This window comes from Coregonus lavaretus (genome assembly GCF_964263955.1).
Source record: "Coregonus lavaretus genome assembly, chromosome: 11".
NCBI classification, from domain to species: Eukaryota; Metazoa; Chordata; class Actinopteri; order Salmoniformes; family Salmonidae; genus Coregonus; species Coregonus lavaretus.
Window position 1 is genome coordinate 30,921,366 of NC_139998.1, and position 72,089 is coordinate 30,993,454.

Below are 72,089 nucleotides of genomic sequence, written 5' to 3' on the forward strand. Positions count from 1 at the left end.
CCGTACGGGGCAAGGAGGCTGCTAAACGGTTGTTTTCTCTTCGGCAGGGGTCTCGCAGTGTGGTGGAGATGGCAGTGGAGTTTCGGACTTTAGCGGCAGTGAGTGGTTGGAATGACGAGGCATTACAAGGAGTGTTCATTAATGCTTTGTCTGAGACTTTGAAAGATGAATTGGTGTCATATGATGAATCGCCTACGCTGGATAATCTTATTTCACTCACCATCAGGTTGGATAATCGGATTCAGGAGCGCCGCCGGGAGAGGAGTGTTAGTTCCAAGCAACCTGTCTGTCGTCAACCAACTCCTCCCCGCCTCTTCCCTACGGAGAAGGCAGAGTCTTCCCGAGTCGATACTAGGAGCACTGAACCCGAAGCCATGGAGGTGGGTCGTGCACGGTTGTCCTCAGAGGAGCGTGCACGTCGTATTCAGGCTCGGGTCTGCCTGTATTGTGGAGAAGCTGGTCATTTCGTTCCTTCCTGCCCAGTTCGTCCGGGAAAAGGGCCGGCTCATCATTAATGGGAGAAGTTTTGGTGAGCCGAGCAGCGGATTCTTCCTCTTCTCCCCGCATTCTGCTCCAGGCATCCCTCCAGTGGCAGTCCCAGAATTTCCCTGTTAGTGCGCTGGTTGACTCTGGTGCCAATGAAAGCTTTTTGGATCGAGAGTTGGCTCAACAAATGGATTTAGAGACTGTTCCTATGGACCGTCCGCTGCAGGCTAAGGGTCTAAATGGACAATTGTTGACCCGTATTACTCATCAGACTGTTCCTGTTTGTCTCAGAGTGTCGGGTAATCATCAGGAGAACATTCAATTTCACATAATTGACTGCCCACAGACCCCCCTGGTCCTTGGTATCCCCTGGCTCATAAGACACAATCCACACATTGATTGGGTGACAGGTAAAATTGTTTCATGGAGCACATTTTGTCATGTGAACTGTTTGTGTTCTGCTCAGACCCCTGCCAGCACTGTGCCTCAACCTCCACTGGAGTCCATGGATCTCTCTGCTGTCCCTGACGTGTATCATGACCTGGCATCCGTTTTCTGCAAACACAGAGCTACTTCTCTTCCTCCTCACCGGCCATACGACTGTGCCATTGACCTCCAGCCAGGAGCCCCTCTCCCTAACAGTCGCCTGTACAATCTCTCCCGCCCGGAGACGGAGGCTATGGAGAACTACATTCGGGACTCCTTGGCGGCAGGTATTATTCGTCCTTCCTCGTCACCTGTAGGAGCGGGATTCTTTTTTGTTGGAAAGAAGGATAAGACCCTCAGACCCTGTATTGATTTCCGTGGACTTAACAACATCACCATTAAGAACAAATATTCTCTGCCTTTAATTAATTCTGCTTTTCCCCTCCTTCATGGTGCGACTATCTTTACGAAACTGGATCTACGAAATGCGTATCACCTGGTGCGCATTCGTAAAGGTGATGAATGGAAGACTGCCTTCAACACACCCTTGGGACATTTTGAGTATCTGGTTATGCCTTTTGGTTTGTCTAATGCCCCTGCTGTTTTCCAGGCACTAGTGAATGATGTCCTTCGGGACATGTTGAATCGTTTTGTTTTTGTCTATCTGGATGATATCCTGATTTTCTCAGTCCTCCCAGGAACATGAACTGCATGTGCGCCAGGTGTTGCAAAGGTTGTTGGAGAACAAACTATTTGTGAAGATGGAGAAATGTGAATTTCATGTGTCTGAAACCTCTTTTTTGGGTTACATAATAGCTCAGGGGGAGTTGCGGATGGACCCAGCCAAGATCTCTGCTGTCACGGACTGGCCAGCCCCCTCCACCCGCAAACAACTTCAACGATTCCTGGGGTTTGCGAACTTCTACAGGAGGTTCATCAAGGACTACAGCCGCATTGCTGCGCCACTCACCGCTCTCACCTCCATCTCACTACCGTTCGCTTGGAATGAAGGGGCCGAATCAGCGTTCGAAGAGCTGAAACATCGCTTCGCCTCGGCTCCCATTCTGATGCAGCCTGACCCCGACCGCCAGTTTGTCGTGGAGGTGGATGCATCCGACACTGGGGTAGGTGCGGTGTTGTCACAACGTTCACCTGAAGATAACAAACTGCATCCCTGTGCTTTTCTTTCACGGAAACTTTCTCAGGCAGAGAGGAATTATGATGTGGGCAATCGTGAACTGCTCGCCGTTAAGATGGCTCTCGAGGAGTGGCGGCATTGGTTGGAGGGGGCGGAACAACCCTTCATCGTCTGGACGGATCATAAAAATCTTGCTTACATCCAGTCAGCGAAGCAGCTCAATCCCCGTCAAGCCAGGTGGGCACTATTTTTTGGGAGATTCAATTTCTCTCTGTCTTACTGTCCTGGGTCACGCAACGTCAAGCCTGATGCCCTGTCTCGTGTTCATTCTGCTGTTGATACTGGTAGTAACCCTGAACCCATCTTGCCTCCTACCTGCAGTATTGCTGCCATTACATGTGACATCGAAGGGATTGTTAGACAGGCTCAACATCTACAAGCTGACCCTGGGAGCGGTCCTCCTAACCGGTTGTTTGTCCCTGAGTCTGTTCGCTCCCAGGTACTTCAGTGGGCTCACTCGTCTCCCCTTACCTGTCACCCTGGAGTTACTCGGACCCTTGAATTTTTGCGACGGAAGTTCTGGTGGCCCAGGATGGAGACGGACACTCGTGCCTTCATTGCTGCTTGTACGGTATGTGCACGAAGTAAGAACTCCACCCAGGCCAGCGCTGGTCATCTACGACCTCTGCCAATACCCAGCCGGCCCTGGTCCCACATTGCATTGGATTTTGTCACTGGACTTCCCCCCTCGTCTGGAAAGACTGTCATTCTTACTGTGATTGATCGTTTTTCTAAGTTTGCTCATTTTTTGGCCCTACCTAAACTGCCCACTGCCAGAGAAACGGCTGATATTTTGGTTGAACATGTGTTCCGCTCTCATGGTCTACCCACTGATATTGTCTCTGACAGGGGTCCCCAGTTTGTCTCCCAGGTATGGAAAGCTTTCTGTAAAGCTTTGGGCATCACATCCAGCCTGTCCTCTGGATATCACCCCCAGACCAACGGGCAAGCCGAGAGAGCGAACCAGGAGATGGAGACCGCTCTCCGCTGTGTCACAGGGTCTAACCCTGGGTCATGGAGCTCCATGCTCCCCAGGGTGGAATATGCTCATAACACCTTGACTAACGCTTCCTCTGGTTTGTCTCCCTTTCTGTGTGCTCTGGGTTATCAACCTCCCCTGTCCCCTTCTCAAGAGAGGGAACTGGCGGTACCCTCGGTGCAGTCCCACATGCGCCGCTGCTTCAAGGTCTGGAGGAAGGCCAGGGTAGCTCTGTCCCGAGCTTCGTCGTACATGCAGAGGCAAGCCAACCGTCACCGGTCCCAGGCTCCCGGTTACTCTCCTGGTCAAGAGGTATGGCTTAAGTCACGTGATCTTCCATTGAAAGTGGAATCTAAGAAGATGGCGCCGCGTTTTATAGGACCGTTCAAAATACTGTCTATTGTTAACCCCTGCGCGGTTAAACTACAGCTTCCTGCCTCCCTACGGGTTCATTCCACTTTTCATGTGTCCCAGATTAAGCCTGTGTCTGTTAGCCCTCTGTGCCCGCCCTCTCGTCCCCCTCCTCCGCCCAGGATCGTGGGTGGGGGTCCTGTCTACACTGTCCGGCGACTTCTGGATGTTCGCCGCCGGGGTCGTGGTTTCCAGTACCTGGTGGATTGGGAGGGTTATGGTCCTGAGGAACGTTCCTGGGTTCCCAGGAGCTTCATTGTGGATCCTGCTCTGGTCCGTGATTTTCATAGGTTACATCCTGATAAACCCTGTCGGCCGCCGGGTGGCGTCCGTAGAGGGGGGGGTACTGTTAGGCCTACTGCTGCTAGGTAGCTCTCTCTCTGCTCTCCCCCTCCCCTCTGTCTGTTCTTGATTGCAGGAGTGAAGTCTGGTGTGCGGGAGTCAGGGTTCCAGCTGCAGCTCATTCACCATAATCACCTCAGCCTTAAAGACCCGGTCAAACTTGCCACTCATCGTCAGATCATAGTCAAGACGACCATATTATTGGAACCTGACTCCTGCCACCACCATCCCTTTTGGACTCACCACGGTCACTAGGACGTTACGGTACCACTCCTGCTCAGAACCTGGATCTGTTACCCTCCCTGTAGACCTGGACTTGCTCTTCCCCTATTTTTGGAAACCTGGACAATTGAACTTTGTAAATAAACCTGTTAAACCTTCTCTGGCTCGGTGTAGTTGTCTGCATTTGGGTTCATATCCAGTTAAATCGTGACACTCCGGTGTATGCACCGGGAGATCGGGTATGGCTCTCGACCCGAAACATGCCCCTTCATCTGCCCTGCCGGAAGCTGGGTCGGCGGTTTGTGGGGCCATTCAAAGTCCTGAGGAGATTGAACGAGGTATGTTATAGGTTACAACTGCCCATTAATTACCGCATTAACCCCTCGTTCTCCTCATGCTGGTAGTAGCTGGTCCACTCCAGGAGAGTGAGGTACGAGAGGCCCCTCCGCCCCCACTGGACATCGAGGGGGCTCCGGCATACTCAGTCCGTTCCATCTTGGATTCGAGGAGTCGGATGGGGGGCCTGCAGTATCTCGTGGAGTGGGAGGGGTACGGTCCGGAGGAACGGTGCTGGGTCCCTAGGAGGGACATCCTAGATCCCTCCATGTTGAGGGATTTCCATCCGGAGTCATCCGACTCGCCCTGCTCCGCGTCCTCCTGGCCGTCCCCGAGGCCGGGGTCGGCGCACGGCTGGAGCCGCGCGTCAAGGGGGGGGTACTGTCACGGATTCAGCCGAGGCTGCTCCTCCTCCTTGCTCGGGCAGGCTTCGGCGTTCGTCGTCCCCGGAGTACTAGCTGCTGCCGATCGATGTTTCGGTGTTTGTCTTGTTTAGTCTTTATTGTGTACACCTGTTTCCCATTATGTTTGATTGTGTTCCCTTTAATACCCTCTGTGTCTCATTGTGTATTGTGCGTTATTGTTTTTGTCTTTGCAGCAGTTGCCCTTGTGTGCGGGTTTTGTTATTTTCCCTCGCTGTTCGAGGTTGCCAGTGTACTTTGTTTTGTTGCACTGTATCTAGTAAAAGTTCTGCCAGTAGCTCGGTGTCCTGCTCTTGACTTCGCCTACCGCATATACGTCGCCCTGACAGGTGGTGGCAGCATCATGCTGTGGGGATGTTTTTCATCGGCAGGGACTGGGAAACTGGTCAGAATTGAAGGAATGGTGGATGGCGCTAAATACAGAGTTTTCAGCAGCCGCTAACATAATTGCAAAAGGGTTTTCTAATGATCAATTAGCCTTTTAAAATGATAAACTTGGATTAGCAAACACAACGTGCCATTGGAACACAGGACTGATGGTTGCTGATAATGGGCCTGTGTACGCCTATGTAGATATTCCATTACAAATCAGCTGTTTCCAGCTACAATAGCCATCTACAACATTAACAATGTCTACACTGTATTTCTGATCAATTTTATGTTATTTTAATGGACAAAAAAAATTGCTTTTCTTTCGAAAACAAGGACATTTCTAAGTGACCCCAAACCTTTGAACGGTAGTGTGTATATATATATATATATATATATATATATATATATATATATATATATATACTGTATATCATGAGGCTGTATGTATCTTTACATATAGGCCTATTGTAAATGTGTATCATTGTAGTGTCATCATCTCTATTGCAAAAAGAAATGCACATACACAACTTTAAGCTACATACACTATATATGCAAAAGTATGTGGACACCCCTTCAATTTAGTGGATTCGGCTAGTTCAGCCACACCTGTTGCTGACAGGTGTATAAAATTGAGCACACAACCATGCAATCTCCATAGACAAACATTGGCAGTAGAATGGCTTACTGAAGAGCAAAGTGACTTTCAACATGGCACCGTCATAGGATGCCATCTTTCCAACAAGTCAGTAAGTGTTTCTAATACATGGTTTTAACATGGTATTACATATGTAACATACTATTTAATGGACAATATACAGTAACTAATACTATAATGTGAAGATAGACTGTTAGTTTAAAACTCAACCTTCTTGGAAACCTGTTTTGAGGAGCTGTGTGGATTCTAGTATTCACACTGGTGCTGTATTTCTGACTAATGTTGTTGGTCGTAGTAGCCTTGTTGCTTCAGTAAATGCCCCATGGAACTTATGGTTAGAAGCCCTGTATACATCTGCCTGCAAAACGTGCAAACATTTTAGTCATTTAGCAGACGCTCTTATCCAGAGCAACTTACAGGAGTGATTAGGGTTAGGTGCCTTGCTCAAGGGTACATCTACAGACTTTTCACCTAGTCAGCTCGGGGAATCGAACTAGCAACCTTTACAATAATGGCCCAACGCTTTTAACTGCTAGGCTACCTGCCACCCATAATGTTATTTAATGTCATGTAACATAATCTGTCTGAGTTTTAAACTTCCCATTTGTGAGCCAACTGTGGATACACTCTGCTAAAACGGTAACCCGCTCATCAGCACATCTTGTTGTAATGAGACAGGATCGAGACATAGGATCGAGACAGAGTGATTAACTGCTCTGTGGCAGGGACTCACGTGACCACAGAGGTTAGTTACAGTCAATGTTAGCTGACCTGTTTCAAACACACATGACTCGTCAGGGTGTGTAGTGTACTCTCTGAATGGAACGAAATGTACAAACAACTCGGAATAGGGCCCGGAGAAAGAGAACGGCCTTACTACATAAAAAAATATATGTTTTATTGTCACATACAGATAGGTGCAGTGAAATGTGACCTTTCGGTTACCTGCCCATCGCTCTAACCTCTAGGCTACCTGCCGCACATACCAACGCACACACCAACCCAGCATTTCCCAAACTTGGTCCTCGGGACCCCAAGGGGTGCATGTTTTATTTTTTGCCCTAACACTACACAACTGATTCAAATTATCAAAGCTTGATGATTAGTTGATTATTTGAATCAGCTGTGTAGTGCTAGGGCAACCAACCACAACCAACCACTATTTTTAATTTAATTTGTTTAACCTTTTACCCCTTTTTTCTCCCCAATTGGTAGTTACAGTCTTGTCCCATCACTGCAACTCCCATACAGACTCGGGAGAGGTGAAGGTCGAGAGCCATGCATCCTCCGAAATACAACCCTGCCAAGCCACACTGCTTCTTGAAACATTGCTCGCTTAACCCGGAAGCCAGCCGCACCAATGTGTCAGAGGGAACACAGTAAAACTGGCGACCGTGTCAGCGTGCATGCGCCCGGCCTGCCACAGGAGTCGCTAGAGCGCGATGGGACAAGGACATCCCGGCTGGCCAAACCCTCCCCTAACCCGGACGACGCTGTGCCAATTGTGCGCCGCCTCATGGGCCTCCCGGTCGCGGCCTGCTGCGACACAGCCCGGGATCGAACCCGGGTCTGTAGTGACGCCTCAAGCACTGCGATGCAGTGCCATAGACTGCTGTGCCCCTCGGGAGGCCCCAACCACTATTGTTACAGTATACTTTTCAGTATCCCAGCATAAACCATTTGCAATGAGAAGAGCCTACAGCTAGTTTATTCAATATAATTGAATGTGGAAAATTATATTATTGGATGAAGTTCGAAAAGGCAATGCAGTTCTTTCTTCTTTTTGTCAGTACATTTTCTTCACTGGTTTGCGTCAATCAATAAAATATTTTACAACTTTAACATGTTCAAATTTAAACTGTATGTTAAATATATGATAAATCTGTCCACTTACAGGGAGCTTATATCTTATAACTATTTTCCCATCTCTGACTCCTGTTACTCTTAGTGTGAGCAGAAATACACCACAGAAAGGGAGAGATGATTTAAAGTAGTGTAGCTGTTTTCACAGTGGTGAAAACAGCTCCGCAGACGTGATCACACAACACAAGGATTTCCCATCTGTCATTTCACCAGGGTGTCGCTGAGGACCGACTGCATTAATTCACGCCTCAGTGTTAACCAGAAAACATATCACAATTCTGTTTGTCGCCCATTGGCCAGTATATTGTCCCACAGTGTTTTCATCTCCCCTTGCCATTTCACCCCCTATCTCCCTCCCACCTCCCCCTCATTTCCCTCCCACGTCACCCACCATCTCCCTCCCTCCCCTTACTTGGCCATAACCAGGGCTGTCATCAGGATGCAGGGGCTGTCTTGGGGACCACACAGAGTAATTATTATTAAGAGAAGATGACATGTGAACACCCCTCCTGCATGCTAAGAGATTGCAGCAGAGGCAGACTGGTGACTGGTGGTCGTTCTCTTGGAGTGCCTAGCGAAGGCTAACTCAGCTCCCCTGCTGCTCAGACTCAAAGTCCTTGGCTGGAAGGGCAAGAGGAAATAGAAAGAGGCTGTTCTCATAATCAGCTGAGGCCATGCTGGGTGTTCCATTGCAAAACCTGTGTGTGTTCATAGCGGGCAGCCATGGTAAGACGCGCAAAACGCATTACAATATGGTGTTAAACAGATAGGGACATCAGAGTTAATTTGGTACGTTGATGTTTTACTTACTGGGGCTTGCTCATGTTGCTGTATTGTTTCTGTGAATGGATGTCAACACGATTGTTACTCCTGATTTCAGCAGAGAGTAGAGACTTAGCTCATACCACACCTGTGGAGAAAGGTTAGAAAACAAGGAAGTTATTCATAGTCTCTCCATAACTATTCACATTCTGACAACAGCGCATTAAGCACATCTCATGTATGAACACTTGTTCATTATACTTTAAACTATTTAACATTTGTTTTGAATGTCATGTTCATTAACTGTTTTATGAATTAACCTAAAACAAAGAAGATTGTCCATATAAATTCAAGATGAAAGAATCTATATTCATCCGAATAGCATGAAAACAATCAATGAATATGAACATAAACATTCTTCTACAGTATATGCTCTGCTCTGTGAGTCCTCTGGTAGTGACAGATTTAACTCTGCACCAGGGGCTCAAAAACATCACATCACTTGAATAACAAGTAAGGCAGGATGAGAGCTTATTTTTTTGCCATAGGAAATAGAACCATTGAAGAGTTCATTTAAATTACAATCCATTCCAGCAGCTTCCACAGAATACACACGAGAGAAGAGCAACCAGGTACATAGGCTTCACCCAAACAGAATCACAATCCGCTAGTCTTTGAAAAGGGATATCGCTGCACAGACAGCTGCATTCCCAACATTGCAGGTATAAACTGAAGCTCAATGTGCTAGTGCCTCACTTTTAAAAAGTCTGATGAAGTTGTCAGCAGCAATATAAACACATATCAGTAAGCAGCATGGGCTGTAGAGGTCGTTTACTCAAAGCATCAACCATTTAAATGCTGGGCGGAGAGGAGAGGTTCATTTGCAGAGTGTTGTAAGAAGTCAGGGCAAAGGAAAAACCTTCAGACACATGAGCTGATGTGATGAGGAGTCAGTATTTGGACCTATAGCAGAACAGAATGTAATACAGCACAGGTCATTCAAGGGCTAGAGTGTAATATTGCATCACTGCCCAAGAAAAAACTGGCACGTATAGGAAATATGGTCACAGCACAGGCAATAGCATAGGCTATGTGGTGGAAAGGTTGTTATTGCTGTGCAGAAAAGACAGTGAGTGAAATAGAAAGCATTGGAGTTGCTGTATGAAAGCATTGGAGTTGCTGTTCTTATTTTTAAAGAAATCAGTCAATCCCAGTTCCTGGATGTGGCCATAGGTCAAGGACTGGACTTGACAACCCATCAGACAAGGTAGTTATTTAAGGTAAGCGCTCAGGAAATAGGTAGAATATATATTGAATAAAACATCCACCAATTCCAAGACTTTAGTAAATACTTACAGTACTCTATACTGATCATCAAAATAAAATATCTCTCTATCAGGCTGTAAATGAATTGTTGCCAGATATCCATGTTGTTCTCCAACATACAGTAGCTCTTGTATTCCCCCATAAAGGCATTAATTACTTGATTTTCAAACGGTGTGCACAGGTTATGACATACATCAAGGCAATCATTTCATATCATCCAATCCCTTCACTTCCCAATATTCTCAGTTACAGCCTTCTGTCTACATTTCAGTATCCACCTCCTCAGTCAGAACCCAAGATATATCCTACATTCGATGTTCAGCCAACAAACACAGGGTTCTACCTCAAAGACTTGACAACATTGATCCCTGCTAAACAGATAAAGGCTATTATGTCTCCATGATTCTTCACACACAAGGCTTTGGACAGCTTTCTACAATGACTGTTATTCTGGTTCAAAGCACGTGGAACAACAGATATATAGGTTGCTACTACACAGAAGCTACTATAAATAGTAGGCTATATTAGATGTTTTCCTGATAATTTAGCATACCAATCAATAGTGCAATCAAAAAAAATACAGCACGGAATAAGACAATTATTGTGGCCATTGAGACGCCAATAAAGAAAGACGGAAGGAATGGATGAAGCAGGGGAAGTCACAGGCGGGAAGTATCAAAATAATTAATAAATATGCTATTCTGACAAATAAACATACCTTTTAAGCTCTACATTGTTGAAAGTATGGTCGTGACTCCCATGCCCTCCTAATGTTGATGGTAATGTATCCCTTGTCGATGATCAGTGTGAGCGAGGCTCGGTTCTTGCTGTGTGTAGGCTGATGCTATCCTCTCCAGATTTGCATTGGCCAAGCACCCGTGCTGCTGCTTAGAATACAGGGCACAATGAAAAAGCCTGATCCTTACTGCAAGCATCATCCTTCCCGAAGATGCTATTAAAATGTCCACCACTATTCACATATTCAGATAATGACATCTTTGTAACGGAAGGAGGGCATTCTAGTGAACAAATCGCGCCTGCTCACATGGTTTCCCCATGATCACGTTAGGGTCTCCAAGTGCCCAGTATAGGTTCATGACCAGGAACTGTCCAGGTGCTGAAATTGTGATCTTGCGTCATCCACAGATGCGAGGCAACAAACTATATCTCACAATGAAATGTGAGATCAAAATCCGAAATAATTGACGTTATGGCAGTCATAAAGAGCTTTTTCATGCCACCCACCCCCAGCAGCATCATCAGTGTTCCTCGCGATAACATCGCAGTGATAGCAGGACAACATACAGTTCCAGTTCCTGAATGGTCAAAGGCTACTTTGACGCATGTCACTGGTAGTTCCATGAAATGAGTTACTTTTGCGTCCCTTTGATATTTTAAGTAGAAATTGTGCACCACTATTGAAGTGAATAAAAAAAGGTTATATTAAATGAAGTGCCCTTTAATATAGACCACATGGATAATTTAAAAAAATCAGATTTTTAATATGAATGAAGGCTTGCAAAAGTGCCAAAATGCAGCATTTTGACATGCCCCTCCATCAACCCTGCCTCACTTCAAGGAAGATTCTAACCCACGTAGACCCCTTTTCTGCAGTCAAATAACCTAGTGGCCCAATGGGTGGAATGTTATTAATATTTTTCAGAATTTCATAAATAAACATTATTTAAAACAAACTGCCGAAAATCTGGTGTTTCTATGTCAAACAGTTTTGTTATATTTCAGTCTTCTGTGATGTATATAAGTGTAATATTGGGATGCACACTCAAAATTGAAAACATTTCAACTCTACATCTGACATGGTACAGGTGTCTTCTTTTTTTAAGCCCATAACCATGTGTGTGAGGTGTATACTTTTGTTTCAAAGTAGATTTGTTTAAGACTACCAAGAAACGATCTGTGTGGCCCACTGCAGTAAAATGTTAATCCCCAAATTTCACCACGTTTCACCATCACTGTAAAGTCCTAGGTATTTTGTTGCTTTGACAAAGTCATTTCTGGAGATTATCTATTTCATGTGATTAGTGATTCATTTAAGTCTGTCCCTCATTTTAAGGTCAACCCTATTATGAGAACTGGACTCTCGTTATAATATGCTGAAATTATTCATTTTTTAAAATCAAAATAAATATTGAACATCTAATAGTGTTTTGAGGTGGAACACTGAGCATGTTGAGCATAACACTTCAACCCTGTTACCCATAGACAGACAAGCTAGAAATGTTTTAACAATAAAAAAAAATCAGTTGCCACTCCCTGTTGCACACAACAAGCTTCCATTCCCTTTGTCACAAGGGGATATACAGTGGCTTCGGAAAGTATTCAGACCCCTTGACTTTTTCCACATTTTGTTAGGTAACAGCCTTATTCTAAAAAAAAAGATTCAATCAATCTACAGTCGTGGTCAAAAGTTTTGAGAATGACACAAATATTGGTCTTCACAAAGTTCGCTGCTTCAGTGTTACGAGATATTTTTGTCAGATGTTACTATGGTATACTGAAGTATAATTACAAGCATTCCATAAGTGTCAAAGGCTTTTATTGACAATTACATTAAGTTTATGCAAAGAGTCAATATTTGCGGTGTTGACTCTTCATTTTCAAGACCTCTGCAATCCGCCCTGGCATGCTGTCAATTAACTTCTGGGCCACATCCTGACTAATGGCAGCCCATTCTTGCATAATCAATGCTTGGAGTTTGTCAGAATTTGTGGGTTTGTTTGTCCACCCGCCTCTTGAGGATTGAGCACAAGTTCTCAATGGGATTAAGGTCTGAGGAGTTTCCTGGCCATGGACCCAAAATGTCGATGTTTTGTTCCCCGAGCCACTTAGTTATCACTTTTGCCTTATGGCAAGGTGCTCCATCATGCTGGAAAAGGCAATGTTCGTCACCAAACTGTTCTTGGATGGTTGGGAGAAGTTGCTCTCGGAGGATGTGTTGGTACCATTCTTTATTCATGGCTGTGTTCTTAGGCAAAATTGAGAGTGAGCCCACTCCCTTGGCAGAGAAGCAACCCCACACATGAATGGTCTCAGGATGCTTTACTGTTGGCATGACGCAGGACTGATGGTAGCACTCACCTTGTCTTCTCCGGACAAGGTGTTTTCCGGATGCCCCAAACAATTGGAAAGGGGATTCATCAGAGAAAATGACTTTACCCCAGTCCTCAGCAGTCCAATCGCTGTACATTTTGCAGAATATCAGTCTGTCCCTGATGTTTTTCCTGGAGAGAAGTGGCTTCTTTGCTGCCCTTCTTGACACCAGGCCATCCTCCAAAAGTCTTCGCCTCACTGTGCGTGCAGATGCACTCACACCTGCCTGCTGCCATTCCTGAGCAAGCTCTGCACTGGTGGTGCCCCGATCCTGCAGCTGAATTAACTTTAGGAGATGGTCCTGGCGCTTGCTGGACTTTCTTGGGCGCCCTGACGCCTTCTTCCCAACAATTGAACCTCTCTCCTTGAAGTTCTTGATGATCCGATAAATGGTTGATTTAGGTGCAATCTTACTAACAGCAATATCCTTGCCTGTGAATCCCTTTTTGTGCAAAGCAATGATGACGGCACGTGTTGTAGGTAACCATGGTTAACAGAGGAAGAACAGATTTCAAGCACTACCCTCCTTTTAAAGCTTCCAGTCTGTTATTCTAACTCAATCAGCATGACAGAGTGATCTCCAGCCTTGTCCTCGTCAACACTCTCACCTGTGTTAACGATATAATCACTGACATGATGGCAGCTGGTCCTTTTGTGGCAGGGCTGAAATGCAGTAGAAATGTTTTTTTTTGGGATTAAGTTCATTTTCATGGCAAAGAGGGTGTTACGAACCCCGTGGCTTTAAAAGTCTAGGGTGGATGAAAAAGAGACCCGTAACATAACTCATGCAAATTAGAATCGTGACATGGAAACAGTGAGAACAAAAATACACCGACAACCATAAATTACCGTCAAACACAAAAATGTTTATTGTGAACACACGGTAAAGGTTTGGGAAAAAGGGCTGAGCAGGACCCAAGGAATGAAACAATAATGTTAAAAAAAACTAAACTGATCTTGCCTGCCTCAAGAACCGCTAAGCTACTGCTAACCATACACAAATTACAGTGGGTGGTCCGCTCAGGTCTAACTAGTGTTTTTAGACAATGTTCTTCCTACGGGTAATGTATGCCCAAGGGCAACTTGCTAAATCCCCCTTTTCCCAGAAACACACAACATAGATACCATACAGAGTAACCAGCAAATGAGTGAGTACACAAAAAACAGGACACCACAGTATCCATACTCACATACAAAAATAGTATCTTTCAACAAACACAACTGACTGGCTTTTAAAACAATGGGAGGTGTGAGTGAAAAAACAGAAACAGGTGGTGCAATGCAGAGGAATGTCCACTGATTGGTCCACCTCAGCAATCAGCAGACAAACGGATGTCGGACAGGTGGGACACCCCAACGACCACCAATCAGGAACACAAAGGACACCTGTGATTAGGGCAGAAGGAGAGGAAAAACACAAAAACACATACAGGATACCTGTATCCATAACAGAGGGACTTTGCAATTAATTGAAATGTATCTGATCACTCTTCATGACATTCTGGAGTATATGCAAATTGCCATCATCAAAACTGAGGCAGCAGACTTTGTGAAAATTAGTATTTGTGTCATTCTCAAAACTTATGACCACGACTGTACACACGATACCCCATAATCACAAAGCAAAAACTGGTTTTTAGAAATTGTCTTAATTTCTATTTAAAAAAAACAGAAATATCACATTTACATAAGTATTCAGACCCTTTACTCAGTATTTTGTTGAAGGACCTTTGGCAGCGATTACAGCCTCGAGTCTTCTTGGGTATGACGATACATGCTTGGCACACCTGCAATTGGGGAGTTTCTCCCATTCTTCTCTGCAGATCCTCTCAAGCTCTGTCAGGTTGGATGGGGAGCGTTGCTGCACAACTATTTTCAGGTCTCTTCAGAGATGTTAGATCGGGTTCAAGTCCGGGCTCTGGCTGGGCCACTCAAGGACATTCAGAGACTTGTCTCGAAGCCACTCCTGCATTGTCTTAGCTGTGTTCTGAGAGTCATTGTCCTGTTGGAAGGTGAACCTTCACCCCAGTCTGAGGTCCCGAGCGCTCTGGAGCAGGTTTTCATCAAGGATCTCTCTGTACTTTGCTCCGTTCATCTTTGCCTCAATCCTGACTAGTCTCCCAATCCCTGCCGCTGAAAAACATCCCCACAGCATGATGCTGCCACCACCATGCTTCACTGTAGGGATGGTGCTAGGTTTCCTCCAGACGTGACGCTTGGCATTCAGGCCAAAGAGTTTAATCTTGGTTTCATCAGACCAGAGAATCTTGTTTCTCATGGTCTGAGAGTCCCCTTTAGGTGCCTTTTGGCAAACTCCAAGATCGCTGTCATGTGGCTTTTACTGAGGAGTGTCTTCCTTCTGGCCACTCTACCATAAAGGCCTGATTGGTGGAGTGCTGCAGAGATGGTTGTCCTTCTGGAAGGTTCTCCAATCTCCACAGAGGAACTCTAGAGCTCTGTCAGAGTGACCATCAGGTTCTTGGTCACCTCCCTGACAAAGGCCCTTACTCTGTTTTGCCGGGTGGCCAGCTCTAGGAAGAGTCTTGGTGGTTCCAAACTTCTTCCATTTAAGAATGATGGAGGCCACTGTGTTCTTGGGGATTTTCAATGCTGCAGAATCTGTACCTCGACACAATCCTGTCTCGGAGCTCTACGGACAATTCCTTTGACCTCATGGCTTGGTTTTTGCTCTGACATGCACTGTCAACCTTATATAGATAGGTGTGTGCCTTTCCAAATCATGTCCAATCTATTTAATTTACCACAAGTGGACTCCAATCAAGTTGTAGAAACATCTCAAGGATGATTATCTCTTTTCATAGCAAAGAGTCTGAATACTTATGTAAATAAGGTATTTCAGTTTTTTATTTTTTATTAATTTGCTAAAATTTCTAAAAACCTGTTTTCGCATTGTCATTATGGGGTATTGTGTGAAGGTTGATGAGGATTTTTATTTATTTAATCCGTTTTAGAATAAGGCTGTAACGTAACAAAATGTGGAAAAACGGAAGGGGTCTGAATGCTTTCCGAATGCATGTAAATATTTTCTGAATATTCTTGAAATGTTCTGAGCACCTCCAAGACAAGGTAAAATGTGTATTGCGTGAACATCAATGGAATATTATGTTAAACCTAAAACAAATATGCTATCAACGTCGTAAAAACTGACTTTTTTAATTCTCACAACATTAAGGGAATTTACTGTGCAAGTTAACTTAACCTCTTAAGGATCTGACCCTTTTTTTAAAATGTTTGCCTAAAATGACTGCTCTAACTGCCTGTAGCTCAGGACCTGAAGCAAGGATATGCATATTCTTGATACCATTTGAAAGGAAACACTTTGCAGTTTGTGGAAATGTGAAATGAATGTAGGAGAATAATACACATTAGATCTGGTAAAAGATAATACAAACAAGAAAACATGCGTTTTCTATCATTTTTTTGTTCCATCATCTTTGAAATGCAAGAGAAAGGCCACAATATAATATTGCAGTTCAAGCACAATGTAGATTTTGGCCACTAGATGGCAGCGGTGTGTGTGCAAAGTTTCAGATTGATCAAGTGAAGCATTGCAATACTGGACTGTCTGGCCAAATGTGCCGAATTGGTCAATTGATACATTTTCAAGTACATAACTATAGAGAACATACAAAAATGATATGGTAATACAAAATGTACATATACACACTCCTAGGAATGTGAAACATGATGGATCATTAGCGTATACACTAACTTTCACACATCTAGATGGCCGGGCGGGGTGGGTGTGGAGCCAGAGCCAGCAGGGGTTCAAACTGTAGAACCCAGTTCCTACATTTGAATATAAAAATGGATTTTATCAAACAAAACTATGCTACATTTTATCTCTGGGACCCTTAGGATGACAAATCAGAGCAAGATTACTGAATGTAAGTACATTATTTACCTTCAGAGGTGAATGTATCAAACCAGTTGCCGTGATAATTTTTGTTGTTTTTGTGCACTCTCCTCAAACAATAGCATGGTATTTTTTCACTGTAATAGCTACTGTAAATTGGATAGTGCAGTTAGATTAACAATAATTTAAGCTTTCTGCCCATTTAAGACATGTCTATGTCCTGGAAAGTTTGCTGTTACTTACAACAGTCATGCTATTCACATTAGGGCACGTTAGCTCAACCGTCCCGTATACGGGACACCGATCCCGTAGAGGTTAAACATTGTATGATTGTCATCACAACTGGGCAGATTTTGTGTTTTGGAAACCTATCTTTTGTAATGTACCCACAATGTTCCCACAACCTAATTACATGTTCTGGGAACCTTAAAATAACTCAGAAAGGTTGTTTCGTCAACATTCTTGCAACATCAAAGGAATGTTTTGTGCACCCTGATACAAACATTGTCTGAATGCCAGTACAACTGGACAGTTATTGCGTTTTGGGAACATACAATATCTCTTGTCATGTCCCCACAATGTTACCACAACCTAATTAAACATTCTGGGAACCTTTAAAGAACAGAAAAACATTTGTTCTGGGAACGTTCTTATAACATCAGGGGAATGTTTTTTGTACCCTAAAATAAACATTGTAGAATGATCTGCACAACTGGACAGTTTTGGTGTTTTGGGAACATATCGTTTGTGATGTCCCCACAATGTTCCCTCCAGACTGTTTCCACAACCTAATGAAACTTTCTGGGAACCTTTAAAGAACAGACAAAATGTGTTCTGGGAACGTTCTTGTAATATCAAGTGAATGTTTTTTGCACCCTAAAAGAAACATTGTAGAATCATCTGCACAACTGGACAGTTTTTGTGTTTTGGGAACATATATTTTGTGATGTCCCCACAATGTTCCCACCAGACTGTTCCCACAACTTAATGTAACATTCTGTGAATTTTTAAAGAAAGAAAGCGGACATCTAATTAGCATAATAACAACATCCCCATCAAAATCCATCTGTTTAAGCTAGAGATATCTGTTTTGGGCTGCATCTCAATCCACCACATCCGCCAATGACGGCCTTACACATCTGCGGTGGAAGGTGGCCGAGCTACAGCGGTGTTGTCAGACCATGAGACATCCCGAAAAACGGTCTTCTCACAAAAACGTCTGTAGCGTCCGAACGGTTTCACGACTTGATGGAAAGATGAGACTTTCACAAACACGATGGTTTTCTCCATTTTGCTCTACGACCCCCCACAAGCCTCACAAGACTCGTCTGAAGGTAGCCCGGTACCAGTTAAAAAAAATATGGAAGTACATATGGAAGTAGTTTAGTGCCAACTATTTGTTGTTAAATATGGGGAAAAAAAGATATATAATAATTTCCTGATATTTCTTATATCTCTCAGATATAGGACAGACACTTTAAAACAAACGTCCTTTTGACTATCTGTTTTTCCATGTATGAATCTGTTAGTCAATGTGTTCCTATGGGCTAATAGCAGTAAGGCCAAATTCAATGTTTCATCAAATATTTTTTAAATATATTTGTTTCAGTGGAGTCTGCTGAGGGGAGGATGGCTCATAATAATGGCTGGAACGGAGTCAATGGAACGGTATCAACCACATGGAAACCACATCGTTGATGTGTTTGATACCATTCCATTCACTCCATTCCAGTCATTATTATGAGCCGTCATCCCCTCAGCACCCTCCACTGATTTGCTTGATACCTAAAGGGGTCCTAAAATTCTAAATCAAATAGCTGAATGATTCTTGGTATAACCATCTTGGTTTGAACCCCCGGCTTAGACTCTTAAGGATTAAATGTGTTATAGGAACGTTCTTGCAACATCAGGCAAATGTTTTATACAAACATACAAACTTTTGGGGAATGTTCTGTGGTGGTTGTTACAGATGTTGTGCACAACATTTCAGTGAATGTTAGCAGAACATTCCAAGGATATTTAGTCTAAAACATCTTTGATAAATAAATAGATTTTTTATCATAAATATTCTCTGAAGGTTATCATCCTAATGTTAGATAAAACCCTAACTAGAACTTAATGGGAATCTTAGCTAATGTTCTGGGAATGTTTGCTAGGTAGGTAATAAAAACGTATGAGTTAACATGCTAACGGTTTTGAAAAAGTTCACAGAACAATGTTTACAAGCATGCCGGAAATGTTGAGGCAGGAGGAAGCAAAGCAAAGTTGCCACGATTCTAGTCATACCTGCACTGTTTGTTCCAAATCCCTCTCAGCCTAACAGTCATTCCATTGTCGCTCACGAAACCCATAGATTGTCTATGTAAAGCCATGTTGCAATCAAACAGACAACAGGTAGCCTACCAGTTAAGAGCATTGGGCCAGTAACTGAAACTTCGCTGGTTCGAATCCCCGAGCCAGGAGGAAAAATCTGCCGTTCTGCACTTGAGCAGTTAACCTCCAACAACAACTGCTCCCTGGGCGCCTATGATGTTGATTAAGGCAGCCCTGCACCTCTCTGATTCAGAGGGTTTGGGTTAAATTCAGAAGACATGTTTTGGTTGAATGCATTCAGTTGTGCAACTGACTAGGTATCCTCTTTCCCACCTGTGGATGGATTGTGTGATGCAATCAGAATTACTTGGCTTTGACAAACTAATGCCTTCCTGTATCATTACAGTGTCTGCAGATACCTATTGTCTGTATGAAAGTAAACCACCACTGCACATTCTCTTATTGAAAGGTCAATGTTGTAAAATGATCTATCATTTCCACTAGTGGCTCATAAAAGCCTTTGTTTACCTACTCTATGGTGGGAATATTGTATTCTGAGGCACTCATTGAAAATGACCCTATTTCACTATATCAGGCATTCTACCAAAATGAGTCACAATCAATAGAGAGAATCCTACCATTTAGCATTCCATTTACAATGTGGACAAACAGCTATCACAACATTTCTTGGCTCAAAGGAACACGCCCACATTAGTGCCTTTAAAGGTCCAACAAAAAGCAGTTGTCAGAGTTATTTTCAGCAGTCTGTCTCTGTGACTCACCTTGGAAACCTGCACTAACCCTAACACAAACTGGTATTTCATGAGGGGGTAAGAAGAGAATCATAACAATACTATTGGTAAGAGAATAACAAACCTCTTCATTATTTTCATGCAAAGGGGATAAAACCTTGATATGATTAAGGACACACAACCAGCTTACTTCTGTTATGCCTTGTTTTAGTGTAGAAAGAGTACAAAACATTAATCTTGCCTGTTTTCTGGTTATTTCCTATCTTGTTGTCTATGTAGATTCATAATGAGCTGTTACTTTTGTACATTGTACATAATTCTTAGGTGGGGATCTAAGACAACCCTGTCACATTCTTCAGGATAGAAAAAAATCTAATGATGGCAGGTAAAAGAGTTTGGTAAAATGTTGAGAATTGCCGTATGATGTATCTGTATGTGTTATATGTGTCTGTTATTCTGAAATGTATCTATTCTGTCTTTTTTTGTAGACTATGGTGACCCATGTAACAAGTTAGAGGCTTTCTACTGTATGAATGGAGGAACATGTTTTAAAATTCATTTTATGGACACTCTTACTTGTGTGTAAGTTACTCTCATGCGCTCCACATTTCCCCCCATCACTATTTTCTAATGTCACTAATAGTTTGTCAGCCATAAGCAGGTGTAAAGTGATGCTTGGCAATGAGCTAAGGAAGTTCTGGGAACTACTGCATGGTGTTTAAGCTTTTGTTTTACTTCAGCTCAGACCAGGTAGACCTACCCTGGCTCTTGGTTCTCAACTGTTGACAGCTTGCTTGAGAATAACGCTGTTCCTTCTCCCTCAGCTGCAGTGAGAACTACAAAGGCAGTCGGTGTGAGCTGTACCAGCTGTTGATCACTGCACATGATGCAGGGGAGACAGGACTGATCGCTGCTGTGGTCATCATGGTCCTTCTTATTCTAGTCGTGTTCACAGTAGTTGTCTACTACACTTGCAAGTAAGTAACACATTCATTTAGCTTGATTCATAAATACACAAGTATGCAGGAATAGTGCTTTCAGGTCTGATACAGTTTCTTCTACTGTAGGTCTGAGACATTCCTTGTATTTGTGTTATTGTTAGGGTATGGAAGGCCAAACCAAAGATCCAGCAGAAAAACAGTGAACAACAGTATTGGAGAGTGGAGCCCAGAGTCTGAGGCATGTTGCATATTATTTGGATAACAAAAGATTTCAAATAAAATATTTCATGGACGGTGGCGTGATATGGTGTGGGGTCTGGATGCTATTAGAGATGCGGCTATGAAGGACCAGGAGGACAGAGGAGACTTCCAGCCACAAACATTTTGCAGCAAGCATCAAACCTCAAGCTGCAGCCTGTTTGAGTGGCCATCAACAGCTGAAGCTGCTGTAGACACACAGCCACACACCTTTTCTCCAGTCTGTGTGACTGGGTGTAGGACTGATTACAACCATTTCATGCCAATGGCTATTTTCCTCTGACACAGAATGGATGCTTAAAAATGGAAGACTGATACCTGATGCCTTCATTCAAAGGAATACTATGACTGTACAATGTTTGCTTAGTCTTTGCTTTGACTAACAGATAAATAGTTGAGTGTGTCGAAGTTCAATTGTGAATGTGAGCTTTCTCTGAGCCTGTTATACCGTAGATTAGAGTATAGTAGGGTAATAATTAGAACACTTCGTTTTAATGTAGAATTACAGTGGGGGGAAAAAGTATTTAGTCAGCCACCAATTGTGCAAGTTCTCCCACTTAAAAAGATGAGAGAGGCCTGTAATTTTCATCATAGGTACACGTCAACTATGACAGACAAAATGAGAATTTTTTTTCCAGAAAATCACATTGTAGGATTTTTTATGAATTTATTTGCAAATTATGGTGCAAAATAAGTATTTGGTCAATAACAAAAGTTTCTCAATACTTTGTTATATACCCTTTGTTGGCAATGACACAGGTCAAACGTTTTCTGTAAGTCTTCACAAGGTTTTCACACACTGTTGCTGGTATTTTGGCCCATTCCTCCATGCAGATCTCCTCTAGAGCAGTGATGTTTTGGGGCTGTCGCTGGGCAACACGGACTTTCAACTCCATCCAAAGATTTTCTATGGGGTTGAGATCTGGAGACTGGCTAGGCCACTCCAGGACCTTGAAATGCTTCTTACGAAGCCACTCCTTCGTTGCCCGGGCGGTGTGTTTGGGATCATTGTCATGCTGAAAGACCCAGCCACGTTTCATCTTCAATGCCCTTGCTGATGGAAGGAGGTTTTCACTCAAAATCTCATGATACATGGCCCCATTCATTCTTTCCTTTACACGGATCAGTCGTCCTGGTCCCTTTGCAGAAAAACAGCCCCAAAGCATGATGTTTCCACCCCCATGCTTCACAGTAGGTATGGTGTTCTTTGGATGCAACTCAGCATTCTTTGTCCTCCAAACACGACAAGTTTAGTTTTTACCAAAAAGTTCTATTTTGGTTTCATCTGACCATATGACATTCTCCCAATCCTCTTCTGGATCATCCAAATGCACTCTAGCAAACTTCAGACGGGCCTGGACATGTACTGGCTTAAGCAGGGGGACACGTCTGGCACTGCAGGATTTGAGACCCTGGCGGCGTAGTGTGTTACAGATGGTAGGCTTTGTTACTTTGGTCCCAGCTCTCTGCAGGTCATTCATTAGGTCCCCCCATGTGGTTCTGGGATTTTTGCTCACCGTTCTTGTGATCATTTTGACCCCACGGGGTGAGATCTTGCGTGGAGCCCCAGATCGAGGGAGATTATCAGTGGTCTTGTATGTCTTCCATTTCCTAATAATTGCTCCCACAGTTGATTTCTTCAAACCAAGCTGCTTACCTATTGCAGATTCAGTCTTCCCAGCCTGGTGCAGGTCTACAATTTTGTTTCTGGTGTCCTTTGACAGCTCTTTGGTCTTGGCCATAGTGGAGTTTGGAGTGTGACTGTTTGAGGTTGTGGACAGGTGTCTTTTATACTGATAACAAGTTCAAACAGGTGCCATTAATGCAGGTAATGAGTGGAGGACAGAGGAGCCTCTTAAAGAAGAAGTTACAGGTCTGTGAGAGACAGAAATCTTGCTTGTTTGTAGGTGACCAAATACTTATTTTCCACCATAATTTGCAAATAAATTCATAAAAAATCCTACAATGTGATTTTCTGGATTTCTTTTTCTCAATTTGTCTGTCATAGTTGACGTGTACCTATGATGAAAATTACAGGCCTCTCTCATCTTTTTAAGTGGGAGAACTTGCACAATTGGTGGCTGACTAAATACTTTTTTCCCCACTGTATAAATATACAGTACCAGTCAAAAGTTTGGACACACCTACTCATTTAAGGGTTTTTCTTTATTTTTTACTATTTTCTACATTGTAGAATAATAGCGAAGACATCAAAACTATGAAATAACACATATGGAATCATGTAGTAACCAAAAAAGTGTTAAACAAATCAAAATATATTTTAGATTTTAGATTCTTCAAAGTAGCCACCCTTTGCCTTGATGACAGCTTTGCACACTCTTGGCATTCTCTCAACCAGCTTCATGAGGAATGCTTTTCCAACATTCCCCACATATGCTGAGCACTTATTGGCTGCTTTTCCTTCACTCTGCGGTCCAACTCATCCCAAACCATCTCAATTGGGTTGAGGTCAGGTGATTGTGGAGGCCAGGTCATCTGATGCAGCACTCCATCACTCTCCTTGGTCAAATAGCCCTTACAAAGCCTGGAGGTGTGTTTTGGGCCATTGTCCTGTTGAAAAACAAATGATAGTCCCACTAAGCGCAAACCAGATGGGATGGCGTATCGCTGCAGAATGCTGTGGTAGCCATGGTGGTTAAGTGTGCCTTGAATTCTAAATAAACCACTGACAGTGTAACCAGCAAAGCACCCCCACACCATCACACCTCCTCCTCCATGCTTCACGGTGGGAACCACACATGCGGAGATCATCCATTCACCTACTCTGCGTCTCACAAAGACACGGGGTTGGAAACAAAAATCTCAAATTTGGACACATCAGACCAAAGGACATATTTCCATCGGTCTAATGTCCATTGCTTGTGTTTCTTGGCCCATCAAGTCTCTTCTTATTATTGGTGTCCTTTAGTAGTGGTTTCTTTGCAGCAATTCGACCATGAAGGCCTGATTCTCCTCTGAACAGTTGATGTTGAGATGTGCCTGTTACTTGAACTCTGTGAAGCATTTATTTGGGCTGCAATTTGAGGTGCAGTTAACTCTAATGAACTTATCCTCTGCAGCAGAGGTAACTCTGTGTCTTCCTCCAGTTTCATCATAGCGCTTGATGGCTTTTGCGACTGCAGTTGAAGAAACTTTAAAAGTTCTTGATATTTTCCGGATTGACTGACCTGCATGTCTTAAAGTAATGATGGACTGTCGTTTCTCTTTGCTTATTTGAGCTGTTCTTGCCATAATATGGACTTGGTCTTTTACGAAATAGGGCTATCTTCTGTATACCCCCCCTACCTTGTCACAACACAACTGATTGGCTCAAACACATTAAGAAGGAAAGAAATTCCACAAATGACCTTTTAAGAAGGCACACCTGTTAATTGAAATGCATTCCAGGTGACTACCTCATAAAGCTGGTTGAGAGAATGCCATGAGTGTCCAAAGCTGTTATCAAGACAAAGGGTGGCTACTTTGACGAATCTCAAATATAAAATATATTCTGATTAGTTTAACACTTATTTGGTTACTACATGATTCCATATGTGTTATTTCATAGTTTTGATGTCTTCACTATTATTCTACAATGTAGAAAATAGTAAAAATAAATAAAAACCCTTGAATGAGTAGGTGTGTCAAAACTTTTGACTGGTACTGTATTTGTGCAACTTTCATAAAAGTCAAACATGAAGTGAGTATTAGTTACAGTAAGCAACTTCCTTGTATTATTTAATGAATATAGAAAGTGTACATCATTTGCGATATCAAAATCACAATAAGAAATCATGTGATTGTGTATGAGGAAACAACGCATTGTGTTTTCTTCAGTAATCAATGTCAATGAAGTCTATTGAAGTAATGTAATTGAGCTATAAGTAAGGATTATAATTTCCGCTATAAATACAATGGTTTACATTGGGGTACTGGCATTCATGGGAGGTTCATCAATGAGTCTGAATCATAGATAATTCAGATAATATAATCTCCATAAATGTCACCAGTTCCATTTCAGATGCACGTGAGACCTCAACCAACAGATGGTGCTAAGGGTCCCTCATCTCATATGAAATACTTGGAGTCACGTTCATGTATTCATGGCTCAAGAAGACCACCCCCATTTACCCCTCTGCCACGGAGGTGTTTTATAAATGTGACAGGTAGTAATGAGGGAAACTAGGGTTGGGGTCAATGCCATTTCGATTCAGGAGACGACCCCAACAATTTGATCAGACAGTACTTAAGACCTAATGCAAACGGCTGACTATCATTAGACTTGACTTAGTTTCAAGTCTCTCAATAACATCATGCTCTTTCCACCAAGCATGACCTACAATTGATTTGCTGAAGTAGAGAGAAAGTAGATTAAACAATTGAGGTACTTATCAGTATTAAAAAGACTGTGGGAAGATCTCAATTGCATACTCCTCGCGTACTCTCTCCTCATCTCCTTCTCAAAACCCATTGGATGAGTAAATCCAGAGATCCTGTCCCGCTGACCTTCTCCTCAAATGGTTTTTGAGGAGATGAGGCGAGAGGACGCGAGGAGTTTGCAATTGAGATCTTGGCCTTTTCTCAATTAGATTTGCTCAACTCCTGCCCCCTCTCTCATTCGTCCTCTCTCGCCTCCTTTTGAAAAGTTCAAAGGTAATGAGTGGTTATTTGTGATGCAAGGTGAGTAAGTTGGCAGTCGCCTGCACTGTCTGCTGCAATGTCAAACAAGCCCAGAAGCTCCTTCTCCACTCGCGTGTCATTAGGCAAATGACGTTGATGGGGTGGATCCCAAAATAAATGTGTAAAGTGATAAATACAAATTAAGTTAGTTGTGTAAGACATTATATAGATAAAAGGATCAGTAGCATATCGTTTTTAAATGTGTGCATGCTTTCACACAGCTGGAGGTGTGGCAGATATCAAAACTTCCGTGGTAGAATACACTTATGCTTCCTTGCCAAAAGGAGGCTATCGAGGAGGGGAGGACTGTCTTCCGTTTGCCTACTAACGAATTGACCCACTCTTCGACCACTTATCGGTTTCCGGGTCACAGATAAGAGAGGAGGGAGGAGATAGGTCGGACTTTTTCCCAAATGAGAAAATACCCTTCATTGTGTGACTTCAGAAGTCACTGGTTCCTATTTATAGAAAAGCAGTAGACTGCTGCCACCTAGTGGTGAGTAGTCTGTCAATTGCACAAAGGTGAGAATGGTTGTCACTTATTTTCATCAAGATTTACAACATTAATACCAAATTAATTACTTATTATTCAATCCACACCAATGTTGAACACTGTATTTTTTTTTTTTTTTTACAAAAAAACAGGCAGACGTATAAATGCAGTTTCAAATTCAAATATACAAATTAATGCTGTTGATAAATCATTCATCCATCGGAAACAATATTGCAGTGCATTGATACTTTGTGGTAGTTTTAAGTATTAACTCTCATTAGCCTCTGGCTTTGTCAAACTCATGGGCGATCTTCAGTGCTGTGCTGTCGAGTCCCACAGACTGCATGTTAGTGATGATGGTCACCACTATTCCCTGAGGTAGGGCTGTAGTCAGTCCTTTGGGCTGCTGGGCACTGCTGGCCTCCATGGCACCCCCTGTATGTGAGATATAATGTCTGTGGCTCCTGCACTGGCTGTACTTCTGCTCCTTCTCCACCACCAGCCAGACCTGTGCATACAGCCCATACAGCCCTTATCCCAGGAGGCCTCTGTCTTGTCCACCATGCCCACAGAGCCTGGGCTGTCTCTGGTTTGAGGAAGCCAGGCAGGAGGTCTGTGCCGTCCTTCAGGTAGGCCACTTGGTAGTTGTAGAGCAGAGCATTCCCAAACAGGAGCAGGTCTCCCACAGTGGAGAGAAAGCCACCTCCTGCCCACTTATAGGAGTTATCCACGTAAGGGCAGTTTACTGTGCGTCCTTTCTTATTGAAATGATAAAACCTGCAACAAAAAGTGCAAAACTTGTAAAACATCTGAAAAAATACTCAGAATTCAAAAGCCAAGCTTATCTTACACCAAGTTACCACTGAATGTAACATGCTGTGGAGATTGGTCACAGTGTTGAGGATGCCCAGTTACCTGAACATCTTCATTATGTGATCCAGCAAACGCTGGCCTGCAGCTCTCGCCACCACGACACTGAGGAGGGTGAAGGTGTGGGTTGAGTACAAGAAAGTGGTGCCTGCAGATGACAAAACCAAGTTTACTTTCATGTCAATTCATTTACATACACATAGGATTCAATTTGTTGATTTGATTGACAGCCACAACTCTTACATGGCACCTACCAGGTTTGAAAGAGGATCGTCCTTGAAAAGATTCACGGCTTGAATGACCCTGTCAAAGCTGTCTTTCAGGTAGTACTCATCTTGCACAAATTCTTTTTTCTTCTGGCCCTATTTGGTTTCCTTGCACATGGTGCTGCTGTCCTCTGTCTTTGGTTTCTCTTTGAAATAAGATTAGTTATTTTCCTCTTTACCAGGCAGTTTCAAAGGTCATTTGGCCTTCTCCCTGTCCTCCCTCACTTATTAGCATCCTTCTTCTAGTGCCGTATGCCACTCAGGTGAGAGAATCAGCCGTGGGGTTATAGTCACCTGGAAATCAAAGAGAAAAGACAGAACTTTGATAAATCAAAATCAAAATATTGACACTGGTGGGAAAAGAGAGTTCAAGGTGAGAGGATCATGTTTGTTTGATAGAATGTATATTTCATGTAACTTCTCAGGAACTCAACTTACATCTTCTCCCTGAACTCAGGGATGTATTTCTGGACAGGGGCATCTAGGTCCAGCTTCCCCTCCTCCCACAGCTGCTAGTTAGGGGTTTACTGATGCTGGCGATCCTCAGCACCGTCTCTGGGCCACATGGCACACAATTTTCCAAGTCAGCATAGCCAAGTCCTTCAACATGGACATCAGTTAGTTAGGAGCATGTCTGAAACAGCAGCATTATGCATTGTATTAATTTCTGAACATATGAGGAGTAAGTATATCACATCTACTACAGTGAACCTAAAAGTACTGCATTGCACCAACCTTCACACCAGACTTGAGTGCCATCCACAGATACACAGACCACCAGCCCTGGAGCCCCAACCTCATCCTGTCACACCAAGCAAGAAAGAGGTGATGGACAGAGATACAGACAGATTATAAAATGAACATGTTTAAACATGATGAGGTTGAGCTGCATGCACCAATAAACGGAATGTTATGACGTTAAACTTAACCAGTTCAGGATTTAAAAAACTCCAAATACCTGTACCTTTATCTGCTGAACAAGGTCTCTGCTAACTTGAATGGCAGCACCATATCTTCCAGTCTGCTTGAAGTCCTCTTCACACAAGAGCTGAACTACATTAGTGCGATATTTCAATCCCAAAGTTAAAGAAATCCCTGCACCAATTCCCACAATCCAAAACCTATGCCACAATTCAAAACCACTGGGAACTCAGAAATCTCTGACTTCCGACTTCAGTGCGTTCAAGACAACTACAGGAACTCTGAAAGAAACGAGTTCCGACTGGGGAAAATCGTTTTGAACGGTCATCCTGATCCAACTCGGAATTCCAAGTCGGAAACACTGGCATCTTTCTAGAGCTCCGAATTTTTGACCTGAAGATCACTGACATCAAGATTTGATCAAGTGTTTTTCCAAGTTCCCAGTTGTCTTGAAAGCACCCTAGACCTACACAGTCTACGCAACAGATCCGACGGAGGTTTGTTTGCGTAGCTCTCTAAGTAGTTCTACGTACTTACGTGCGGCTGAATTTTCTGAACGCGACTGGGAAATCACTTTGGAGAGCCCACAGTGTAAAACAGAGTAGTTACTCAATGTGAAAGTCCGTAAACTTTTCTCTTTTGCTGTTCTAACATGACAAAGGCCTGTTGTTTTGACAGCTGGAGGCAGCGAGTCTGCGGTGTCAACAAAGAGTAGTAGCGTGTGTAAAATAGTATATAATGGTACTTCTCAGAAAGTATTAAACTGTCAAGAGGAGTAAAACAAGGTTGACCAGTATTGGCATGTCTATTTATTATGGCCATCAAAATGTTAGCTATTAAAATCAGATCCAACAATAATATCAAGGAGCTAGAAATCCAGGGCTTAAAAACAAAGGTCTCATTGTACGCTGATGATTCATGTGTTCTTTTAAATCCACAATTTGGATCCCTCCACAGGCTCATAGAGGATCTAGATAATTTTTCTAACCTCTCTGGATTACAACCAAATTAGGATAAGTGTACTATATTATGTATTGCAGGGTTTCCCAAACTCGGTCAAGCCATAGAAAGTTGCTTGCAATTTCAGTTTAATCCACCAGAAAAGACAGAACAAATATTACAGCAAATATTATGGTTAAACTCAAATATACTAATTGATTTTTTTTAAAAACATTAGTTTTGGAAAACAAATTTAAAAACTGTATAATCTTTGTAAATTAGATCATAAATAAGACTGGTGAAGTTATGTCACACCTGCAGCTAACACAAATATATGGAAACGTCTGCTCTATCCAAAATTACAACCAACTAATTGCAGCATTACCGCAAAAATGGAAAAGGCAAGTGGAAGGGGGAGAAAGTAAGGAACTTGTCTGTCGGCCTTGCATTAAAGACCAAAATTGGTTTAAAAAATTTGTGATAAATAAAAAAGTATACCAGTTTCATTTAAGGACCAAAAAATGTACAGCAGTGCCATACAGATTGGAAAATAGTTGGAAAGAGACTTTCGATGTACCGATTCTATGGCACATAGTTTATGAACTGATACACAAAACGACGCCGGATTCAAAACGTAGAGTTTTTAATGTTATACAAAATTCTTGCAACCATTATAATGTTATATACTGTATATGGGGGAGACAACCATCCCAGCTCTGCAGATTTTGCTGCAAAGAGACAGAATCATTAGATCATTCATTTTGGTACTGTCCATATGTAGCAGGTCGCAAGTTCAGGAATGGCTGAAGAATTGCAACATTTACCTGGAGCTAACTCTTCAAATGGCACTGCTGGGTGATTTGAAAAGTCATAGTCAATCGATCAATAATGTAATAATTAATACTCTTGGCAAAAATGTTTATCTTTAATTTACAAACTGTAGAAATTATGAGAACATTTTTGAAATATCACAGCACAGTTGAAAAATATATGGCAAATAGAATTCAAAAGTGGATGGTGTTCAGAGATAGATTGGAGGGGTTGAGGATAGCTGAAGGATGGGACAAAAAACAAACAAAATATATTATTATTTTACTAATGTAAAATATATTGCATCCGTTAAATGTATGTAGCATGTACAGTACCAGTCAAAAGTTTGGCCACACCTACTCATTCAAGGGTTTTTCTTTATTTTTTACTATTTTCTACATTGTAGAATAATAGTGAAGATATCAAAACTATGAAATAACACATATGGAATCATGTAGTAAACAAAAAAGTGTTAAACAAATAAAAATATATGTTCTATTTTAGATTCTTCAAAGTAGCCACCCTTTGCCGTGATGACAGCTTTGCACACTCTTGGCATTCTCTCAACCAGCTTCATGAGGAATGTTTTTCCTACAATGTAGAAAATAGTAAAAATAAAGAAAAACCCTGGAATGAGTAGGTGTCCAAAATGTTGACTGGTACTGTATAAGCTGGAAGTAGAAGCCTAAGTGTTGTTGTCCATTAGTTTACTCCAATTAGGGGAGGGGTGGTAGGGTTAGGGGAAAACAATAAAGGAAAAAATATAAAATATATACATATTTAAAATAACATACAGTGCATTCGGAGAGTATTCAGACCCCTTGAATCTTCCCACATTTAGTTACGTTACAGCCTTATTCTAAAATTGATTAAAAATATATATATATATATACACTACCAGTAAAAGTTTGGACACACCTACTTATTCAATGGTTTTTCTTTATAGAATAATAGTGAAGACATCAAAACTTCTTCAAATAGCCACCCATTGCCTTGATGACAGCTTTGCACACTCTTGGCATTCTCTCAACCAGCTTCATGAGGAATGCTTTTCCAACAGTCTTGAAGGAGTTCCCACATATACTGAGCACTTGTTGGCTGCTTTTCCTTCACTCTGCGGTCCAACTCATACCAAACCATCTCAATTGGGTTGAGGTCGGGTGATTGTGGAGGCCAGGTCATCTGATGCAGCACTCCATCACTCACCTTCTTGGTCAAATTGCCCTTACACAACCTGGAGGTGTGTTTTGGGTCATTGTCCTGTTGAAAAACAAATGATAGTCCCACTAAGCGCAAACCAGATGGGATGGTGTATTGCTGCAGAATGCTGTGGTAGCCATGCTGGTTAAGTGTGCCTTGAATTCTAAATAAATCACAGACAGTGTCACCAGCAAAGCACCCCCACATCACACCTCCTCCTCCATGCTTCACGGTGAGAACCACACATGTGGAAGATCATCCGTTCACCTACTCTGCGTCTCACAAAGACAAGGCGGTTGGAACCCAAAATCTCAAATTTGGACTCATCAGATCAAAGGACATATTTCCAACGGTCTAATGCCCATTGCTCGTGTTTCTTGGCCCAAGCAAGTCTCTGCTTCTTATTGGTGTCCTTTAGTAGTGGTTTCTTTGCAGCAATTCGACCATGAAGGCCTGATTCATGCAGTCTACTCTGAACAGTTGGTTGAGATGTGTCTGTTACTTGAACTCTGTGAAGCATTTATTTGGGCTGCAATCTGAGGTATAGTTAACTCTAATGAACTTATCCTCTGCAGCAGAGGTAACTCTGGGTCTTCAAATCCTGTGGCGATCCTCATGAGAGCCAGATTCATCATAGCGCTTGATGGTTTTTGCGACTGCTCTTGAAGAAACTTGCCGGGTTGACTGACCTTCATGTCTTAAAGTAATGATAGACTGTCGTTTCTCTTTGCTTATTTGAGCTGTTCTTGCCGTAATATGACTTGGTCTTTTACCAAACAGGGCTATCTTCTGTAAACCACCCCTACCTTGTCACAACACAACTGATTGGCTCAAACGCATTAAAAAGGAAAGAAATTCCACAAATTAACTTTTAACAAGGTACACCTGTTAATTGAAATGCATTCCAGGTGACTACCTCATGAAGCTGGTTGAGAGAATGCCAAGAGTGTGCAAAGCTGTCATCAAGGCAAAGGGTGGCTACTTTGAAGAATCTCAAATCTCAAATATATTTTGATTTGTTTAACACTTTTTTTGGTTACTACATGATTCCATATGTATTATTTCATAGTTTTGATGTCTTCACTATTATTCTACAATGTAAAAATTTTTAAAAATAAAGAAAAACCCTTGAATGAGTAGGTGTGTCCAAACTTTTGACTGGTACTGTATATAGAAATATTATTTGCAACCCCAAAAAATTTAGGGATTGGAAATTATGCAGACAATTACATTGATAGAAGCCACAATATATCTGGAATATTGAAGCTGATTTCCCCCCTAAAAAATGAATAAAAATAATAATAATAAAAAGAGTAGTAGCACACGATCACCGCAGTGTCAGTGTAGCTGTAGGTGGGTGTGGTGGTGGAATCAGGCGCAGGACGCACAAAGTAAGTCCAAAAGACTTTAGTGGTTTAGCAATAAACACAGCATGAAAATCAATGCCCTGAGGCGAGAAACTCCGCACGCAGGCGAAAATAAAACGGGTGCACTAAACACGTGCGACAAAATACTCCAAAATACAAATGGAGAGCAGCTCAACCGAGCAAACTGTATAGACACAAGCAATACGCACGACAGTGAAAACAATCACACACAACACTAGACAAACACAACGAGAACTTATAGGACACTAATTACACTAAACGATAACAGGTGTAACAACAATCAGACAAAAGCAAACGAACATAGAAACATGCAACGGTGGCAGCTAGTATTCCGGAGACGACGAACGCCGAAGCCTGCCCGAGCAAGGAAGAGAGGCAGCCTCGGCCGAAACCGTGACAGTACCCCCCCCTTGACGCGCGGCTCCAGACGTGCGCCGACTCCGGCCTCGGGGACGACCAGGAGGACGCGGAGCAGGGTGCGTCGGGTGCCCACGATGGAATTCCGTCAGGAGAGACGGGTCCAAAATGTCTCTCCTCGGCACCCAGCACCGTTCCTCCGGGCCGTACCCCTCCCACTCCACTAGATATTGGAGACCCCCCATCCGACGTCTCGAATCCAAGATGGACCGCACGGAGTAGGCCGGTGCCCCCTCGATGTCCAATGGGGGCGGAGGAGTCTCCCTGATCTCACTTTCTTGGAGTGGGCCAGCTACCACCGGCCTGAGAAGAGACACATGGAACGAGGGGTTAATACTTTTATACTCAACAGGCAGTTGTAATTTGTAACACACCTCGTTCAACCTTCTCAGGACTTTAAATGGCCCTACAAACCGCCGACCCAGTTTCCGACAGGGCAGGCGGAGGGGCAGGTTTCTGGTAGAGAGCCAGACTCGATCACCAGGTGCGTACACCGGTCCCTCACTGCGGTGGAGATCGCAGTGAGGGACCCACTCATCCACCGCAGGAGCCTCGATCTGGCTCTGCTGCCAAGGTGCCAGAACCGGCTGGTAACCTAACACACATTGGAAAGGGGTTAGGTTAGTGGAGGAATGGCGTAGGGAATTCTGGGCCATTTCGGCCCAGGGAACGTACCTTGCCCACTCCTCCGGCCGGTCCTGGCAGTATGTTCTAAGAAACCTACCCACATCCTGGTTCACACGTTCCACCTGCCCATTACTCTCCGGGTGGTAACCCGAGGTGAGGCTCACCGAGACCCCCAACCGCTCCATAAAAGCTCTCCAGACTCTGGAGGTAAATTGGGGACCTCGATCAGACACAATATCCTCGGGTACCCCGTAGTGCCGGAACACATGGGTGAATAGTGCTTCGGCGGTTTGCAGGGCAGTAGGAAGGCCCGGCATAGGGAGCAAACGACAGGCCTTAGAAAACCGGTCCACAACGACCAGTATAGTGGTATTCCCCTGTGAAGGAGGAAGGTCAGTGAGGAAATCCACCGAGAGGTGAGACCATGGTCGTTGTGGAACGGGCAGGGGTAGTAACTTACCCCTAGGCAGATGTCTAGGCGCCTTACACTGGGCGCACACCGAGCAGGAGGAAACATAAACCCTCACATCCCTCGCCAACGTGGGCCACCAGTACTTGGCACTAAGACAGTGCACTGTCCGGCCAATACCAGGGTGTCCAGAGGAGGGTGACGTGTGAGCCCAATAGATCAATCGATCCCGAACCTCGAGCGGAACGTACTTCCGACCCTCCGGGCATTGAGGTGGACTAGGGTCGGTGCGTAACGCCCGCTCGAGTTCAGCATCGACCTCCCACACTACCGGTGCCACCAGACAAGACTCCGGCAGTATGGGAGTGGGCTCCACGGACCTCTCCTCCGTGTCATACCGCCGAGACAGTGCGTCTGCCTTACCGTTCTGTGACCCAGGGATGTACGTGATCTTAAATGTGAACCGGGTCAAAAACATATTCCACCTCGCCTGGCGAGGGTTCAGCCTCCTCGCTGCCCGGATGTACTCCAGGTTACGGTGGTCCGTCAAAATGAGGAAAGGGTGTTGAGCCCCCTCAAGCCAGTGCCTCCACACCTTTAGGGCCTGTACCACGGCTAACAGCTCCCTGTCCCCTACGTCATAGTTTCGCTCCGCCGGACTGAGCTTCTTGGAATAAAAGGCACAGGGGCGGAGTTTAGGTGGCGCGCCGGACCGTTGCGAAAGCACGGCTCCTATACCGGCCTCTGACGCGTCCACCTCTACCTGAAATGGCAAAGAGGGATCCGGATGCGCCAGCACCGGGGCCGAGGTAAACAGGTCCTTCAGCCTCCCAAACGCCCTGTCCGCCTCGGCTGACCACTGCAGACGCACCGTACCCCCCTTCAAAAGAGACGTTATGGGAGCTGCCACCTGTCCAAAACCCCGGATAAACCTCCGGTAGTAATTCGCAAACCCCAAAAACTGCTGCACCTCCTTCACAGTGGTTGGCGTTTGCCAATTACGCACGGCTGACACCCGGTCTACCTCCATCTTCACCCCTGACGCAGACAACTGATAACCCAAAAAGGAGACCGACTCCTGGAAGAACAGACACTTCTCTGCCTTGACATACAGGTCGTGCTCCAACAGCCTCCGCAACACTCGGCGCACCAGGGCCACATGCTCGACTCGGGTAGGCGAGTACACGAGAATGTCATCTATGTACACGACCACCCCCTGCCCCTGCATGTCCCTGAAGATCTCATCCACGAATGATTGGAAAACTGAAGGAGCGTTCATCAACCCGTATGGCATGACAAGATACTCGTAATGGCCCGAGGTGGTACTAAAGGCTGTCTTCCATTCATCGCCCCCCCTAATGCGCACCAAGTTGTACGCGCTCCTGAGATCTAATTTAGTGAAGAAACGCGCCCCGTGCAATGACTCCGTCATGGTCGCAATCAGCGGGAGTGGATAACTGTACTTCACCGTGATCTGATTGAGACCACGGTGATCAATGCACGGGCGTAACCCACCATCCTTTTTCTTCACAAAAAAGAAACTCGAGGACGCAGGGGAAGTGGAGGGCCGTATGTATCCTTGTCTCAGAGATTCGTCTATGTAAGTCTCCATAGCTCTCTTCTCCTCCTGAGACAGAGGATACACATGGCTCCGTGGGAGCGCAGCTCCTGCCTGGAGGTCTATCGCACAATCTCCCTGCCTATGGGGAGGCAAATGCGTCGCCCTCGACTTACTGAACACAATAGCCAAATCCCCATACTCAGGGGGAACGTGCAATGCGGGCACCTGGTTTGGACTCTCCACCGAGGTAGCCCCTACGGAAACGCCTAAACATCGACCCACACACTGGGCAGACCACTCCATCAGAGCCCTCTCCTGCCACGAAATAGATGGGTTATGGGTACTCAACCAGGGCATGCCCAGCACCACCGGATACGCAGGCGAGTCGATCAGAAATAGCTGGATCATCTCCTGATGACCCCCCTGCGCACACATCCTAAGTGGCGCCGTGACCTCCCTGATCAAGCCCGCACCCAACGGACGGCTATCTAGGGCATGAACGGGGAAGGGGACGTCAACAGGGAGAAGGGGAATCCCTAAGGCTAAACAAAATTTCTTATCAACAAAATTCCCAGCCGCGCCTGAATCTACCAGCGCCTTATGCTGGGAATGAGGTGCTACCTGTGGAAAACGCACAGGTATACAGAAGTGTGCAACAGAGAGCTCTGGGTGAGTGGGGCGCCTACTCACCTGGAAGGACTCCCCAGTGCGGGACCTGTCGTCTTCTCCCCTAGGAGGCCATCCCCAGCACCTAGCCGCGGTGTGTCCTCCCCGACCACAGTTGGTGCAGGAGATGGACCCCTCGTAATCCGACCCCTCCTCTCTCTAGCGCCAGCGCCCCCGAGCTCCATGGGGCACGGCTCGGAGGCGCTGGAGGGTGAAATGGACGGACCCCCCTCGGAACGTCCGCGGGTAGCTAGCAGGGTATCCAGCCTGATGGACATGTCGACCAACTGGTCGAACGAGAGGCTGGTGTCCCTACAGGCCAGCTCCCTACGGACGTCCTCACGTAGACTACATCGGTAGTGATCGATGAGGGCCCGCTCATTCCACCCTGCATCCGCCGCTAGAGTACGGAATTCTAAGGCGAACTCCTGGGCACTCCTCTTCCCCTGCCGGAGGCAGAACAGACGCTCCCCCGCCACTTTCCCCTCCGGGGGATGGTCAAACACCGCCCTGAAGCGGCGGGAGAACTCGTCGTATGTGATGGTGGTAGCGTCTATTCTCCTCCACTCTGCGTTGGCCCATTCCAACGCCTTACCGGAAAGGCAGGAGATCAGGGCGGACACGCTCTCGTGTCCCGAGGGCGCCGGGTGCACGGTGGCCAGGTAAAGCTCCACCTGGAGAAGGAATCCCTGACACCCGGCAGCGGTCCCATCGTAGGCCCTCGGGAGCGAGAGTCGAACTCCTCTGGGTTCCGGGGCGGGAATGGGCTGACTTGCCGATGGTGCGGGCAGGGAAGATGGTGGTGGAGGTGTCCCTCGGGTCTCCCAGCCTCGGATGGTGGTGATCACCTCCTGCAGTGCGGACCCCATCCGCAGGATCTGGTCATTCTGCTCGCGGACCCTGTCCTCCAGCGTCGCCTGTGCTGCTGCGGCTCCTGCTGATTCCATTCTTGGTGGTGTGTGATTCTGTCAGTGTAGCTGTAGGTGGGTGTGGTGGTGGAATCAGGCGCAGGACGCACAAAGTAAGTCCAAAAGACTTTAGTGGTTTAGCAATAAACACAGCACGAAAATCAATGCCCTGAGGCGAGAAACTCCGCACGCAGGCGAAAATAAAACGGCCGCACTAAACACGTGCGACAAAATACTCCAAAATACAAATGAAGAGCAGCTCAACCGAGCAAACTGTATAGACACAAGCAATACGCACGACAGTGAAAACAATCACACACAACACTAGACAAACACAACGAGAACTTATAGGACACTAATTACACTAAACGATAACAGGTGTAACAACAATCAGACAAAAGCAAACGAACATAGAAACATGCAACGGTGGCAGCTAGTATTCCGGAGACGACGAACGCCGAAGCCTGCCCGAGCAAGGAAGAGAGGCAGCCTCGGCCGAAACCGTGACACGCAGGACAATCTTCACACTCGGAACAAAAGCGATTAAATGGCAAGTCGGCCTATGGTAACCGCAACATCGCAACAATGTAACACTTTTCTGTAGGATATCAGCTGACTGAAGTTTGTTTCCCTGTAGAAAACAGCTACAATCGAATTGAGTTTGCAACATTTCCTGAGTCCCCTGCTTTCATCAGACCACGTTAATCAATCCCCGATTCAGACAGAACTAGCCAAAGGACGAATTGGGAGCACAGTTTAACCACACAGTTCTTCTTCTTCTTTGGGGTTTAATGGCGGTTGGCATCCAAAATGTTGCATTACCTCCCCCAACTGGACTATAATATCAATCCATTATACTGTGTTATACAAAATGGGAAAAGGGGGAACATTTAAAAATTAAGGTACCCCATTCCCCTACTTTGACCCTATCTGCTCCTGCACCATGCCAATGGCCTGGGAGGACAGGACACCACCACGCAACACACCCTGTAACTCTTCTGAAGTCAAATCTCGTACACCAAAATACTTCTCTGCAGCTGCCACAACAACATATTTTTTCTGTGATTAAGTTTAATTTCTGCAGTACATTGGTATGAACGCTAAGAAGCCAACCTTACTGAAGCATATTTTACTATTTGGCCTATCCCTCTGTGCTGGCACAGATCTACTACTCACAGGGATCCTCTCAGTATCCCTCACCCTTGACCCCTCCTCCTCTTTTTTCTTCACTGCCTCAGATTACGACACATTCTGCACTACTCTGTCTCTGGCCACCTCAACCTGCATCTCTCACACCGGACACTTCCGAACCCCAGCAACATGGCCACCCCTACAGTTGGCACACACTACTTTATCCACCAAAACTACACAATCCTCTGTCCCATGCCCTCCTGCACACTTCCCACATCTAGGATTCTCCCTCCTACACAGTGCTGCAACATGACCATAAACGTTGCACCTGAAACACCGGAGTGGATTCGGCACACAAGCTCTAACAGGATAATTGATATATCCTAAAATGACTTTGTGAGATAAAGACTCAACTCAAAACTCAAAAGGACTGACAGTGACTCCTCTGTTTCACCAAGCTCACCACAGGGTCTGTGTCGCACCAAACGGCGGGCTTCACAAACACCAGGAATCTTCATCTTCAATTGCTCCACCTCCACACTTAACGCTACCCAGAAATCACTCCTTTCAATGGTGCCCTATTCCTAAGCGCAAAGCAAGAAACAGATCTTGACCCAAATTGCGTGACATAGAGCACCCACTCCCTCTGGGCAGAAGAAAACCCAAATAAATATCATAAGTCCACTACAGGTTACCTTCACTGATTCAACTACACCCAACTCCTTTCCAACCCACCCTAAAACCACAAATGTATCCGCCAAAAGGCAAGGATCCACTTTCTCCAATAATGTCACTCCTATTGGACCAGATTCTTCTTCATCATGTACATTGATTCCAATCTTGGGCTCCGCGCTCTTTACCACAAATTCCACCTCACTTAACTTGCGCTCATTCACTTCCATTTCACCTCAAGAACTCGGTCTGGCGTATGGCTCACACCAATCTTCTTCGACGCACCTCCTCCCTCTTTTTCGCCATCTTCAACAGATTGAGACTCAACCTCTGCCTCCCTCGTTCTCTTCAACCTCTTCTTCCTCTCTTTTTCCCTCCATTCCTCCTCCGAAATCCAATTAAAGACTCCTAAATATTCCACTTTTCCGCATCAAAATCTCTTTCTTGCCTCCTCGAGGGATGCCATCTCTCCAGTTCCTTCCTTCTTCTGTTGCACTTGTGTAAGTCATATCATCAACTGATTTCAGCTAGTGTATGGCTGTGGCTTGACTGCATTGTTTGAATGGAAAGATGGCATATTGGCAGTTAATTTGAAAACTTTATGGATTCATTCCTCTAAAATTGGCTGGCTAGCTAGCTAGCAAACATACAGTGCAGATACATTCTTCCTACATATGATTTTGACAAATGATCGTGTTCTAGAAAGGAATATTCATAATGTATCAAATTCAAGCATGATTTAAGATTAGGGCCCAGAGTAATTTAAAAATATATATTTCAATTAAAAAAACTTCATTTATCCCCAAGGGGCAATTAGCCTATACTTGGGCAACAACAACAACCATAGAGATCCTATCAAATTACTAGAGGGCCTATGTTATAAACCCTCAAAAATGGCTGCTATTATGGTTGCTCAGGGAGATATCCAAACCGGTCTAATTGGAATGAATGGCAGTAGAGGCATGATCCTGATTTTACCTATGCAGGAAAATAAAAGTAAGGCATGTGATATATCAGAAATAGTCTAATTGAATTATTGTCAACCTAAAATATTGTAATATAATTATAAATACAGTTTATATGTGTTTTATACCAATTGTCTGTATACATTGCCTATAAGGATATATGTAAACAAACCATAAACGTCTCAATCTTTTATTTATTGGAAAGTTGTGAGTGCTGTTGTATGATACAATATCAGTACTTGTTGCATTTATAACTTGTGTAAGTCCTATCATCAACTGATTTCAGCCAGTGTATGGCTGTGGATTGACTGCAATGTTTGAATGGAATGTTGGCATATTGGCAGTTAATTTGAAAACTTTATGGATTCATTCCTCTAAAACTGGCTGGCTAGCTAGCTAACAAACATACAGTGCAGATATATTCTTCAAATTAATTATTTTATACAATATCTTATCACAGCACTGGCAAACCATGGTTGACCAACTTCCTGACCAAAATGGCTGATCTTTATCCCATCATAAGAAGGTTCATGCCTATTCTAGTATTTTAAATACTAATTAAATGACAACAATATGACAGCCTACCACAACCATACTGCAATGGCACAGCTCACACAACCATTCACATCATCATCAAATTACCATAAACCACAAGAAATTACCGGCATGACAACTACTGTCAGTTCTATCTGAAAAGGCATGCAAAATGTAGTGTCCATAAAAAACAGACCAAAAAGACTGATGGCTATTTTGAGTATCCTTCTTTATACAGATTGTTATTCATTCTGATGTCCATCTCTCTCTGAGAGGTGATGTGACAGTAGTAGGTCTATGTTCTTTCTTTGGCTGACAGTCCGCTCACCTTGGGCATGTTCCTCTGCCCAGGCCTTACTGATGCCTGCCAGATCTTATGGTGCGTTCAAGACAACTGGGAACTCAGAAAAAAACTATGTCAAATCATGACACCAGGGATCTTTAGGTTGGAAAATCTGAGCTCTTGGAAGTTGCCCGAGTTTCCAACTTTGAATTCCGAGTTGGATGAACGTAAAACAAATATATACTGCCAGTCAAAAGTTATGACACATACTCATTCAAGGGTTTTTCTTTATTTTACTATTTTTTACATTGTAGAATAATAGTGAAGACATCAAAACTATGAAATAACACATATGGAATCATGTAGTAACCAAAAAAGTGTTAAACAAATCAAAATATATTTGAGATTCTTCAAATAGCCACCCTTTGCCTTGATGACAGCTTTGCACACTCTTGGCATTCTCTCAACCAGCTTCATGAAGTAGTCACCTGGAATGCATTTCAATTCACAGGTGTGCCTTCTTAAAAATTCATTTGTGGAATTTATTTCCTTCTTAATGCGTTTGAGCCAATCAGTTGTGTTGTGACAAGGTAGGGGTGGTATACAGAAGATAGCCCTATTTGGTAAAAGACCAAGTCTATATTATGGCAAGAACAGCTCAAATAAGCAAAGAGAAACGACAGTCCGTCATTACTTTAAGACATGAAGGTCAGTCAATACGGAACATTTCAAGAACTTTGAAAGTTTCTTCAAGTACAGTCGCAAAAACCATCAAGCGCTATGATGAAACTGGCTCTCATGAGGACCACCAAAGGAATGGAAGACCCAGAGTTACCTCTGCTGCAGAGGAAAAGTTCATTAGAGTTATCAGCCTCAGAAATTACAGCCCAAATAAATGCTTCACAGTGTTTAAGTCCCAGACACATCTCAACATCCACTGTTGAGAAGGGACTCTGTGAATCAGGCCTTCATGGTCGAATTGCTGCAAAGAAACCACTTCTAAAGGACACCAATAGGAAGAAGAGACCTGCTTGGGCCAAGAAACACGAGCAATGAAACATTAGACCGGTAGAAATCTGTCCTTTGGTCTGGAGTCCAAATTTGAGATTTTGGGTTCCAACCGCCGTGTCTTTGTGAGACGCGGTGTGGGTGAACGGATGATCTCCGCATGTGTATTTCCCACCGTAAAGCATGCAGGAGGAGGTGTTATGGTGTGGGGGTGCTTTGCTGGTGACACTGTCTGTGATTTATTTAGAATTCAAGGCACACTTAACCACCATGGTTACCACAGCATTCTGCAGCGATACGACATCCCATCTGGTTTGGGCTTAGTGGGACTATCATTTGTTTTTCAACAGGACAATGACCCAACACACCTCCAGGCTGTGTAAGGGCTATTTTACCAAGAAGGAGAGTGATGGAGTGCTACATCAGATGACCTGGCCTCCACAATCCCCCGACCTCAACCCAATTAAAATGGTTTGGGATGAGTCGGACGGCAGAGTGAAGGAAAAGCAGCCAACAAGTGCTAAGCATATGTGGGAACTCCTTCAAGACTGTTGGAAAAGCATTCCAGGTGAAGCTGGTTGAGTGAATTCCAAGAGTGTGCAAAGCTGTCATCAAGGCAAAGGGTGGCTATTTGAAAAATCTCAAATATAAAATGTATTTTGATTTGTTTAATACTTTTTTGGTTACTACATGATTCCATGTGTTATTTCATAGTTTTGATGTCTTCACTATTATTCTACAATGTAGAAAATAGTAAAAATAAAGAAAAACCCTTGAATGAGTAGGTGTGTCCAAACTTTTGACTGGTACTGTATATCTCAGTCGGACCTCGTTTTTTCAGAATTCCCAGTTGTCTTGAGCGCACTGAAGTCAGATGTTGGAGATTCAGAGTTCCCAGTCTTGAACGCCGCATTACAACGCCTGGATAGATATTTTACATATCAGCTAACTACATCATATGTTAGCAATCTGTCAGTCGATGACACAGTTGATGACGTAGCACACAACCATTGGTTGATGCATGCAACGTCTGAGCAGGGGAACACAACCCTTACCTTTAGTTTATTAGCCAGGCCCCTAGGGTGACAACGTACTTTCTCAGAGGTCACATGCCAGCACATGGCTCCTGTCAGCACCTAGAGAACATTAGCAAGGCCCTCTGTTCTGAATGAGCTTGTTTACATTTTCAGTCCATCGGCGTCAGGAGGAGAGAAGTCAAAACACAGATAAGCTTTTCAATTTGACTTCCAAATTAATTTTGACCTTGCAGTCTCACTTGGCATACAACTAGTTCTGTTTTGATGGATCATTTATAATCTACTGACCGGTTTCACAGCATGTGGCCTGGAATTGACACATGACTATAAATGTATGACATTTAAATTAAAGAGAGCTATAACACCAAGCTTTAGTACCACAAATATATGATAAATTACATGGGTAGAATAGACTATTATTGTATGACTAACATTACTCTCTTTGCTGCATTGCCCCGCAGTCCAGTGCTCAGATCTGCAGTGATCCATAAGCATGCACACTTGTGACATGTTTTTTTTCTCCCTCAGGAAGTCAAACCAAGGCCTAGACCAGAATGAGCACAGAGTAAATGTAATAAGGCTGGCAGATGAACAGATTACCATTTGTTCTGGAAACACGCATTGAGCTGAGGGTTAAACAAGGTTGATAATGCAGCAGTGTTTAAGGGGACCACTTTATTCCCCTCATCTTCTCAATTCAACATGAAAGCTGACAATTTTAACTTCTGATATTAGTTAAAGCTACAGTGGGGAAAAAAAGTATTTAGTCAGCCACCAATTGTGCAAGTTCTCCCACTTAAAAAGATGAGAGAGGCCTGTAATTTCCATCATAGGTACACATCAACTATGACAGACAAAATGAGAGAAAAAATTCCAGAAAATCGCATTGTAGGATTTTTTATGAAATTATTTGCAAATTATGGTGGAAAATAAGTATTTTGTCAATAACAAAAGTTTCTCAATACTTTGTTATATACCCTTTGTTGGCAATGACACAGGTCAAACATTTTCTGTAAGTCTTCACAAGGTTTTCACACACTGTTGCTGGTATTTTGGCCCATTCCTCCATGCAGATCTCCTCTAGAGCAGTGATGTTTTGGGGCTGTCGCTGGGCAACACGGACTTTCAACTCCCTCCAAAGATTTTCTATGGGGTTGAGATCTGGAGACTGGCTAGGCCACTCCAGGACCTTGAAATGCTTCTTACGAAGCCACTCCTTCGTTGCCCGGGCGGTGTGTTTGGGATCATTGTCATGCTGAAAGACCCAGCCACGTTTCATCTTCAATGCCCTTGCTGATGGAAGGAGGTTTTCACTCAAAATCTCACGATACATGGCCCCATTCATTCATTCCTTTACACGGATCAGTCGTCCTGGTGCCTTTGCAGAAAAACAGCCCCAAAGCATGATGTTTCCACCTCCATGCTTCACAGTAGGTATGGTGTTCTTTGGATGCAGCTCAGCATTCTTTGTCCTCCAAACACGACGAGTTGAGTTTTTACCAAAAAGTTCTATTTTGGTTTCATCTGACCATATGACATTCTCCCAATCCTCTTCTGGATCCTCCAAATGCACTCTAGCAAACTTCAGACGGGCCTGGACACGTCTGGCACTGCAGGATTTGAGTCCCTGGCGGCGTAGTGTGTTACTGATGGTAGGCTTTGTTACTTTGGTCCCAGCTCTCTGCAGGTCATTCACTAGGTCCCCCCGTGTGGTTCTGGGATTTTTGCTCACCGTTCTTGTGATCATTTTGACCCCACGGGGTGAGATCTTGCGTGGAGCCCCAGATCGAGGGAGATTATCAGTGGTCTTGTATGTCTTCCATTTCCTAATAATTGCTCCCACAGTTGATTTCTTCAAACCAACCTGCTTACCTATTGCAGATTCAGTCTTCCCAGCCTGGTGCAGGTCTACAATTTTGTTTCTGGTGTCCTTTGACAGCTCTTTGGTCTTGGCCATAGTGGAGTTTGGAGTGTGACTGTTTGAGGTTGTGGACAGGTGTCTTTTATACTGATAACAAGTTCAAACAGGTGCCATTAATACAGGTAACGAGTGGAGGACAGAGGAGCCACTTAAAAAAAGAAGAAGTTACAGGTCTGTGAGAGCCAGAAATCTTGCTTGTTTGTAGGTGACCAAATACTTATTTTCCACCATAATTTGCAAATAAATTCATAAAAAATCCTACAATGTGATTTTCTGGATTTTTTTTTCTCAATTTGTCTGTCATAGTTGACGTGTACCTATGATGAAAATTACAGGCCTCTCATCTTTTTAAGTGGGAGAACTTACACAATTGGTGGCTGCCTAAATACTTTTTTTCCCCACTGTATGTAATCCCATAAAAAAATTAAGCATTTTTATACGTCCTACAATATGATCAATTGGAACTTACTAGAATGTTGAGAGGATACTTTACAATACAGTATATAATAAAACTGATTTCAGGAACACAAATAAGAAATACTCCACTCTTCAGAAAATCTCAAACTGTGAGGTTTTATTTATATTCATTATTTTATACATTTCAGATATGATATACATTTAAAACATATACATTTAATAAAACAATAGTAAAACAAACAAGGCACAACCACATATGACTGAGTCATATTTCTAGACAAGATGAAACATTTTCGAAAAAACAAGTAGAGGGAACAGGAATGCATTTTGCAAGATAATGTTGCCACGCATTTTGTAATGGTTTCAGGCTCAAAAGAAAAATAAATATACTTTGGGAGTGTAAGTAGATCCCTTTCTAGCCGGGGCTTAATATTGGCACCAAACAATCAAAAATAATGTCAGTATATAAACTAAATGAATTTATCAAATGCAGATAAAAGGGTTGTTCCACAAAATTAGTGCCTTTTGCATCCCTTCAATATTTTAAGTAGAAATAGTGCACCAATATTGAGTTTTAAAAGCCTGTTGTATTCAATAAAGTCCCCTACAATATAGACTACATGGAGAATTCATATTTTTTACACAAATAAGACAAAATTCTGCATTTTGACAAGTCCCTCAGTGTACCCTCTGACTTTCAGGAAGATTTTAACCCACCTAACCCCAACATTTCTCAAAGTTTTCACCAACATTGTAAAGACCTAGTTATTTTGTTGCTTTGACAGTCATTTCTGAAGATTATGCATTTCATGTGATTAGTAAAAAATAAAAAAAATAAAGTGTCCCTCATTTTAAAGGTCAACCCTGTTACATGAACTGAACTCTTTAATATGGTGAAACTAGTCCTTAAAAAATACAAAAATAAAAAACATTGAACATCTAATAGTCAAATCATAGTGTATAAGCAAGTGAGCTGGTTCTACTCTTGGCAATTTCCTGGTGTTTTGTGGTGGAAAACAGTGGGTCAAGCAGAACACTTCAACCCTGCTAATAATAGATAGACAGGCTACAAATATTTGAAGAATTTCATTTTATTTGTGAAGCTTGCATTCAATTGCCGCTCCCTGTTGCACACAACAACCTTCCATTCCCCGTCACAAGGGAATTTATGGCTGATTTACGATGAAATTGTCAACCCTGTTACTTTATATGGCACTTTGTCATTTTTATTTATTTAACCTTAAGATGAGAAAACATATTTTTCATTAAGTTGAACATATGTTCTTTATGACAGAATGTTAACATTTGGTGAAATTAAACGTTTTTCCCCCCACCAAGTTACACATCTCAAAAGGCACTGAATTGGTGGAATGACCCAAAAACAACCTTTGTAGCAAATGACACGTCATTTCACCTGATAACTAATGTCAATGATTACAAAATGCTGACATCATTATAAATCAGCTGGCAAAAATAAGTGTTTCTCATTGTGGGCTTCATTAAGGAAATGTTGTACCTTTCCCTTAGTTCTGCTCCCTCGTTGAGTTCCACTTAAAGCAGGATGGTGCAAAAGGAAAAGCATCTGGTTACGTGTTCCTCACCATGGGCATGGAATGGAATGAGGGCTCATGGCAAGCAAGGTGCAAATACAAAAAGCCCAAACCATAGTAGGTAAACCAGGCTTTCACATGTTATTTAGTTCCATTAGAGTCTGGTCCAGCATCTGGTGCATATCAAGGTTCTCTTCTTTAGCATGTGCCAGTTTCTCTGTTAGACACCAAATAAAACAAAATATTAAAATCCAAGCTACCGTCACACAACATGCAAAAAAAGTATATTGTACTGTTAGGGCTACATAATTAGCTACAAAAAGCAACACTTTCAGTTTTAGAGAAAAACAAAATGCTGTGACTATGCTATGGCAGTACCCATGCAGGAAGTAAACAACTTTTACAGCATAGCCTTCCCCATGCTTTAACAGGGGAAATTAACAATACCGTATATACTACCTGGTTGTATGTCAGAGTTTACAGTAAATATACAGATTAGAGAGATAATCCCAGATATATATTTATGTGACTAGCTTGTTTCCCCAGCAGTAACACTTCTCCTACATTATTAGCATCATACATATTCACACACACCGATCTTACACAATATTATAATTTCAATACTGTACATAAACTCATGAATTAAATAGATTAAAACATTCACACTATGTTTAGTCCTCATTCAAGGCCACTCTTAGTTCGTTAGAGAGAAGGCGGTTTCTCTCAAGTTGCTGGTAGAGGTGATCTTGGCAGTCGGAAAGCAGGTAGGAAAGAGAAAGAAATGAGGAAATCAGTGCCGTAACAGACTAGAGCTCAAGAGTAAGCTTTATTTGGGATCACTTCATACCTGATTATACATTACCTTGTTTGAAAATGATATAGTATAGAAAGTCTACTCTCCACAGAACAGTGGAGCAGTAACAGCAGAAGTGATGGGTGGAATGCCTCTGAACTTTGTGAATGGAGATATGAACATCTCTGGGGTGGATAATTGAGCAAACAAATAATACATTTCAAGACTGCTTTTGCCTAGTGGGCTCTACTCACTGCCTATACCTTCCAGCACCAGAAGGCATGTACTGATCCTGCTTAAAGGCTTATACAGTGATTGGAAAAAGTATTTGATCCCCTGCTGATTTTGTACGTTTGCCCACTGACAAAAACATGATCAGTCTATAATTTTAATGGTAGGTTTATTTGAACAGTGAGAGACAGAATAACAAAAAAATCCAGAAAAACATGTCAAAAATTGATTAGCTTTTTAATGAGGGAAGTAAGTATTTGACCCCTCTGCAAAACATGACTTAGTACTTGGTGGCAAAACCCTTGTTGGCAATCACAGAGGTCAGACATTTCTTGTAGTTGGCCACCAGGTTTGCACACATCTCAGGAGGGATTTTGTTCCACTCCTCTTTGCAGATCTTCTCCAAGTTATTAAAGGTTTCGAGGCTGACGTTTGGCAACTCGAACCTTCAGCTCCCTCCACAGATTTTCTATGGGATTAAGGTCTGGAGACTGGCTAGGCCACTCCAGGACCTTAATGTGCTTCTTCTTGAGCCACTCCTTTGTTGCCTTGGCCGTGTGTTTTGGGTCATTGTCATGCTGGAATACCCATCCATGCCCTGGCTGAGGGAAGGAGGTTCTCACCCAAGATTTGACGGTACATGGCCCTGTCCGAGTTGAGTTGATGCCAAAGAGCTCGATTTTGGTCTCATCTGACCACAACACTTTCACCCAGTTCTCCTCTGAATCATTCAGATGTTCATTGGCAAACTTCAGACGGCCCTGTATATGTGCTTTCTTGAGCAGGGGGACCTTGCGGGAGCTGCAGGATTTCAGTCCTTCACAGCGTAGCGTGTTTCCAATTGTTTTATTGGTGACTATGATCCCAGCTGCCTTGAGATCATTGACAAGATCCTCCCGTGTAGTTCTGGGCTGATTCATCACCGTTTTCATGATCATTGCAACTCCACAAGGTGAGATCTTGCATGGAGCCCCAGGCCGAGGGAGATTGACAGTTCTTTTGTGTTTCTTCCATTTGCGAATAATCGCACCAACTGTTGACACCTTCTCACCAAGCTGCTTGGCGATAGCCCATTCCAGCCTTGTGTAGGTCTACAATCTTGTCCCTGACATCCTTGGAGAGCTATTTGGTCTTGGCCATGGTGGAGAGTTTGGAATCTGATTGATTGATTGCTTCTGTGGACAGGTGTCTTTTATACAGGTAACAAACTGAGATTAGGAGCACTCCCTTTAAGAGTGTGCTCCTAATCTCAGCTCGTTACCTGTATAAAAAGACACCTGGGAGCCAGAAATCTTTCTGATTGAGAGGGGGTCAAATACTTACTTCCCTCATTAAAATGCAAATCAATTTTTGACATGTTTTTCTGGATTTTTTTGTTGTTATTCTGTCTCTCACTGTTCAAATAAACCTACCATTAAAATTATAGACTGATCATTTCTTTGTCAGTGGGCAAACGTACAAAATCAGCAGGGGATCAAATACTTTTCCCCCCTCACTGTAGGTGCAACTAAGGCAGTATAAAAGCTGAAATTACAGCCTTGTATGGAGGACCAGTACCTGATGTCAATTTTCCACATGCCCATTTCATACCCCCATTACACACCACACAGTTGTACATGAAACGCTGACTGTGATAGAACAGACATCATTGAGTGGCCTGGCCATTCAACCCTCCGCGCCGCAGTCATGTTGTGAATTAATTAAGTGCTTGGAACACAAAAAGGCTAACAATGAATTTATAGTGCTAGTTAGTGCAGTTAATATAGTGCTAGTGCCTGTGACTTTTGGCTTTATTAATGGAAAACAAATATGGTAAAGTGCAAATCTATTAATTTATTTAGACAAAAGGATATTGCAAATTACAGACGTCATGTCATCAACATCGCAATAGTCAATCATACTAGCCATCCTTTTTCCAACTCACTTATTTCAACACTGAGGCAGACAATCTTACATACTGTGCTTCTCTTTATGCCTACTTTCCTCTACCTGTTCAACAGGTTGTTGGAAGAGTGAGACGCGCCGCAACACACCAGCGCTACTGGAGCCACAGCATACACTGAGGTAATTGTCAGGGAGGGATACAGACAACGTACGGCAACTACTACTCAACCACCTCAAACACAAAACAAAGGTTGAACCAAACTTCTCTGATCACATGAAGACCTTTCCGAGGAGTCATGAGAAGCGTCACTTGACTAAACATCTCAGTCATACGTGGTGCTCTTCGTACAGCTTTGGTTTGACAAATAGTCTGCACTTGCTCAGATGCCAAAGGGGCATGGGACAAAAACCCACTTTCCAAAAGCAATCAGATTGTAGATTGTGCAGTTCACCCTCAACTGTGGTTATCACAGAATTAAAAGGAACTTGAAGGGAGACGCATTGAGCCTTTCTTCCACACAGAAGTAGACTGTGTTAGTAGTAGAAACAAGTGAGCTACACTTGAAAAGGTACAGAAGAGAAACAAAGCACATTGACTACATGGAGAAACACAGTTTAAGACCCAGTAGAAGGTCCACATTGAAATACAAACAGTTATATATTGCATTTCAATAGACGCCTCACATGCATTAAGGGTTGACAAAATATACTGAATATTTTGACATTAAGACATTCATTTTGTTGGTTGAACAATGTACATTTCAAATACTCAAAACAAATTAAGATTACTTTTTCTTGATGTAAAAAGTAATACAATATGGTAGTTATCAAAATGAAAGTCCAAATCAGTAAACAAAGAACCTCCATGCTGTATTCTGTTCATACAAAACAAGTCTCCAGGTTCACGTACTGTACTGCTAAAATGGTTACAGTGACTATCATGGAGAGAATATCCTCACAACCACACTCAAGTTTGTGAGCGGAAACCACTGAGTGAGTTTAAAACACTTACCACATAATTGGCCAGTACTTACAGACACAATATATAATAATAATAATAATAATAATAATAATAATAATAATAATAATAAGCCATTTAGCAGACGCTTTTATCCAAAGCGACTTACAGTCATGCGTGCATAATTTTTTTTGTGTGTATGGGTGATCCCGGGGATCGAACCCACTACCTTAGTGTTACAAGCGCCGTGCTCTACCAGCTGAGCTACAGAGGACCACCCTTAAGACTATCCTTTGACTATGACCTTAAGACGGACTACCTTGTGTATAAAAATATATAGCTGCCTTCTAACAGTAACCACTTTATTTTGTATAAACAGAAACAGCAGATGGATGGAGAATATCAGAGACAGAACAGAAGGGTGTGATGGCTGGACAATGGGGAGGTGAGGTGCAAGGAGGAGGCGACAGAGGCACAAGCAGGCAGTGCAGTTGAAGAATTACATGGAAGTCATGTCATTGAGGGCGTGGTCCAGCTCTTCGCTGATGGCCTTGTACTTCAGTTTCTGGGCATACAACTCATCTATTGGGATGTGGGCCAAGTGCACCAAAAGGGAGGAGGAGGGGGCAGAAATGGAGGGGTGTGTGGGAAGGAGGGTGAAGGGTGTCCAGGTCATCAGTAAGACCCCAGAGGGAGGGGGAAAGAGATGGACAGAGTGGAAAAGGAAAAAAACGTTATACCAGAAGATAGAACAGAAATGTGATTGAGGCCATGACAAATTCTTCAGCATCATCAAGAAATAGTGAACATATTACTGGAGCTGGCCCTTGAACATCTCATGTCAGAGATTCCATTACCATATGGCTGCTTCCTCAGCCTACTAAATACTATGACAGCCTCATGAGACATTATTTAACCAACAGATGGATGATTTACTGGAATCAGCAGCTGTAGGGCAGCATTTCCCTTACTGTGACTAATAGCCCATTCTCATTGAGCAGATGCAATGTAACTTCATTGTTACAGATAAACAGGCAAAAGCAACCCAATCTATGAACAATCTTAAATATAGAGTGAAGAGGAAGACCTGTCAAATGTCCAACTACCAATGTAATTTCCACTCAGCTGTAACCCAAAAGTAGATTGACTCAATAAATGGGCACGTGTTGCTCAAAATATAATGATAATAATGGAAATAAGAGGTAGCAAAGATTAGATTAATGAGGTGTAGCAAAGAAGGGAAGAGGATTTCCTCTTGTTGAAGAGATTTTGAAAGAAGTATAGACACTTACCGAATGGCCATGAATGAGACCAACTGACACTATAAACTGTAGGCCTACTCCAAACAACAGACCAAAGTACAGTTTTGAAATTAACTGCAAAAACGTAATACCTTCCAAGTCGTCAATGGTCTTCTCAAGCTTGGCTACTGATCTCTCAGCAAACTCAGCACGAGTCTCAGCCTGTGGTAGAGAGACAGGTGCTTAAGAATCAAACAGTCTTTAAATGTCACACAGTGAGTGATATTGTAGGCCTACAGTACCGACAGCAATTAAATAACCTGGCCTCTGGCCAAAGTCTGTAGATAAGGGGGGGGGGGGGTTGTGAAACTTGCCTCCTTCAACTTGTCGGTGAGGACCTTCATCTCCTCCTCATACTTGTCCTCCTTATGCGAATACTGTTGACCAAAAAAAAGCAGAAACAGGAGTCATGCATCTACCCACAGATAACCGCTACACCCCCACCAGTCTACAGATAAACACTCACTTTATTTATATGAAACAAAAACCTTACATCTAATGATATTTATCATTCAGTTCTAACAAGACACAATAGGTTTATATTCAATTGACAGAAAAATACTGGAAGGTCCATTTGCCTTTCATCTTTAGTACAAAGTTAGACTAATCTTAGACCAATGCAATTTGTATGCAAGATACTGTATCCAATGAACCAAGTGTTGCTGTAAATGGTTCTTCAGGTTCCTTCTCCAGCATGGCTTTGGAGGAGCTGGGATTTGGACAGCATGCCAAAACACAGCAGCAGACGACCTACCTTCTCAGACTGGGCCTCCAGTGACTTCAGGTTGTTGGTCACAGTTTTCAACTCTTCTTCAAGCTCAGAGCATTTGCTGGTGTTATAGAGGAGAGGGAGCAGAGGGTCCAGAGAAAAGTGTGCCGAAATGGAGGGGTATTGAGACACCAATGAGAAATGGAAACAGGATGGAAAGAGGGAGAGCAGGAAAGGGGAGAAGAAATAAAACAAAATGAATATGAACTAGGGGAATTACAGGAAGGAGACCAAAGTGCCTCAACACAGCAGGAATGTGACAATAATAACAGAGGTGGAGAGTAGACTACAGAGAAACTTTTATAAATGCCTTTTAGCATGCAGATTTGGTCAGATTAAGAATGCTAGCTAGTACTGCATGTGAAAGATGTTATTCTTGCACAGTTCCTGCCAGGTTAGAGGTGTAAAAGGTTCTAGTTTTATGATATCCCGAGCGTATGCCCAAACATAGGAAAATATAGCAAAGCAGAGCAAGGTGCAAGGAGGAAAGAGAGGCTTCATTCAGCAGAGTGAATGAACGTGACAAGAGGAAGTAGTACAAAAGTCTATAAAGATAGACCTAACAGAATACGTTGTTAGTCTGTAGTACCTTTGCTTCAGAAGCTGTAAGTGATTTTAAGCTTTGTTCCAAAACTCTTAGCTCGTCCTCCTCTCTTCGAATCAGTCTGTTAGTGGCAAACAAAACGGCCATTCGAAACATGGAACACACGCAAATTAATAGTACATGCAACAACGAGTGCGAGCAACATGTTGAAAATAAACAACTTTGAGCCAGGCGGTGTTAAAGTAGAATGTTAAATAACTCCATCCATGCATGTTAATTAAGTGCAGCGTTACCGTTAGGGGGCATTAGATCTTACCCTTCTGAAAGCTCAGCGCGCTCCTCTGAACGCTCCAGATCACTCTCAATGATGACCAGCTTACGGGCAACCTTTAGGTACAGCACACCAAGGAGTTACACTCTATACACAAAAATAGCTGTGTATATACACACACACACACACACAACATATCTGTGTACTGTACATATACCCTATATGAATTGGGGTATGTCAGGGTAGAGATGACTAAATCACCATGTTTGCTTTACAAAGTAGACTCAATCATACGTGTGTGCCATTATGTTATTGTGTGGTGTTAGTGTAGGTTAAAGGCAGGGTGTGGGGAGGCTGGGCTGTAGAGACAGCTGGACAGCAGCCAACAACTGCAGCAGCTGAGAGACTCGCCTCCTCGTATTTGCGGTCAGCCTCCTCAGCGATGTGCTTGGCCTCCTTCAGCTGGATCTCCTGCAGCTCCATCTTCTCCTCATCCTTGGAGGCTCTGTTCTCAATTACCTTCATGCCTCTGTGAGGATGGAAGGGACAGACAGGAAGTAGACGTTAGAAAGAGTCCCATCCCAAGGCTCATAGCAGCACTGCGCTGTAACTCAATGACTCAGATCAATAGTTTGAGTCCAAGACTAAACCTGGGTGGGCAGTGTACGCCCAGTGCACATCCACACTGGCTGCTAGTGAATCTTTAATATGCCCTTTCAATGTCAAGGCCTGGGCCTGACAGCTTTCTTATTGGACTGAGGGCAGAATACTGCACTGCTGTAGCACTGGGGATGACAGGGCAGGCCTAGCCTACACAGGGTCTGACCTACACTCAATAGAGTTCAGGCCTTGGGCTGTGCAGCACAGAGGGGCTGTTTATACACCAAACAAAGGAATGGGAACAGAGCCTCGCGTCACGGCCCATTTATTCAGGACCTCAGTCTCGACTGAAACAGCGTGTGTTTGTTGAAATTGGTCAGTGGCACCGCCAGTCATGACTTAGGCTACAGCTGCCCTTAGGCTAAAACTGCCCTTTCCCCAAAGGCCCTAACAACTCCAAATACAGTAAGAGGCAAGAAAAACTCAGTCTACTCTACAGTCTAACTCTCTGTCCTCCATAAGTACACACCGCTCAGACTCATCAGCAGACTTCTCCGCCTCCTCCAGCTTGGTCAGGGCAGTTGCCAGACGCTCCTGAGCACGATCCAACTCCTCCTCAACCAGCTGGATACGTCTGTTAAGGGAAGCGACATCGGCCTCAGCCTAGGAGAGAAGAGAAGAACTTGTCAAAATACATTTTGCCCACGATGCAGGTTAAGACAGACAAACATATGCAGTACTTTCAAGGACACAATCAAATTTCAACAACAAAAACACTGGTGACTTTTCCACCTCAGTGGCACCTGTTGGGGAGAGAAGAGGGCCTTCCCAGGAGAATTCCCCTGTGCTGTGCTGCACTCCACACACTGTGTGTAATGAGAACAACGCTCCTGGCTGGCACAGGCTGAATACCTAGCCTCATTATGAGACCCCAGAGGGGACATTAACAAGGAGCTGGCTGCAGTCATTGTGTGCCACAGAGGTTTACACTGTCAAAGGCCACACACACACACACACACACACACAACCAGTGAAGGAGTCCCCAGTGGACCAAAACTGAAGATTCAATTAAGTTCAGCTTTCATCTCACAAAATGGCTACTCTGTCTTTATTGTTATTTGACTGGTGACATGTGGTGGTGTGACTTATTAGCAAGTTTTTCCCTTTACTGTTCTAATTAGCTTACCTTCAGTACTAACAATAAGTTATGGAACCATCAAACTCTTTTTTTATAAGAGATTTGATATGGAGGAAGTGAAAAATTCAGCTACAATGCTACAGGTATGCTTTTGTGGTAATAAAACGTAACATTTGATAGCAGAAACAATGGATAGGGACAGCCGCTCCTCTATTCTTTTTTAGTTTCTATACGCACTAAAGGCAACTTATTTTTTGTATGGAAACCAAAAGGCAACCGTATCTGACATTGGTTTATGACTATGTGCAATGGCATTACCCTGTCTTTATACCTGATTAACCACTCAGAGGCCTGATCACATACCAACACTTGTAAGAGTGGTGCGCAGGATCAAAGTCCATCTCATGTTGTGAATGGAGATATAGAAACTAGCCAGTGAAATGAAGATAACTTTATCAGTTCATCTAGTGGTTTTTCAAACCGCATCCCAAAGCCACACGTGTTTCCTTTAAATAAACTACCAATAACCTAAATCATTTAAGAAGCTTCTGAAGTGACCATGTTGATGAGGGCAATTAACCTTCCGAATGGCAAATGCATTATAGGCTGTATTTCCTGTTTCTATAGGTCAGAGGCTGCCCCCCCCTTCTTTAAAACATGTGACAACTCTCTTTGTCCTTATAACGGAAACCTTGTGTAAAACATAGCTGACAGAATTAACATTCTGTTATTGGTGTTCCTCAGCTCTGTTGCAGCATTTTTGAGGTACCTGCTTAAGAGAGTTTCAAAAAGAGTTGAGTAAACTTTGTGCTGCAATTATGTCAAAAATAGTATAATTTACTCAAATGTAATCTTTAGGTTACAATATGTACTTAAGTGTGTGCATTAGGTAGCCAAGCATAAGAAGTGAAAATATTGGGGGTGATGGAGTACCATGAAACAATGTAGGCCTAACAATGCTACAAGAACAACCGCCTGTGGCAACAGTTACATCTGTACATCATGGCCAAAAAGAAGCATGGTTACAAAATATCATTGAAATCCATAAAAAGGCCTGAAGTCCTCTACCGCCACAGCTGAACACTATTTACACTTGAGGAAATCATCCAATTAGTCTCGAGCTCGTAATCTGTCAGAGTTGGCGTATCGTAAGCAATGAGCATGACACGTTTAGCTACCAAACACAACGGGATGTCGGAAATATTCCGCAATGTCAGTGTTGCGTGTTCACCATGAATTTGTATAGGCTGTGCAACTCCCTCGGACATTAAACATTGCAAAATGAATATATAATTGTTGCACTTTATAAACATTTTGAAGCAATTTTACAACTTTGCATCTATTTTAAGACATGCTTACTGATTCTCTGGCTTTCCTCTCCAAGCCCAATTCTCTCTGTAGTCTTTCAGCTCTCTCTTCGGCGCCGTCAGCCTGCTGTTGCAAGGTTTTTATTTTCCGTTTAACCGCCTCCAAGGATGCTATACCTGCCATTATGTCAACTTACTAAGAAAACTACGTTTTTAAGACTTTCTTTGGAATGGACATGGAACGCAACGACACCCTGAAATGTACGAGAGAGGCTGCCCGCGATACTCGAGTCGTCTGTGTGGACGCACACAGCAATAACTGAACATTACACCGGAAGTAACCTTGTTTTCATAGACAATTCCAAGGCTACAACAAACGAAAATATCTTGAAAAGTATACAAACAAATATTTATTTCGTTGTTTTCGTAATATAATAATGGTCAAACAACATTTGGTCATAATAAAAAGTGTATATGTGGTAGACATACAGTAATGATAAGGACACGCCTTGTTATTATAAGCGTTCCTCAGGTAGGCTACTGTGCACTGGCATATAGCACCATCTGCTGGTGTTATCTATAAAGTACACATGGGACTGAAAAGATTTTCAGACTGTAGTTCCTAAATAGCCCCAAGAGGAGTCCCTCTATATCCATTTGTAGAATCTTACTCAAGGAGTTCAACAAGTGGTTTCTTTTCTGATCTCTTTTCCTTCATTTGCAGTGATATGAAATCATAGGATAGATGAAAGCACAATGGTAAATGCCTTACATGAATTTACTTTCACCAGTTTAACTATATTATATCAATGCAGATAAAGGAAAGGAGATGAGCATAGGAAGTCCCTTCAATCTATTGAGATGTAGGCTACCCTATGGACACTTTCAAAAAATGAAAATCAATTGTCAACTGAATGTCACATTTAATTTGATTACCTCTTCATGATTGATTTTTGCTAATGTTTTTTCTTTGTTAATCTTTACTTAGCCTTGGATTCCAGCCTATGTATTTTATACTTTTCTTCTGCCCCTGGATGCAGCTCCTTGTGTCACACATGAATCTACAGACACACATATTTGGCATAGTTTTCCATTTTATGGAGTATGTCCCTAATTTCAAGTTTCCCCGCATGAAGTCAAATTACACTCTTGGTAGCCCATGGGTTTAACTAAACTGACCTCAAAACAACAATTATAGGAACAAAAAATTACATGTTCAGAGGAAAATCTAATTTACTGTAGTCTGTTGCAAGAACAGCCCAAAGAAGTAAGCTCAGTCTAACTTGACCATTGACCATATAAAGAAGTGAGTTATATTTATCCCTGCGCTGAGCTTGCTCTCTTCTTGGAAACTGCACTTTTAACTAATTCAGTTTACACTCATAAATGTCCCCTCTTAGGGAGCTGTAGAGAATAATCTGATTTACTGTCTTACATTGATGTAGCGTATAGCTTGGGGGTATCATATGTGGCCATCTCAAATGTGGAGACATTCAAACACAAGAAAACAGTTTTTTAGGTTGATATGACTTAGGTGACTTGTGATCTTTGATAACAGACAAACAAACACAAACACAAACATAAACAAAATATATAAAATGACAGTTCAACAATATCTGGCACGATATCATGATTGTTTATGTGATTTAAATATTATATATATAGCATAATAGACTACTTTCCAGTTGGCCCATAGACATATAGGGCTGGACAGGTGCACCACAGCTACACGGTATTCTACCTACATTTGGTTATCTGAGAATGGACTTTAGACCAAGTGATGAGACAGAATAAAGGCCTCTCATGTTACACTGTCATTTTTACATATTTTACAGTTTGATCTGTGAGACAGTAAAGATGTGGGAAGCAGTGTGCAGGAATTGTGATTTTGTGCCCTTTACTTACATCGGTGGCTTTCTTCTCAGCCAGCTCAAGTTTCTCCTGGGCATCCTTAAGAGACTCAGAGTACTTGTCCAACTCATCCTCTGTTCCCTTCAGCTTCTTCTGCAGAGCTACCAAGTCATCCTCGAGCTGAGGTGTGTTTAAGTGTGGATAGTTTCACAGGGGTGATCAGCGTGAAACAGAGGGCGTGAGCGCACACAAGGCACAAGAGCGCAGACAAACGAAAGGGAGAGAGAATAGAGAAGTTAGGGAAAATCATGCGAGCCACACAAAATACCTTGGTGGCCACCTCCTCGGCGCTCAGCATCTTTTCCTCGGCGGCTTGGAATTCATCAAGCACTTTATCTCTCTCATCTTCGGTGATCCGCAATTTCTTTTCCAATTCACTTATTTCATCCTCTAACTACACATGCATAAAGGACAACATTTTATTTAGGTGAATAGAACATCTGAAACAAGTGATAATACTATTGCAATTATGCTGAAAGTATAGCCTACATGTTTCTCAATAGCCTATCCATATTCCCCACTACAGCAGTATTCCCCATTACAGTAATTATTCTATAATTCCCACTTATAATTACCCTACAGTTTTCTATACGCAAATATTTTCCCACGTATAATTAATAAGGCTACAGTAATACAACTCCATCCACCCATCAATAAGTGAAATGGACATAATTATTCACAAAATGATTTCAATAATTCATACGCACGTCACTAATTAGCCTACCAGTTGTGAAAAGTTATTCATATATATAACTTTAATACTCCTTATTTGGAATGATCCGTAAAAGTGATAAATCCACATTGTAGAGGTGGTCCATGTTTAGAGACAGTGGCGCACAGAGCCACAGCTATTCGGGTGCTTTTTCTAGGATCATTTTGATTTTCCAAATAAAATGCCGACCTGTTTGCTCTTGTCCTCTGCTGCCTTCTTGTCTCCCTCGGCTCCCTCAGCTCTGTCCAAGGCATTCTCCTTGTCGAGCTTAAGCATCTGCATCTTCTTCTTGATGGCATCCATGGCTGCTTATTTTTTGTTTGCTCCACCAAATGTTCCAAAAGAGAGCGGAGGAGAGAGACTGAGCGTCTGTGCCTTACTGAACGTTGCGTTGGAGTGCAAGCTCTTTCTGACTGTGCCCTGTCAAATAAGTACTTTCAAGGGGGGAGAGTGAATTCCTTTGGACATCCAATACTTTTTTGGAAACGGCATCTCGGGGGTGCCTACCCCTTGCCCTATCTTTTTTTTTATGGATCTGCTCCGGTGATTCGCTGCTCTCAGACGTTTGACCATTGTTATGACTATATATGGGATTTAATGGGGAGGAAAGAGCAGCCCCCTCAAAACGTAGGTTCCGATTTCTAAAGTGCTGCTGTTTGAGAAGGACACTATCCCGAGAAGATGGAGAGGTACTGTGAGAAAAATTAGCATTTACCCTTATGGAGTTTGCACATTATTATACAGTTGCATTAGTGTATTTTATAAACAGCTTAGAAACAGCATGTTAGCTGTGGACCATACAGTACAGTATGTAAAATGTATTGAGATTTGTCCATTCTGAGCTGATTTCAAATCTTGTTGAATGTTATTTTTTTTGTCGTTTTGTCCCAGGAAACTAGACAATAGACAACTGTGCCAGTGCCCAGTGCTACCCGTGGAGCTGTCTGCAGGGGTTACATCAGCTTCTTTCCATCAGCATTTGTATTGAAGTTGTCCTACTGGGAGGTGTTGTATTTGCTCAGGTCAAGTGTACAGTCTGTGAAGAGGTACTGTTGGTGAAAATCTCAGGTCAACCAGCCCCTCAAGGCATTGTTCCCAATCTGAGAAGCGTAAGATGGGAAGAGCTGCCAGATAATGTATCAAGTAGCCTCCCTGCTAACTCTTTAAGCCAGACAGCCTCCATGGGATACCCAAGTGTGATGGTATTTCAACAGGCCCCCTGCTCCCTTTGACAGTCTACAGTAGCTGTGTAGTTCTCATGTTAGAGAACTGTCACTGCTGTTTAGACTGTTCAAGATGGATATATGAATAGTAATCGTAAAAAACTATCTACAGGGAAATGCTTACTTAAAATGGACCTGTATGGCCCTACAGTACATGACAGGTTTTTTAGCAAATGTTTAAGTTGGGAAATTAGAAAAAAATATTAATAAATACATGAACTGATCTGTTTGACAATCCTTACGTTTTGTATTAACATATCATTTTTGTATGTTCTCTATAGTTATGTACTTGAAAATGTATCAATTGACCAATTCGGCACATTTGGGCAGACTTGATACATTTGGGCAGACTTGCAATGCTTCACTTGATCAATCTGAAACTTTGCACACACTGCTTCCATCTAGTGGCCAGAATCTAAATTGCGCCTAAACTGCAATATTATATTGTGGCCTTTCTCATGCATTTCAAAGATCATGTAACAAAAAAAAAATTGTTTTGTATTATCTTTTACCAGATCTAATGTGTGATATTCTCCTACATTAATTTCACATTTCCACAAACGTCAAAGTGTTTCCTTTCAAATGGTATCAATAATATGCATATCCTTGCTTCAGGTCCTGAGCTACAGGCAGTTAGATTTGGGTATGTCATTTTAGGTGAAAATCGAAAAAAAGGGTCCGATCCTTAAGAGGTTAATAACTACATTATTTGATCTGTTTGACAATCCCTTATATTATCCATAGCATTGAAGGCTAAACATAATTGAACAGATACAAATTTGCCATAATTGACCAAAAGTAGAGCCATTTGTGAAGCACCCGAACAGTGTAAGTTGATATTGGGAAAACAAAATAGAAGTCCATTAAGTAGGCCAAATCACTAATTGTGATTAGTGTGCAAATATACTGTATTTCTTATCATAATGTAGAAAGCTAGACAGAAAGCTGAAAGAAACATAGGCTCAGACTGAGACCTTTCTTGAGTCTCTCCTTGTCCTCACCAAGATGCTTATGAGGATATTTTTAAGATTGTCTTCTCCTTCCAGCACCTGCCTTGGTTTGTAAAGTTCAACTACGTCCCTATGCTAATTGTTCAGGCCAAACCCTATGAGATAAGCCCCTAGATGAATCCAAGCTTTTTATCGTATTCTGTTCACTTTGGCTTTTGGCTGTTTTAATTGTTATCACACCAACTGAAATAGGTTGATTGCCATTCATTTATTGTTTTGTTGGAGAAGTTAGAGATAGTAATACTGGGCCCAAGTCACACAATAACAGAGTATAGGATAGTGGATGGCGCCTACCATTTGTGGAGCAAATCTTGACTAACGTGTACTCTCTGCCCCATTTTTCTAAGAGTAATCACGAGTAAGCACAGTCTCCAGACAGACAGACAGACAGACAGACAGACAGTGTAGTTAGTCAGTGTGGACAATGTGCCATGGGCTTTGAGTGACAGGTAGTATTAAGATGTTATGATGATCCTGCAGGGCTGAGCCAGACCATGCTGTAGCAGAGAGCTCCTTGCATAATAATAATAAGCAGAGAAAATAATGGCTCCACATTTGTCTCTAACTGCTTTTATTCACACTGACTCAGAATAGTGATCTTGGAAGACATATGGTTTAGAGGTCAGGGTTCAGTTGAACTTTCATCCTTTAAACTTTTCATCATGCTGTGAATAGGCCAAAATGGTTTGTTTTCATTAAAATAACTCCCTCTCAGAGATACAGTATACACTACAGCTGCAATATATACAACATTGATCTCAACTCTTACCCGACATTGCAAGACTGTCAGAGCAAAGTTATGTCTACTTGTACTGTGTAAATTAATTTTAATATTGCATTCCAAATATAGAGACAGACTGCATATCTTATCATCACAGCAGGACTATGTGAGAATAGCAACACAATTATTGACATTAAAGTTTTATTGTGTATGCACAGCCTCTACAGTGGGGAAAAAAGTATTTAGTCAGCCACCAATTGTGCAAGTTCTCCCACTTAAAAAGATGAGAGAGGCCTGTAATTTTCATCATAGGTACACGTCAACTATGACAGACAAAATGAGAAAACAAAATCCAGAAAATCACATTGTAGGATTTTTTATGAATTTATTTGCAAATTATGGTGCAAAATAAGTATTTGGTCAATAACAAAAGTTTCTCAATACTTTGTTATATACCCTTTGTTGGCAATGACACAGGTCAAACGTTTTCTGTAAGTCTTCACAAGGTTTTCACACACTGTTGCTGGTATTTTGGCCCATTCCTCCATGCAGATCTCCTCTAGAGCAGTGATGTTTTGGGGCTGTCGCTGGGCAACACGGACTTTCAACTCCCTCCAAAGATTTTCTATGGGGTTGAGATCTGGAGACTGGCTAGGCCACTCCAGGACCTTGAAATGCTTCTTACGAAGCCACTCCTTTGTTGCCCGGGCGGTGTGTTTGGGATCATTGTCATGCTGAAAGACCCAGCCACGTTTCATCTTCAATGCCCTTGCTGATGGAAGGAGGTTTTCACTCAAAATCTCACGATACATGGCCCCATTCATTCTTTCCTTTACACGGATCAGTCGTCCTGGTCCCTTTGCAGAAAACAGCCCCAAAGCATGATGTTTCCACCCCCATGCTTCACAGTAGGTATGGTGTTCTTTGGATGCAACTCAGCATTCTTTGTCCTCCAAACACGACGAGTTGAGTTTTTACCAAAAAGTTCTATTTTGGTTTCATCTGACCATATGGCATTCTCCCAATCCTCTTCTGGATCATCCAAATGCACTCTAGCAAACTTCAGATGGGCCTGGACATGTACTGGCTTAAGCAGGGGGACATGTCTGGCACTGCAGGATTTGAGTCCCTGGCGGCGTGGTGTGTTACTGATGGTAGGCTTTGTTACTTTGGTCCCAGCTCTCTGCAGGTCATTCACTAGGTCCCCCCGTGTGGTTCTGGGATTTTTGCTCACCGTTCTTGTGATCATTTTGACCCCACGGGGTGAGATCTTGCATGGAGCCCCAGATCGAGGGAGATTATCAGTGGTCTTGTATGTCTTCCATTTCCTAATAATTGCTCCCACAGTTGATTTCTTCAAACCAAGCTGCTTACCTATTGCAGATTCAGTCTTCCCAGCCTGGTGCAGGTCTACAATTTTGTTTCTGGTGTCCTTTGACAGCTCTTTGGTCTTGGCCATAGTGGAGTTTGGAGTGTGACTGTTTGAGGTTGTGGACAGGTGTCTTTTATACTGATAACAAGTTCAAACAGGTGCCATTAATATAGGTAACGAGTGGAGGACAGAGGAGCCTCTTAAAGAAGAAGTTACAGGTCTGTGAGAGCCAGAAATCTTGCTTGTTTGTAGGTGACCAAATACTTATTTTCCACCATAATTTGCAAATAAATTCATTAAAAATCCTACAATGTGATTTTCTGGAAATTTTTTTCTCAATTTGTCTGTCATAGTTGACGTGTACCTATGATGAAAATTACAGGCCTCTCTCATCTTTTGAAGTGGGAGAACTTGCACAATTGGTGGCTGACTAAATACTTTTTTCCCCCACTGTATGTCCTTTAGTATTGTAATCTGAGCTTGATCTTCAGTGCCCCTAATAGTCCCTACAGTATTTTTTCGGTGTGAAGCAGTAAAAAGAGGTTTGTGTTGGCATGCAGGATTTGCAGTGGCATTCTGGGAATTAAAATAAGATCTATTATGATGTTTTCTTTTAACATATTGGAATTGTAAAAATAGCCAGAGGCCCAACCAGTGTTGCTTTGATGAGAATAGTCACAAACTCTTTTTTGAGTTTAGACACTATTGTTTTTACCCCTCCAAGTTATATTTCCATAGGGATATTATAGTTGCTGAAAAAATTGAAAGATAATCCCTCTTTGATTAAAGATGATAAATATATCATTCTTAGAATTATCAGTGTATGAACATGTCTTATTGTAAGTGTGGAAAACAACAAATGTTTCCCCTATTATCAAATCCATACATGAATATGATTTTAAAGTGCAAGTTGCAGAACATAGAGAGTAGTCAGAGTTTTGTTTGGCTTAGTGTATCAACCATGTTTCAGTCCTGGTAGCTTTTTGCAGCTGCAGAACCCTACATTTCTGTTTCCCTGCAATTGAAGTCAAGCAAAAAAAAATCTAAAGTGGTATAATTATGCGTTTGCTTGGAATCCAATAATTAAAATAACTGTCGGAAATTGCAAACGTCTGTGTAACTCAAAGCTTTTGCAAACTTTTGTTAGAGGGATCTGAACATCTTTTGAAGAGAAAGGTGTTAATTTAGGCTAAATGTACCATTTTATGTTATTTTTAATTTTATTTTTATTTTTATCACACAATTTATTGAAATACAGCAAGGTGATCTTTCCACATTTCATAGAAATCTTAAGTGTTGTTTTAAATTGTTATTTCTTTAATCATAAATGCGCTATAAATAGTTAACATTTTCAGACATGCATTCTCAGAGTGCATTGGGTTAACTAACTGTTTCATGGTCATTTACCACCACTATCTCCCCTGGCTCCCATCATTCCATCCTCTGTCAAACTAAGGTTGTGTTATTTCTATTAAAGTATGTGAGAGAGTTGACACTTGGCTTTGTCTGAGCCCAGTACAACATAGCAGCATGCCTGGCATACATGGAGATCACAGTGGATCAGCTGGGGATCCTCATGCTTTACCAGTGCTTTAGGGTGTTAGACGGCTGCAAAACTCCAGCCAAGTTATACCTGATGAAGAACTCATTCCTTTTGGCTTACAGTATGTTGTGTATGGCAACAGCTAAGAGAAATCAGACAAGACATGAGTAGCCTATGACTGACAGGTTGAATCATGAGAATAACATTGTTTGACTAGTACCACAGCCAGGCCTGTTCAAGCTTTTCTAATGAAGATGAAAGTGAGGGTCTATCAGGTCTGCTGATCTCGTACAGTAACAGCCCCCTGTGTGTATGGAATGTCCGGTTACCCTCCTTGACTGCATAGGGTGGTGCTGAGCTGCACTGGACTGTTGTGTATGAGAGCTTGTTTATCTAAGTCAGAGATCCCATGGGAGAGAATGGGACTGAAAATGCTCTTGCTTTGCACGTGCCATTCACAGCCTCAGAGCCTCACAGTAAATGGACTCCAAACTTCACAGTGTGTTGGATTGCCACCTCTGCTGGGAAAGTAAAGAATATACTGTAGATACAGTACATTAAGTAGCATATCTCACCGAACTTTATATAGCATAGGAACACATTTGAATGAAATCGTGAGCCTGCAAAATCCTGTCAAACCTGCAAACATTTTCTCTTGTCATGCTTCCAGCGGTCTACATCTGGGGAGAAGTCCTCCGAGCCAGGGGTTGAGGATACTGTACCAGCCAGAGCCAATAGCTGAAAAGGCCTTAGGCAAGGACTTCATGAGTACAGCGCTACATAGGAATCTTACATATGCCATCAGTGGTAGTGTGCTCTCTCTTGTCTGGACAAAATCACATCTACCATTTGACACACAAAACAGTGGTGTGAACCCAAGCCATGTTGACTTCAGTCAGTCAGTCAATAGGGTTACTGAGAGTACACTGCAGTTGGTTTAGAACTCACTACTCAGACAGTCTCTCTGAGGAGTGCAGTGTTGGAAGGCTCCTTGTAAAATAGTATGTGAGGATTCTGCAGACATGATCCAGATATATATTGAGCCCCTTGGATCCATCTGGCCGCTTCCTAAGGATCAGCGAGTGCCGTGCACAGGCATATTCATTTAGCACAGCAAATAGGGAGAGAGTATGTTGCGGGGCCGTAAACCTAGCCTCCTGTAACCTGACTGCCATGGCCCATGAATTTCCTTTTGTTATAGGGTCACGGGTCTCTCTGCAGTTATGTTCCACTGAGTTACAGTTCTCACACATTAAATTAGCATAGACACAGACTGACATCTAGCCACAGCCAATGCCTTCACAACCATGTACGTTTTCACATTTAATTCATGACTTAGAAGTTAGAGACACAGAAAGGGGTGGGGAGGTTATACGTTTCAGCTAGAGGTGACTCATTAAAGCTGCATAGAATTCCACCTGTGCCAGGTATTTCCCTATAAGAGATTTCTGTTGATAGAGAGGATATTTTACCACTCAAACTGTGTGTCTTGCCAGGGTGAGTCTTGTATGGACCAGGAATAGGGCCCTCTCTTTGTCCTCACTTAGGAACATTTCCAAATAGCACAACCCATTATGAAACTCTTCAAGGTTAACCTCAAAGTCAACAGCATTATTATTGTGTTAGGTGGATCTGTGTACCCTCAGTTGACATATTTCAGCTTGCAAGGTTGAAGTTCATATCCTGTTTCAGGGATGACTCTGTCCTGAGGTACAAAGTAATCTGTCACAGTTGAATAAATAAGTGTTTTTCCTGTTTTAATTCAAAGTCATATGCTGTCTAAAGTAACTAGCCTCCAGTACACTGAAAACAGACAGAAACAGTCTACTAAAAGAAAACAAGCAGAACTTTGGGGGAAGGAAACCCGTGTGAAGAATGTTCTTTTTTCTGCTCCAAAAAGACCACTGTGCGTGGTAGCCATAATGGTGGAATATTTGTGGGCTAGTGAGGACTCCTCCCAAAGCGTTTGTTTGTGTTCCTCTTCCACAGCTGGGGAAACACAGAGTGAAGAATGTCAGGCATATCTGATGCCGCTCTGTCATAAGGAGGGGGATATGCAATAGGGGGGAACCACTATGATTAATTTCTAAGTCATGGTGGGTGCCAGTACCACAATCTAAATACAAAATAAAATGTATACGAGCCTGAAAGCTTTTAATACCAATATCAGGCCTATCATTTACTTTTATAACACTTTGGACTTGCTTATGGCAGATTCTCATGTAGTGCCATTTAAATGAGAAAAAATTGTATTTTGCACTTTGACTGTGCTTGTTTGCACATACCAAAGGGAACGCCAACAAGGGGGAGGAGAGTAAATGACTGTTTACTGGCAGCTTGAATTTCTCCAAGTTTCTGTTTAGAGATTCCTTACCAGCATCACCAGGGCCGTGTCCTGGCCAGGAATTATCCCTCTATGGATCAGAGGATGTTAAAAGATACTAATCTGGAGGAGATCTTTACAAGTGGTTGAACTGAAAACCCACTGTTCTTTGAGTGGTCTTGTGTTGTGCTGAATGGTTTGACCCTCCCAACTAAAAACGTTCCCACAACTTTAGAAAACGTTCCCTTAAGAGTCTCATTAGGTCATTAACTAACAATTTCATAAGAATGTTCCTGTGATGTGCAAGGGATATTTCCAAGAGACCATTCCCTTAATATCAAATAGAACTTACCCAGAACGTGGTTACAATGTCCTCAAAACTTAAGATATGAATGCTCTAGACATGTTAAATCAGAATGTTGCAAGAACATTAATGTGTACAGTTTTCTGTGGGTTAGGAGAATATTCCATCAACGTCCCACCAAACATACACAGAACATTGTTGGCATGTTCTCAGAACATAAGATATTAATGTTCTAGACACATTTCTTGGGAACGTTGTAAGAACATTTGTGTCCATAGAAAAATATAATATGCATCATTGCCAAGCAAGGCCCAGATAGCTCTTTGTCTGTTGACAAGGTTAGGGATACTCACAAACAACGCTTTTAACATAGTGTTTTCAATTGACATATTTTAATGTTAATTTAAACAGTAATTATTATTCAACATGTTCTCACCTGGGATTTGAACTCACAACCTCTTGGTTCACAGTACTCTGAACTTCCTGCTACGCCACCATGTCTGTGTCAGGTAACAGTTAATCTGACTATTCTCATCATTGATTTGATTTACTTATTTCAGCAATTGAAGGGCTTTCTTTATAGTTGTCTAATGTTGGTGGGGCATATTAACCTGTTTTAATGATACTCCTGAATCACTATGATCAATAAAAGTTTTTCTTCAGTGTACTTTTAACAGAGCTGAGATTTACGTCAAAGTGCATTCACCCTGTTTCTTACACCTATCAAGTTATTTCAGATCTAGGGAGGAGGGTTTATGGTTTCTTCTGGACAGGGCCTAACTATACTGGCCCAATAAGCAAATACCCTAGAGATATCCTTTATTGGGACAGTGGTTAGGGTGATCGTCATTGGTTAACTGTGTTTGAGACCAGCTAGGGGAGTCACCCTACTCTCATATTCTTAGCAATATACTGTATGTTAATATCATTATTGCCCTTTTGAATTGCATTTATCAGACATTTTGATTGTTTGTATGAACATTTTGTTAGACACTTGGAAATATTATTTTAGCATCTTCATTTATTATTACAATGTGTATAGATTTCTCCTCTTTCACACATTTCTGGAACTTTGGCTACCAGCTTTGTGCCTTTGTGCACAACCTCCAGATGCTTATCCAGGTTTGATGTGGTGTTTCTGGATGAAGAGATCAATGCATTTGACTAAAATGTTGTTCTCTTTCTCCTCGATTAACTCAACAATAATGGGAGCATTTTCACAACGAAAAGGTTAAGCAGGGTAACAACACAGCTGCCATCTTTCTTTGATTTTCGGCTTTATGATAGCCTATTGGAAACAGGTTAGCCTACAGCAGGGTTCTTCAATTCTGGTCCTGGAGGGCCGAAACACCTCTGTTTTTCATCCTCTCCTTCTAATCAGGGGCTAATTCAGACCTGGGACACCAGGTGAGTGCAATTAACTACCAGGTAGAAATAAAAAACAGAAGTTTCGGGTAGCCTTCCACAAGCTTCCCACAATAAGTTGGGTGAATTGTGGCCCATTCCTCCTGACAGAGCTGGTGTAACTGAGTCAGGTTTGTAGTCCTCCTTGCTCGCACACGCTTTTTCAGTTCTGCCCATACATTTTCTATACGATTGAGGTCAGGGCTTTGTGATGGCCACTCCAATACCTTGACTTTGTTGTCCTTAAGCCATTTTGCCACAACTTTGGAAGTATGCTTGGGGTCATTGTCCATTTGGAAGACCCATTTGCGACTATGCTTTAACTTCCTGACTGATGTCTTGAGATGTTGCTTCAATATATCCACATAATTTTCCTTCCTCACGATGCCATCTATTTTGTGAAGTGCACCAGTCCCTCCTGCAGCAAAGCACCCCCACAGCATGATGCTGCCACCCCCTTGCTTCACGGTTGGGATGGTGTTCTTTGGCTTGCAAGCGACCCCCTTTTTCCTCCAAACATAACGATGGTCATTACGGCCAAACAGTTCTATTTTTGTTTCATCAGACCAGAGGACATTTCTCCAAAAAGTACGATCTTTGTCCCCATGTGCAGTTGCAAACCGTAGTCTGGCTTTTCTATGGCGGTTTTGGAGCAGTGGCTTCTTCCTTGCTGAGCGGCCTTTCAGGTAATGTTGATATAGGACTCGTTTTACTGTGGATATAGATACTTTTGTACCTGTTTCCTCCAGCATCTTCACAAGGTCCTTTGCTGTTGTTCTGGGATTGATTTGCACTTTTCGCACCAAAGTATGTTCATCTCTAGGAGACAGAACGCGTCTCCTTCCTTAGTGGTATGACAGCTGCGTGGTCCCATGGTGTTTATACTTGCGTACTATTGTTTGTACAGATGAACGTGGTACCTGCAGGCGTTTGGAAATTGCTCCCAAGGATGAACCAGACTTGTGGAGGTCTACAAATTGTTTTCTGAGGTCTTGGCTGATTTCTTTAGATCTTCCCATGATGTCAAGCAAAGAGGCACTGAGTTTGAAGGTAGGGCTTGAAATACATACACAGGTACACCTCCAATTGACTCAAATGATGTCAATTAGCCTGTCAGAAGCTCCTAAAGCCATGACATAATTTTCTTGAATTTTCCAAGCTGTTTAAAGGCACAGTCAACTTAGTGTATGTAAACTTCTGACCCACTGGAATTGTGATACAGCGAAGTTATAAGTGAAATAATCTGTCTGTAAACAATTGTTTGAAAAATTACTTGTGTTATGCACAAAGTAGATGTCCTAACCGACTTGAAAAAACTATAGTTTGTTAACAAGAAATTTGTGGAGTGGTTGAAAATCAAGTTTTAATGACTCCAACCTAAGTGTATGTAAACTTCCGACTTTAACTGTATATAGCTAAGAATGTGGGAGTAGGTGACTCCCCTAACAACTTTTTCCACATTTTGTTACGTTACAGCCTTATTCTAAAATTGATTAAATCGTTTTTTCCCCCTTCATCAATCTACACACAATACCCCATAATGACAAAGCAAAAACTGGTTTTTAGACATTTTTAGAAATTTACAAAAATAAAAAAACGGAAATATCACATTTACATAAGTATTCAGACCCTTTACTCAGTACTTTGTTGAAGCAATTTTGACAGCAATTACAGCCTCGAGTCTTATGGGTATGACGCTACAAGCCTGGCACACCTGTATTTGGGGAGTTTCTACCATTCTTCTCTGCAGATCCTCTCAAGCTCTGTCAGGTTGGATGGGGAGCGTTGCTGCATAGCTATATTCACATCTCTCCAGAGATGTTCGATCGGGTTCAAGTCCGGGCTCTGGCTGGGCCACTCAAGGACATTCAGAGACCCGAAGCCGCTCCTGCATTGTCTTGGCTGTGTGCTTAGTGTCGTTACCCTGTTGGAAGGTGAACCTTTCTGTACTTTGCTCCATTCATCTTTGCGTCGATCCTGACTAGTCTCCCAGTCCCTGCCGCTAAATAACATCCCCACAGAATGATGCTGCCACCAACATGCTTCACCGTAGGGATGGTGCCATGTTTCCTCCAGACGTGACGCTTGGCATTCAGGCTAAAGAGTTCAATCTTGGTTTCATCAGACCAGAGAATTTTGTTTCTCATGTTCTGAGAGTCTTTTAGGTGCCTTTTGGCAAACTCCAATCGGGCTGTCATGTGCCTTTTACTGAGGAGTGGCTTCCGTTTGGTCACTCTACCATAAAGGCCTGATTGGTGGAGTGCTGCAGAGATGGTTGTCCTTCTGGAAGGTTCTCCCATCTCCACAGAGGAACTCTAGAGCTCTGTCAGAGTGACCATCGGGTTCTTGGTCACCTCCCTGACCAAGGCCCTTCTCCCCCGATTGCTCAGTTTGGCCAGGCGGCCAGCTCTAGGAAGAGTCTTGGTGGTTCCAAACTTCTTCCATTTAAGTATGATGGAGGCCACTGTGTTCTTGGGGACCTTAATGCAGCATACACTTTTTGGTACCCTTCCCCAGATCTGTGCCTCGACACAATCCTGTCTCGGAACTCTACAGACAATTCCTTCGACCTCATGGCTTGGTTTTTGCTCTGACATGCACTGTCAACTGTGGGACCTTATATAGACAGGGGTGTGCCTTTCGAAGTCATGTCCAATCAATTGAATTTACCACAGGTGTACTGCAATGAAGTTGTAGAAACATCTCAAGGATGATCAATGGAAACAGGATGCACCTGAGCTCAATTTGGAGTCTCATAGCAAAGGGTCTGAATACTTGTGTAAATAAGGTATTTCTGTTTTTTATTTGTAATACATTTGCATAAAAAAATACCAATCTGTTGTGTGTAGATTGATGAGGATAACAAAAAAAAATCAATTTTAGAATAAGGCTGTAACGTAACAAAATGTAGAAAAAAGTTAAGGGGTCTGAATACTTTCCGAAGGCACTGTATATCTCTAGGATATGTGCTTATTGGGCCAGTATAGTTAGGCCCTGTCCGGAAAAAAATTCAGCAATTTTCTTATTTGAAAAATAATAATGCCA

At 42.7% G+C, this 72,089-nt stretch overlaps 3 protein-coding genes and 1 pseudogene across 9 annotated transcripts in view; 1 reads left to right on the plus strand and 3 right to left on the minus strand.

Moving 5' to 3' along the window:
• Positions 1–8,536, minus strand: part of LOC311137511 (transmembrane protein 266-like) — a gene marked incomplete at its 5' end in the record, with an annotated part of 89,312 nt that extends 80,776 nt beyond the window's left edge. The window contains one exon of the mRNA XM_084172039.1: positions 8,523–8,536. Within this exon, the coding sequence (XP_084028165.1) occupies positions 8,523–8,536 (14 nt within the window). The remainder of the gene's footprint in view (positions 1–8,522) is intronic.
• An 11,695-nt stretch (positions 8,537–20,231) lies between these two features.
• Positions 20,232–21,031, plus strand: LOC311137512 (pro-neuregulin-4, membrane-bound isoform-like; the record flags this gene model as incomplete). The annotated part of the gene is made up of 4 exons (XM_084172040.1): positions 20,232–20,238; positions 20,342–20,435; positions 20,678–20,830; positions 20,956–21,031. 4 exons carry the CDS (start codon positions 20,232–20,234, stop codon positions 21,029–21,031), a joined length of 330 nt encoding a protein of 109 aa, XP_084028166.1.
• A 5,471-nt stretch (positions 21,032–26,502) lies between these two features.
• LOC311137513 (serine beta-lactamase-like protein LACTB, mitochondrial) lies at positions 26,503–39,240 on the minus strand (annotated as a pseudogene). Its single transcript has 7 exons — positions 39,216–39,240; positions 28,320–28,396; positions 28,097–28,163; positions 27,800–27,961; positions 27,346–27,668; positions 27,078–27,243; positions 26,503–27,002 (listed from the first exon to the last, which is right to left on the minus strand). The product of its transcript is annotated as a serine beta-lactamase-like protein LACTB, mitochondrial (transcript).
• Positions 39,241–45,312: 6,072 nt separating this feature from the next.
• LOC311137798 (tropomyosin alpha-1 chain-like) lies at positions 45,313–59,638 on the minus strand. Of its 6 annotated transcripts, none has more exons than XM_084172386.1 (9): positions 59,334–59,624; positions 58,701–58,826; positions 54,606–54,739; positions 53,888–54,005; positions 53,522–53,592; positions 52,647–52,722; positions 52,207–52,269; positions 51,985–52,054; positions 45,313–46,942 (listed from the first exon to the last, which is right to left on the minus strand). In XM_084172386.1, the coding sequence occupies exons 1-9, from the start codon at positions 59,445–59,447 to the stop codon at positions 46,860–46,862; spliced, it is 855 nt and encodes a 284-aa protein (XP_084028512.1). In that variant the 5' UTR covers positions 59,448–59,624; the 3' UTR covers positions 45,313–46,859. The 6 variants fall into 6 exon arrangements, with proteins under 6 accessions (XP_084028512.1, XP_084028511.1, XP_084028516.1 ...); XM_084172385.1 differs by lacking the exon at positions 58,701–58,826 and adding an exon at positions 58,427–58,552 and having other exon boundaries at positions 59,334–59,614; XM_084172389.1 differs by lacking the exons at positions 45,313–46,942; positions 58,701–58,826 and adding exons at positions 46,949–47,470; positions 58,427–58,552 and having other exon boundaries at positions 59,334–59,623.
• Between the last annotated feature and the right edge of the window lie 12,451 nt (positions 59,639–72,089).

Excerpts from the sequence above, each read along its gene's own strand:
- LOC311137798 (XM_084172386.1), bottom strand. The coding sequence starts at position 59,447 with ATGGATGCCATCAAGAAGAAGATGCAGATGCTTAAGCTCGACAAGGAG. Across the intron at positions 52,270-52,646 it reads TGGAGGCCCAGTCTGAGAAG|TATTCGCATAAGGAGGACAA; the intron begins GTAGGTCGTCTG and ends TTTGGTCAACAG. Across the intron at positions 46,943-51,984 it reads GACCATTGACGACTTGGAAG|AGAAACTGGCACATGCTAAA; the intron begins GTATTACGTTTT and ends GGTGTCTAACAG.